Below are 67,845 nucleotides of genomic sequence, written 5' to 3' on the forward strand. Positions count from 1 at the left end.
AAATTCGGTAAGCATGAGGGACAACCTTATTGTTTTCTAGGCAAGTGTATTGCCCTTATTAGTACACTTTTTCCCAACTCTACCGTGCTTACTTATATATAGAGGCATGCACAATAAAATAGAGATTTATCTTCCTATTCATTTGGCAAGTTGATAAATCTGATTCTAAAATCATTTTGGGTGTATGTATGTTCAAATATCCTCAAGAAAATATTTTTGAAATGGTGGATATCATATAATCTAACTTAATCTTGTTACGATGAAGAATCTTAGGGTACGTTCGGATTCAGAGTTAAAGTAATTTTGATTTTGATTTTGATTTTGATTGTAGAAAAGGACAAATGAGATGTGATTATAAATTTAACTTGGGAAACGTGTGTTTTTGTTGTGTAGTGTGTTGAGTTAAAGTTAAAGTTAAAATTTTTTACTTGGGAAATGTGTATTTTTGTTGTGTAGTGTGTTGAGTTAAAGTTAAAATTAAAGTTAAAATTAAAATTTTTTGTTCCTGAATCTAAACATGACCTTACAAATAAATAGTTTGTGGAGTTTGTTTGACCCAGGAAACTCCTTTTCAATAGCATTCTGGACATGACCGATATGAAATCATAAGAGTAGGTAGATTCAGGCTACTATTGAATGACCGAGAATGTACTACATGAGTTTTGGTCACGTACGTCTGATTTCAGTGGGCTGAATTTTAATTTCTTTTAACAGATGTTGAATTACAATCTTTGATTACCATTCATCAATCACTTAGATAAGGACATTCAAATATTATCATCATATACTAAATGCAATATATGACCGTGCATAATACGAACAATCATACTAGTCAATAATGATATTTAAAAATTATATATATATATATATATATATATTAAAACTCAAAAAATACTTTTGTTTCACTTTCCATTGCCAAAATTGCTTATGCTACTTATAATTAATTAATGAGAACCATTAAATTGAGGCTATAATTATAATTTCATAATAATAACTACCCACCCACTCTATTTTCCACTTAAGTACTTTCACTTCCCTTGTTTTTGCTCTATCTTCTCTCTTTCTCCACTCCATCTTGGCATTAGATTTTTTTTGGATTAATTGCACCGGTGGTCCAAAAAGTTTCATGAATGTTTCAGGTTGGTCCAAAATATTTTTTTGACAACTTATTGCTACATTAAGTTTCAAAACCATTTCGACGTAGTATATTCCGTCATTTAAATTTGACGCCGTTTCTACTCCAAACTTTTTAAAATTACAAAACGACCCAAAGTTTTAAAATTTTTCAAAATGTACCCCACATTCTCTCTCTCTTCCTTCTCGACTTTCTCTCTCTTCGGTAGCTCCTCGCTTCCCTTCGGCAGCAGCTCCTCATTCTACCAGGGGAACAGCAGCGGCAGCGCCGGCGGGTCTAGGGACGATAGCTTCTCGAGGGGGTTCTGCAAGAATGGGAGTGGCTGCAAGTTCGTCCACTCGGACGATTTTGAGGGTTCCATGTCGGCCCTTTCGGGCTCCCCGAGCAGCTTTAATGCAGCCAAGCAGATAATGAGACTGAAGCTTGCCCATCAGTAGAGATGAAGAGAGAGAGAAATTGTAGAAGAGAAAGTTGAGAAGGAGAAGGGCGGTTGGATGGGAACTTGTCGAGTCGAAGGAGAGGGCGGATCTAAGGACAATGAATAGTGGAGGGGGAGGAAGACGATGAGTAGTGGAGGAGAGAAAGGGTTGGGGCATTTTGAAATTTCAAAAAGTTTGGAGTTTTAATTAAAATTAAAAAATATTTTTTATTATAATATTATTGTCACATTAGCATTTTGCTAACGGCGTCAATCATGAATTGACGGAATGTACTATATCGAAACGATTTTAAAACTTAATGTACCAATAAGTTACCAAAAAAATATTTTGGATCAACCCGAAACATTCATGAAATCTTTTGAACCACCGGTGCAATTAACCCTTTTTTTTCCCTTTTCAATTATTCCCTTCTTCTATTAAGGTAAGTTGTCCTAACTTGATTTTCTAATATTTCTTATGTATCGTTTCATGCAAAAAACACGATGTCACTTCTAGTGTGTGTGTGTGTGTGTGTGTATAGAGTAAGCTTGAGGGTAGATGTGATGTGGAAAAAGGCTCCGGGTCAGAGCCTCTTCTCCCCACGAACAAACTTCCTTGATCTTCGAACTGGGCGACCCGATCTTGAAATATGAGACCGCTTTCCTTAGCTTCTTGGACCACCGAACACAAGGTCAATGGGGGGCTTAGAAACTGCTCCCGAGGAACTCCCTTTGATGTTCAAGTTATAACTATGGGGGGAGAGGTAGATAGAGAGAGCAGTTGTGCTAGAGAGAGAATAGAAAGAGCAAGAGCTTACTAAATATATGGTGAGTGAAACTATATATACTCCTAGAGAATATACCTAATGGTATATGAGTTGTCACCTCAACTTTTGGACTTTAAGTTCCATGGATTGGGTAGGGCCTACGCTCATCTAACATGGTGGGGCACGCTACTAAGTTCGGGGTTTGACAATTCCTTTTCTGAGAAGGGCTCTATAAGTCTTTTCCCAAGATGAGCTCGTTGAGCCATTTCAAGGGGAAAGGGCTCGTCGAGCCCATTCTCGAGAAAGGTCTCGTCAAGCCTCTTTGAGAGGGAATGGGCTTTTCGTGTCCTTTCCTAAAAGGGGCTCGTCAAACCTCTTAGATAGGGAAAGGGCTCGATGAGCCCTTTCGAGGGGAAGGGTTTATCGAGCCCTTTGGAGGAAAAGGGTTTGTCGAGTGCTTTTCAGGGAAGTGCTCATCATGCCCTTTCCCAAAAGGGGCTCGTCCAGCCCTTTTCAGGGAAAGAGCTTGTCCAACCTCTTTAAGAGGGGAAAGGGCTCGTCGAGCCCTTCTAGAGAGGGTCTCGTCGAGCCCCTTTGAGAGGGAGAAGGTTCGTCGAACCTTTTCTTTGTCGAGTCCTTTTTCGAGAAGGGCTTGTCAAGCCTTTCACTTGTGGGTAGGCATCCGTGCCTATGTGCATTCCCATTTACACCTCCACGCCTACACGCCTTCGCACCTATGCGCCTCCTTGCCAATGCCTTCGCACTTATGCTTGCATGCCTTTTTGAGGGAAGGGCTCATCGAGTCCTTTTGGGGAAAAGGCTCGTCGAGCCCCTTTGAGAGGGAAAAGGTTAGTTTAACCCTTCCTCAGGAGGGGCTTGTCAAGCCTTTTGCTTCTAGAGTAAGAGTTCATGCCTATGCACGTCCGTTTCTACGCCTCCGCGCCTACATGCCTCCACGTGTCCGCACCTTTGCGTCGACACTCGTCCACGCCTACACTCCGTTCTTGGGAGGGCTCGACGAGCCCATGGCGGGGAGGTTTGTTCAGTCTTCCTCGTGAGGTAGGCTCCACAAGCCCCCCAAGCAAGGAGCGAGAAAGATTGGTGAGTCGTCCCCTTCTGTGTGGCAAGTGGGGGTCACGCCAAGTCCTCATGTGGTTAGAGCATACGAGGTCTTCGTTAGGGTCATTCAAATAGGTGCGGAGTCGTGGTCCTGGTCGAGTGATTCAAGTTCGGGTTATTGTGACTTGATCCAAGCCACTACGCTATACCCTATCAAGATGTTTGAGAATAACTAAGGGGGTATTTGGTTCTGTAAAGATCAAACATTATATAGTATTTTACAGCATTTGTTTGTAGAGATTTTAAAGATTAACTATTGTAATCATTTGCTTGAGTTAGAACTTTTAGCCATAGTTGGCAAAAACTTTGCATTCAAAAGATGTGAAATTGTTAGAGTATAACGGAGATTACGTCATGGGACCTACAATCATTTCTATAGAAATAAATCATATATTATATTATCACTAATATTTTTCATAATCCAATATAATTTACCAAACACAACAATCTCACATTTTAACTTTTAACTTAAGAAAAAAATTCTGTAATTAAACTTTCCTTCCAATCTTCACATTCCATATAATCTAACAATACTAGAACCAAATTCTCCTAAAATTAAAATCTACATAAGTGGGGTAAAGAAGTCCTAATAATGTCGCCTAGAAACAACATTTTAATGCAATGTATATGTATAATTCTTCCAAAATAATGTTGGCTCAATCTTAGCTAGAAAGGATCTTTGCTACTTTCAAGAAGAGATGTTCTTCCTCCCCGTCGACATCATCTTCACATGAAAATTTTTATAATCAAAATGATTAGCTAGAAGAATAATTTCTTATCGAAGGTGATTGCCCAAAATCAGAAACTGGAGGGGTATATATTGGCAAAAATAAAATTTTGGGGAAGCATTGCCACAATAAAAAAAAAATATGAGGGGGCTCGAGGAGTGATTGCCAAAATTGACTATGCACAAGAAAATGCAAATATATAAGAAACTTGAGGATGTAATTACAAAATGAAACTATAAATGTCGTTTATGATACACTGGAATGGAATTAAATCAAATAAAATATGTTTACAGAGAAAAATATAATTATATTTAGGGAATACATGCTATTTTTATGTTAATTGAACATATAAAGGACTGTAATTAAAAATATGAACTTGTTTATTAAGATGTCATTATATGCATATAATTTAGATATGGGAGCTAAAAAAGAAATTATATGATACTTGTATGAAAATTAGTTGGAATAATGGACTGGCCATCTTTTAAGTTTTAGGAATGAAAGACCATTTCTATGAAGTTGAAAAAAAAAGATTATTCCACAAAAGAAATAAAAAAAATTATCAAATCGAAATGCTCTTTCCAACTCGTTATAGAGAGCAAATGGAATAAAGAGATGAGATATTCAATCCATTTCATTCATTTTCATTTATGTGTACCAAACATAACCTGACACCGATAGTTTATGAGAGCACCAATCAAGAATATAAATGGGTGAATGTAGCAGAACATAATTTCATTTCTTTTTAGTTGTGGCATGTATTTTACGTTTTTTTTAAAGAATATTACGCTTATGTTATAATACTAGACCTATATATATTGGCGTTAAAATTTTGTAAATGTTTCCATTAACTTTTATTTCAGTTGCCACACCATCAGTTTCTTTTAAAAAAATTAAAAAAATAATAGTAATTAATGTTACATAAATTCTAAAAAAAAAATTGGTCAATTGGCAAGGTGACAACGGTGCTCGGCCACCCATTGGGCCGACAACAGCAATATGACGGCCGGCGGTCCCCTCCCCGTCGTCTAGACTGGTCATTGGGTTTGGAAATCCACTGATCGAGGCTAAGGGCTGTTTACTTTAAGAGATGCCTTTTCAATTTTTTTTTTGTTTTTCTTCTTTTTTTTTAATTTTATTTTCCTAAAAAAATGAAAAATCATGTTTATAAATTCAAAATTGAATATTTTATTCTTGAATTTCAAACTTTGAATAATATTTCTAATAGTAATTTTAAACTTTCCAATTAAAGAGAAGATAATTTATTTATTTTTTCAATCATAAGGGAAACCCGTGGGCCTAATAAAATGAAATAGAAAAAGGATAAAAAAACTTATTGAAAACTTTCATATTAAATCCAATTAAAGAAATAAGAGAAACCTTGATGTAGTGTGCTTTCTTTTTTTTTGGGCAAACGAGGCGGCCTGTAATTTCAAAAGGGAATAGATATGATTTGAAAAATATGAAAAAAAAAATGGGGAGTTCCACTAATGAACTTGAACCTCTTGATTCCACATCGAGGGTCCTGTCCACTCTCTTCTATTGGATATGGTTTACATATGTGGTGAAACATGTAATAATGGAGAAAATTGATGGACGTTTAATCCATAATAAATTTTGAAATCAAAATATAAACACTACGTACTTTTTTTTATATAGATTTTAGGACTGTAAGTGAAAAAAAAAAGAGTTAATACCATGCGATTCTGCGGTGCCTTCAGTAACAAAGTGCATCCTTGTAGTCCCCATTTTCTAAACATGTTTATATTAAAATTATCGTACCAATCAATTGATGATTCGACCCGCATAAGATGTCCTTCACATGTAAAATGAAAAAGCTTGAAATGATGTCTTGGAATGGAATCCCATATCAGATTGGATAGTCCCACAATTTAATCTTTGTTCCATTAGTTGCGTATTATCGTGCACCTAACATGACCTTATTATTATTTTATTTTTCATTTGGCCATCGCCACATTTCTTACCTTTTCTTTGACCTACCTCTGTCCTGTATGTACATTTTCGTTTTGTATATATATAGATCAATGCCCGCGTTACATGGGGGTTTTTGGACACATGTTAACAGAGTTATCATTTCCCTTTATTTCATATTTTTTTGCACATAATTAAATTATAGTGACTTTGTTTCTTGATAAAAGATTAATTTATATTGAAATAATTTATGAAGAATTTATACAATTTTTCATATATATATATATATATATATTAAAAAAATAGGTCTTCACACAATGTTAGATTGGGAAGGCAGTAAGAGAAATAGTGAAAAAGTGGGAGGAAGAGAGAAACAAGGGAAGTAGGACAGTTATAATCATATACACTAATGAGTACAACACCAAAATCTATAGTATGCAAATCGACAAAAGGGTCGTCTTTTGCCTATATTATAACGAGAGTGATGTATCTGTACTAAACGCGGTGATAAATATAAAAAGACTGAAAATATAGTATGATAGTCGTACTATTGAAGTGGATATATAATCATATACATTCAACAACGGCTGTAAAACACCATTCTACACAATGGGAGTTTAGAAAATATCGAAAGTGAGATGAAAGGCTTTCTTTGACCTATAATAGCTAGAGTGATGTAGCCAATATGCGTGGAGGCAAACATAAAAAGATCGAAAATATAGTATACATTGCTCTAGGAACGAGTAAGTCTAACTAGGTGAATTTGAAATATTATTTAAAAAAAATTAAGAGAAAAAGATGGATGTATATAAAGCAGGGAAATGAGGGGAACAAAGTGGGTGAGCCGATGAGAGAAAATAGGAAAAATCGGATAGTATTTGAGTAAAATTATCATTATAATCTTAATTTAGTGATTGTTACTTATTAAATTTATTTTACTTATCGTACTTTTGAGAAGTATAAAAGTGAGATACCAATGTTTGTCGGTGTTTATAATAGTAGAAAAGAGAAGTAGAGACACTAGAACGTGATTTGCACTACGCACGGATTGAAAGTAATTTTACATTGAAAATCGTACCCATCCGAAATACCATGTTGAATTATTTTAGTTTAATACATATTATGATGATAAATATATATTTTTGAAAAAGGATAAATTTCTCAAAAAATGTAACAAGTGCTTTAAAAATTTTAAATTAAAGTATGTGCTTTTACTTTTTTCCAAATCTAATATGTGATTTTGTTTATATTTATTTTCTTTTTAAGAAAACCTTAAACTCTATCCACATGTCGAAATGCCCCTTTCGATGCAACCAACTTTGACAACTTCATTCCTTTTACGTAGACCTCTAATTGAGGTATTTCAAGTGTCCGTGGAAAGTTTCTAAAATTTAGTAATATACAAAAGGCCGATAGGTGAAGTAATGACATAAAAAACTACGTTCAATATATGGCTTTTGTCATAGGTGTCGAAATTCAAAATAATGATATCTATCGAATTGTTCAATGAAGTCAAGTCATTTAAAAATCTTATTTGTTCTTTATAATTTCTATATTAAAATTTAGAGCCGAAAGTCTCAGAATAGCATGATAAAAAATGAACTTCGCTGCTAAGAGTGCGTTTAGTTTCAGAATTAAAATAACTTTGATTTTGATTGTGGAAAAAAAGGACAAATGAGATAGTATTATAAATTTGACTTGGAAACGTGTGTTTTTGTTGTGTAGTGGGTAGAGTTAAAATCAAAATCATGATTTTAAAACCAAACTATGAAACCAAACGGGCCAATCTCTCTATAATCTCATATGGTATGGTTAGATTATTTTGACATTGTTAGACACTAGAGATTGTAACGAAATTTTAATATTTTTCAATATTCAATTTCATTTAAATTGTTTGATAGATATCAATATTCAAAATTTGGACCTCTATGGTAAAATTTAAATTTGGATTATACTTTTTTTTTTTGGTTATTTCTTTGCCTGTCTTACTTATGGGTGTTTCGGAGTTCTAATATTCATGCTATGCACGAGTTTTAACAGACCCTTGTTAACGAAGTTATCATGCTATACCATAGTGAATTTACTATCAGGTCCTTCTTTCAATGATTTCTAAATGAAAGTATAAATCGTACAATATGGACATTTGTAGAATATTGAAAGTGAGACGAAAGGCTCTCTTCGGCCATTATCTAGATAATTAAATTTTCCCGTGAAGTTTTTATAACTCTTTCATAATTAAAAGTTAATAAGTGATTATAAATTATGAAAATAGAATATATATTGAAAGAAAGTATCTTGCCACGTTTTTTTTATGAATATAAAAGGTTAAGTCGGATTATTAGCCCGTTGTGGCTGCCTCCATTATGGGAACTTGATCGTCAAGGCACATTGGATCAAGCATTATAGACCGGCCACCGCCAGCCCATAATACACCCACATAATGGCAAGCTCTATGTCCTTGGTAAGATTCGAATTCATGATGTTCAAGTGGAACACTTGAAACTTAACTACTAGACCACTTGCTAGTGGTAGTATCTTGCCACATTGTTTTGGAAGAAAAAGAGGAGATAAAAAAGTGGGAAATAGAGAAAAAAAAAAAGAGAAGAAGGAAAGTAGAGTGGTTATGATGGTGATTTACAATCACATCCTTCAGTCAGTGACTTACAAATGAAAAGATCAAATCGTACAATATGGGCATTTGTGAAATATCAAAAGTGAGATGAACGGCTTTATTCGACCTTTATAATAGTAGAGATACCACGTTTTCACAAACATCTAAATTCCTTAATTGGAGGTCTTAGATAAAGGAACGAAGTTCTCGAAGTTGGCTGTAAGGAAGGAGTAGGGGTGTAAGTGAGGTGAGACTATTCTCGAATGGTTCGGGCTTGGCTTGATGAGAGCTCGAGTTCGGCTCGCTCTTATTAAGCTCAAGCTCAGCTCAGCTCAAGCTTGCTAGTTAAACAAGCCAAGCTCAACTCAATAGTATTCGACTCGCAAAACTCATGAGCCTAAATGATAACTCGGTGAAAACCAAGTTTAAAGATCACATTTTGGACAAGAATTGGTGGCTAGGACTTAGAGTTTTTCTTGTTTTAGGTTAGTTTTTGTTTAGTTTTAGTTCGAGTTCAATTTTTATATGTTTATTTACTTTTAATCATTTTTAGTTGGTTCTCAGAGTTTCCAATGGATTTCTTACCATTGATCTCGAGTATATTATTTTAGGGACAACTTTGGAAGCATGGAGAGATCCAATGATCGTGATGGAGGATTCGAAATCATCACGGAAGTCATCATGGAGTCTTAGCTGAATGGTGCCTAGGCACGCTTTTAACTTGCCTCAGCACAGAGGACTTGATTAGATAAATTCAGCTTGGTAGATATGTGCCTAGGCACACTTTGACTATGCTGCAACACACTTTGCATACGAGCTTCTTAGTGAATTTGAGCTACTTTGGTTTTTTTCAGGCAACTAAATGAGCTGGAGACTTTCTTGGAAGGGAAGATAGGATGGGAAGAGATTGAGAATCAACATTTGAAGAAGAAATTTTGTTGTCATTTCTTTTAATTCAAATTAGGAAGTTGATCTCTTATTTTTAGGTAATTAGAATCTTAGATTTCTAAAAGATTTTTATGAGTTCTCTCCTATTTATTTAGAACTCAGCTAAACGTGAGAAATGAGTCGGCACTAAGGAAAGAAGGAGAATGTGGGAGAGCGTCGGGAGACAAAGGAAAAGACTGGTCGTGTTTTCTTTCAACTTTTCTTTACTATTGCGTTCTATTACGTCTTCTTTAATTTCTTGGTTGTTGAATCCCATGACTATGAGTTAATTTTGTTTCCTTGGACTTCAATGGAACCTAGGCTTTATTCTTAATTCATGATTTTACTTCCTTATCTATTGATTGATTGATCATGTTTATCATATTATGTTCTTAATGCTTCTAATTGCCTGATCAACAATTAGATTGTTCTAGTAACTTAGATGAACTTGGGAAACGGATTCTAAGTTTAGGCGCTGGATAGGATAGCCTAAGATTAATTCGAGTTAGGAAACATGATTAATTTGCGAGATTATTAGGAATAATCAATTACCTTTGGTAGCCAATTAGGGTTCAACCATAATGGGTCATCACTAGTTGGTTTCCTAGGAATAGTGTAGTCGATTTGATACATGGGAATACATTCTCATAATTGTTGGAAAACATGCGAGAAGATATAAAATCCCAGATTAATAGTAGAATCAATTAGTTAATAGCAAGAGAAGTAAGTGATCGGATTAGGAATAGCTCTAGAGGAAGTGTATGCTCTAGGTATGTTTTCACCATTGGATTATCACTTTTATTTTCTTGCTTAAACTTAGTTAGTCGAATCATTGAAAAATCAATCGTCTTAATAAATGCCGACTGTTCTAATCCTAATAATTAGTGGTAGCTTAGATCAATCCTTGTGGGAACGATACTCTACTCACTCTTTATTACTTGTTCGATACGTGCACTTGCGTGAATCGGATTATATTTATCGTAACATTAAAAGAGCTTTTTTATTTTATTATAATTATGTATGTATATAAGTCATGTATATAGTTATTATAATTATATATATAAGTATATATGAATTTATAAAACATTAAACCATGGGAGCATAAAATAAAATGAGTATTGGGAAAAGAAAGAGAGAAAAAGTCAACAAAATAAATATAGGAAAACACTAATACCATGGCTTGAGAGTGTCCACCTTCCCGTAGGGACGCGTGACGGACACGCGTGAGAATGAGTCGTCACTACCTATTTACGACCCGAAGGTCGAGGGCTAGTGAGTTGCCCGGGACTAAGGGTACGAGGTATACCTAATTCCTAAGGCATATGGTCTTGCGGAACCCGAAGTTCCGAATTCGGGGATTCTGTTACATGCGGGCCTATATCCTACACGCCCTTTCGGTACTCTAGTTTGTCTAGGGTTTGCCGTTTTTACTTATTTACCGCTTGATTTAAGTTTCGCTCATCTTGCTCTTTTTGACACCGTGAATTCGAAGAAAACGATCGATTCGGACTAAGAACTCGAGAAAGGAGTAGGCCCGTACATCGAGGAATCGGTTCACTGTCCTCGCGTAACGGTTCATCAAACCGTGATAGTCGTCGTCCCGCGCGAACCGAAACTGCAAAGCCTTGCTTTTACTTGTCCTTAGGTGGGTAGACCGACTCGACCGATTCAATACTCGAACCGTTCACTCTCCGATTGGGATTTTTACATGAATAAATATACAAAATAAATCCTTACACTATTCTCTCCAATCAATAAAAATACAAATTACAACACTGGATCCCGGTCGGTTCACGTTCAGTCATTATTCCACTCGTTCTCATCGTGAGGTTAAAAAAAAACCGAAGATGAAATTAAGATATGCGCTTGGTGTATGTGGGCATTGGATCCCGTGTGTATCGTGTCCTAGGGATTCGGGCTCAAACCGCGATAGACAAATAGAAAACAGACAAAACAACGAAAACATACAAAGTAAATGAGATCGGATGGAAACGTGTGAATGCAGGCAAGTTGTGTCTTTTAATACCACATTTACGTGATTAGCCGATTACAGGCCAGGATTGTTTTGGTAAGCTATTTCGTAATCGACTAACAAGGAAGTTTATTCACGGGTGATTCTAGAGAATGTGTGGGTGCATTTTAATTCGTTCCGTCGATGTCACAATGCGGCTTTAACAAATTTGATAGAGACGCGTCTAGTGACCCAAAATCTACCATTATTGCCTAATTCCTGGTTTGGATTATGCCAAGTGCATGATTAGTCTAATTTCGTATTTTACGGTAAATGAACCCATCCTATATACCCGACGCTATGCTAGAATAACGGAAATGCTTCGGTCGGATGAAGCAGGCTAAGTAGATGGACCAGCACCTGAATAGGTTGCCCGCTTTCACCCGTTGAGTGGAGTGTTTTGGTTATTCTAACCCTAGGGTTTGTCGGTGAATTGAGAACATACAATATTGCCCTTGTGTTGGAAAATAATTTTTGAGAAAATGTAAAACTACGTGATACGGGCTACCTCAGCCTGTAGCCGGTGTCAACCGATCCCATGGGTCCCCTAGGACTACGTGAGAACCCCTAGGGAACCAAGGGTACGGTTGATCTGTTCGGAAGCAGTCCGAAGAGAACTCCTGTATCCCGACCCGAGCCGCCTAGAATCAGGCGAGCATGGGTCAAGACACGCGAGTTTTCTCAGGATAACCATGCTACACTGGCCCACGTATTCCACTAACTTGTAAAAGATTGATTTTTTGAAAAGGGCAAGGTCGCCGGTTCTTAAATCATCGACACGATTACCTATTATTCGTCGATTCATACGATTACTTAAAACAAGTGTTTATTTAGCTGAGTTGCACGTCCTTTGTCATATGTGTAATTACCGAGTTAAATTAGGATTTTTGTCAAATGCCTAGGAATTAAGATTTTTAATGTTGTCGAACCGATCATCGGTGGACCGTTTAGCAAAAATTTTAATTTGTGATCGTTTGTAGATTAACTCCAATTTTAAACCGACTTTACGTGATTTATCCGGTTCGTGCGGAGTTTCGATCAAAACATATTCAATTGTTCACATGCGCGCACGAACAAGCAACATTAACCACGATGAAATTTAATTTGTCAATTTTTAAGTCCGAATAATTAATTAAACCAGTTTTGATGTATATAATCGATTTAATTCCTTTAAAGCCATGTTTAATTTAAAAGCCGAGTGAACATAAAATTGATTCGTGTGAGTTCGCTCTCGCTTTAAATAACCGGTTTAAATGTCAAGTAATTAAAAATATTCCAATTCGTGCTTTCGTCGGTTTAATTAAAACAACAATTATTTATTATTTTTTTGGTTCCTCTTTTCATCATTTTTCAAAAAACAAAATCAGGTTTTTTCAACACAACAATCACAAAGTATCATCGCAATTATCGAATTTATTCACAAATTGAGTCCTAAGCATGCCACTAAGTCGGAATAATATACCTAGTCTCGATTTAAACCGGAAATAAGGCGATCGAACCGGGCTGGAGGCGGTTTGAACAGTGTAGACTGGCAGGACGGGCGTTCAGCGGGGCGCGCGGGTGCTGGGCCACGGGGGAAGTGCTAGGCCGCGGAAGGGAACGGTTGGGCCGGATGGGGCCACGGGTCTGGATCCGCGGGTTCCGGGTGACACTGGACGGGTCAGGCGACAGACTGGGTCGGATCGTCTCGACTGGATTGGACTGGGCCGAACGGGTTGGACCTGCGCAAATTGAAGGAAAATGGGCCGGGTCCGTGAGAGAGAGGACGACCGGAGAAGACAAAGATGGACTGAGGGGAGCACTCCAGTGTTGCAGATGGCGGTTCCTGCTTCTGGGCGCCATGGCGATGGCGCGAGAGGGCGAGGGAGATGGCTCCGAGCACCGCCTGGGTTACGTAGTGCTCGAGATGGGCGTCACGGGGATCGGGACAACCGAGATCGAGGGGAATTTTGAGTTTTCCAGCGAGGGATTTTCGACATTTAATCGCCGGAAATCGGGCGGAATTGAGATGAGGAAATAGAGGGGTTTTGCACGGGGGTGTGTCGCGGGTCGGTTGGGGAGAAAAAACGAGAGCGAGCGAGAGAGATTGGGCTTCGATTCGAGGTTGGAATCGTCGAGCCCCGGCTCGAGGTAAAAGAAAACCCCGAGGGAGAGAGAGTGACAGCGTGCGAGGGAGCGTGAAGGGGAAGCGAGTGGTGCTGTGACGGAAGAGCGTGTCAGCAGTGACAGGCGATTGCGGTGGGTGGGCGACCGCAGCGTGTTAGAGGTGGCAGAGGGACGCCGGTGAAAGAAGACGAGAAGAAGAGAAGAAAAGAAAAGAAGGCGGGGGGCGAAAAGGAAAAAAGAAGTAAAGAAAAGGGACGAAAAGTGGAAAGAAAGAAAGAATAAGGGGCGAAATGAGATGGTTAGAAATTCTGACCAGCGTTAGACCGGTCTGACGCCGATCTGATCGGTCTAAGGTTGATTTGACTACTTTTTTAAAAAAAAAATTGTACACGCGTCCTTGGGAGAAAATTCATTTTTTTTCGGGTTCCTCGGGATTTCGAAATGGAAATGTTGAAATTGAGAAAAAAAAAAATATGACTCGTGGAATATTCAATTGAAATCGAACACCGTGCACACGTAATCCCAAAATTTTCATCTCTTCAAACGGATATCCGAAAAATAATTCGGGACCACTTGTGTTTATAAAAATTCAACAATTAATATCGTGCATGAAAGTGCATTTTGGACCCGAGTTTTGTTCCAGATTAAAATTTGACGCACGAGACCCGAGGACGCTCGGTAGAGTGCATTTTTGGAAAAAAATTGAAAAAATTGGAACTAGAGAAGAAAACCTATTAATTAGAAGCTAAAAATGCTCATGCGATCGACTAGAATTATTTTCTCCCTAAAAAGACGATTTTGCCCTTCTTTGATCGGGTGTGCCAAAACGAGGTGTTGACATCGATCATAATCGCTATAGGGCATGCGGGCCTAAGTTATGAGCCTCTTATTTTAGCACGTTGGACTCTACGAGTTAACTCGCGAGTTTCATTTTGCCTAAACGAGTCGAGCCCGAACTTTAATCTATTTCAATGAGTTGAGCTTGAGCTCGACTGTATCGACTCAATTGAGCTCGAGTTTGAGCCCAAGCTTGAGCTTACTATATTCGAGTTCAGCTCGGCTCGTTACAACCTATGAAGGAGGGAGAATGATAGTGGATGGATAGATTTGAAAATATGGATAGAGATTAGGGGTTTCATAGAAAGAATTTACATAAATAAAAAAGTTATATTCTAGATTTGGAACAAAACCTAAACGATATGTATTTACAAAAAAAAAAATTATAGTACATGTTGGATTTGAAAATAAAAAATAAGTGCTTTTCTAGACAATTTATCCTTTAAAAAGTAAATTGGGAGAGCGATTTTTGGGCAAGGTTGAAGAGAAAGAGAGAAAAATTAAGGAAGAAAGTAGGGGGAGAAAAGTGGACAGTGTGAGTGATTATTTTTACAAAATTTATGATTTTATCCTCGATTTGATATGAGTGATGGATTAATTTACGAAGACATGAATCAAAGAGAGAGTATTGTAGTGGTGCATGCTCTTACCTAGCAACCAAAAAGTTTTATATTCGATGTTCGTGGTGAAACTATGCGTGTCACTTTATTATTATTAGGATTTTTATTTTATTGTTTGAGGTTTATGGACCTCCATTGTAACTGAAAATTTAGAAGGCACGAGTAAAAATAAAAACTGAAATTGAAATTAAAAAGTCTTCGGTTTTTATAATAGAGATAAATAGAAATATAAATATAAATAATATGAGGATGATATGCAATTGAGCAACATAAGATTTTCTTCTTACCATGTGCATGGGAGAAATACTCACAACACATAGATTTGAAATTTATGTAATACACCTAAAAATGATAAAAAAATTAAAATTTATTCTGATTTGAAAGCTATTTTCTTTTTCAATTTTTTTCCGAAAAGAATAGCTACATAGATTTGAAATTTATGTGATACCCATATGAGATTTTCTCCGTGCAGCGCTCATGTTTCATGAAAATCCTAGAATCCTAAAATTTAATCCATCATAGCCGAATAACTAGAAAATGAAATGACATTAATTTACCCGATCACATGTCTTACAACATACTATATATCCACTAAAATAAAATTAATTTTTTTTTATGAGATCACGAGATAATCGTTCGGGCGGTTGAAATTACAATTATATAATCTTGTGAGTGGTTAAGAGGGTTTTTTAATTAACTATATATAAATATATTAATTGAAGTAATAAAAGAAGAGAGACAAATAAAATAAAAAAAAGGCAGTAAATGGCTTAGGAACAAATGAGCCCTCTTGTATGGAAAGTTGAGTCCACACTGCAGAGAAGAAGACAGTTTCTTTCCCCATCTCTCTTCTCTTCCTTCTGATCTCACCTTCCTCCCTTCACTCTCACAATTTCTTGAGCTCTGCAATGAAATCAGCCATGAAATCAGCTCAGCTCCTCTCTTCACAGACCTCCATACTCCTCTTCTTCTCCTCCTCCTCCTCCTCTCCACAATGAGCTCCCTCATAGATCTCAACCTCCTTCCTGACCCCCCCATCACCCCCACCACCTCCTCCTCCTCCACCACCGCCCTCCTCGCCCCCAAAATCGAGCCCAAATCGGAGCCATTTGACGAGCTCCTCCACACCCACCAGCCGGAAGCAGCCCCTCGTCCTCCTCCTCCGCCGGAAGCTCAACTCCCCCCATTTTCCAATCATGCCCCTAGACCCTCTCAAAATCCCCAATTTGCCCCTCATACCCCCACCCTCTCTGACGCCCCCAATGCCGACGTCTACGCCGAGTTCCACCGCGTCTCCGAGCTCTTCCGCCATGCCTTTGCCGCCGCTGAGGCCGAGGCCGAGGCTGCCGGCACCCCCCGAGACGATGACAACGATGGTGACGTCACGATGGACAACCGCCCGGCCAATGCGAACGCGCTGGCTATCGTTCCGGCTGAGGCTCCCCTGCCACTGCCCCCGCCGGCTCCTCCGGTGGAGAACAACAACCGGCAGCTCGCCTTATCCCGGAGCGCGAGCTACCGCAAGTACCGTCGCTCGGCTGAGCTGGTGAGGGTTCTGGACCTCGGGCCTGAGGACGTCGCGTTCTACCGTGATCAGGTGCGGCGGACGCTCATGATCTATAACGGACTCCGTGTGCTCTCCGGACGGGTCCGGGGCAACTTCACGGCCGCAACCATGATGCGGACGCATGGGCTGTGGATCAACCGCGACAAGCGCATTGTGGGCCCCATACCGGGGATCCACGTGGGTGACATCTTCTTCTACCGAATGGAGCTCTGTGTTATTGGGCTCCACGGCCAGACCCAGGCTGGGATTGACTATGTGACGGCCCGAGAGAGCTCCAATGGGGAGCCAATCGCCACCAGCATTATCGTATCGGGCGGGTACGAGGATGACGAGGATGCTGGGGAGGTGATCACATATACTGGCCACGGCGGGCAGGATCGGTTCAACCACCAATGCGCAAACCAAAAATTAGAGGGCGGGAACTTAGCCCTAGAGAGAAGTATGCATTACGGAATTGAAGTGAGGGTCATTAGAGGGATCAAGTACTATTCCGCTGGGGTGCACATGGTCTATGTGTATGATGGGTTGTATAGGATTACCAACTGTTGGTTTGATGTAGGGCGGTCGGGTTTTGGGGTTTACAAGTATAAGCTGGAGAGAATGGATGGGCAGCCTGGGATGGGCAGCGTGACTCTTAAGCTCGCCAAGAGCCTCAAGACTAGGCCTTTACTGATCAGACCAGTCGGTTATTTATCTCTGGACCTCTCGAGAGGGACCCAGAATGTTCCGGTGTTTTTGTTCAATGATATAGATAGAGATGATGAGCCCATGTATTATGAGTATTTACCTAAGACTGTGTTCCCTCCGTTCGTGCACCAACAGAGCAGGAGTGGGACGGGATGTGTGTGTGAGACGGGTTGTAGGCAGGACTGCTTGTGCATTGCAAAGAATGGGGGAACGTTCCCTTATGATACGACTGGGCTTCTAGTGAAGGGGAAGCCTGTGGTGTTCGAGTGCGGGCCCCACTGCATGTGCCCCCCTAACTGTCGGAACCGTGTGGCACAGAGGGGGATGAAGCTTCGATTGGAAATATTCCGGTCTAGAGAAACAGGATGGGCTGTGAGGTCCTTGGACCTGATACAGGCGGGCGCTTTTATATGCGAATATACAGGGGTTATTCTCACAAGGGAGCAAGCCCAGATCTTCTCCATGAATGGAGATAGATTGGTGTACCCGAATAGGTTTACCCCTAAATGGGAGGAGTGGGGAGACTTGTCCAAAGTCTTTCCCGAATTAGAATGCCCTGTTTTCCCCACGATCCCTCCCTTGGATTTTGCAATGGATGTGTCGAAGATGAGGAATGTGGCCTGCTATGTTAGTCATAGTCAGAGGCCAAACTTATTGGTGCAGAACGTTCTCTATGACCACAGCAACATCTCGTTCCCGCACTTGATGTTGTTCGCACTAGAGAATATTCCCCCACTGACGGAGCTCAGCCTTGACTATGGTGTGCCCGATGATTGGACAGGGAAACCACTCTTATGTAATTAACATGTGTAGTGGTAAAACAAAGAGAAGGTTCTAATTTGTTGCTTGATTGCTTATTTTTGGGGAAGGTGCGGAATAGTAATATTGTGCAGTGCTGTTCGGAGATTGTGCTTCGATTAGGTAAAGTAGACATTCTGTGATTTTAGAGTAAACTTATGTTTATCTAAATTGGGAATAGTTTTAGTTTTCGCCCCTATTAATTGCTTCTCCGCTTTGCTTTGCTATTGATCATGTGATGCTTATCTTGTTTAGCTGTCTGATTTCGTGAGCAATATGGTCGAGTTATATATGCTGTCAGCAATATTTCTACATTTCTATGATGAGAATCCGCTGACTTACTATTCAGGGGCCTTTTATAATGTGCCCTTGTCTTGTATATCTTCTAACTCCAGCTCGTTCGATTTGTTACAAGGGTTAAGTATCAATATATGTTTGTGTTGAGGGCTGAGCTTTGTTGAGAAGCAGGATCCTGGTTTATTTGTGTCCTTGTCTATCTTTTTAACATAGGATAGATAAAGATTATGCAACCTCCGCAAATTTCGAATAATATCAGTTCAGCAACTAGGACAAGGTTTGTACAAGTTGTTGGAGTTATCTATCATCTGAAGCATATGTTACTGTCATGTTCCCTGGATAAGTGAGATTTTGCATCTCGGTTCTCATAGGTCATCCTACTTATCTTGTAGTTGATCGAATTGAATTTCATTTTTTGTGGAGAATTTCTGAAAAACCCATTCTCTGTCATAATCCTTTGTTTCTAATGCTGCAATTGCTATGTTGCTTGCAAAGTTCTTATTTTGTTGTTTGTCTGAACTTCGCTGAAATGCTTATGCTATTTTTTCAGATATCTCAGTGTGACTTGTTTTCATTATGTGAAGAATCAGAAAAACTTCTAGGAGATATGGAAAAACGAGAGAGGCTGTTAAAAATGTTTGGCAATATTTTTTTTTTCCTGGTCTGCATGAAAATAGATACTAGACTTCTTGAGCTATGCTGGTTGACATTACGTATATATTTCTTTCGGTGCACCCTCTCCCGATTTTTTCAGACATCTGCCAACAGATTTGTCCATCTCTTTTGCAGGTAGGATTAGGGTTATGAAGTCTCGGTGACAGGAATTTATGGAGGTTCTGCTTGCAGATATTCGGTAGGGCTCCTTTTGGTTCTCAAGTTTTGCCTCGAAAGTCACCTGTCTGTAAATGCGAGGAAAATCTCTTTTAATTGTATTCATAAAGATCCTGCTGCGTAAACTATATATCGGCTTAGCCGTGGCAACTCTTGTTGTGTGCCGTTTCTAGTCTGTACATATATGAAATCTCAAACGTGTAAAGAATTATGACAATGGAACCTTGAGGCATGCTCTGGTTCCTTGAAATCAAATCGGAACTGTTGAACTTACTCTTGAGTTCGGCTAACCGTGATGACTTCGAGTTCAAACATCAAGTGCCTCATAACATTTGTTGTGCGTCTCTTTCATTTCTTGGATACTTTCCTTCTGATTGTTCTTTTCCAAAGTTTTATCATATGATCTTAAGAGATTCGGTAGAATAGAACCTGAGGCTAAACAAGGATGTTCTTATTTCAGCTCCAGCAAGTATATGCATTGATCAATTTTGCCATTTCACTTCTCAGATGAAGCAGAAGAGCATATTTGATGTGTTCAAGTTTACAAGCAACTTGACAGAGGAATTGATCGCAAAATCAATATCGTCACCTCCCGCGTATCAGTGACAACAATTGCTGAAACAAGCATTGAGTTAATGCCCTCCAGTTCTCCAATACGTATAAGTTACAAATAAAACTGCCAAAGTCCCCTGCACAGTAACTAATGCTCGTGCATTTGACAAGGAAAGAGACCAGCCTGACCCAATTTTCCCACTCGTATCCCGATCTAGCCATTCCGTTCCGGTAAAAGATTAGTCAAATGATAATTTCTTCATGCTTGGACCAATGGTGATGTCATTGTGTTGGTTTCTGGAGATTCGTATTTACTGGTAAGTTCAAAGAAAGAGCCAATAACCCCAACCGCACTATGGCGTAATTCCTGCATCAGTTGACAACTTAATGAGTGTTCACAGCCGTCTGAGAAGTCAATACAAATTGTAAAGCTCATCAAATAAGTCGATTAAAATTTACTTCACTTTCCCGATAACTTTAAAATTACTTTATACTTTTCGAAGAACAGTTCATCAGGGACAGAATTCAAACCAAGGGAAGCGAAAAGCAATACGGATCTTCCCATTTAAAATGATTTTACATTACTTGCAAGAATCCGCAGACCAAGAAAAAATTAATTAAATTGTACCACCAATCATAGTTTAAAGGGCTTTTCTATCTTTCCATAGCTCAAAACAAATATAATGAACCAACCAGCTTATTTCACTACCTAGCTTTTCTTAAGCTGCATTAATGTATCTGGCCAAAAAAAAAGAAGCTACAGTAATGTCAAAACTGCAAAATCACTCTGTAGAAAAAATTTCTAACTGTTAATTTCATTTGCAAGTTACTAGATTTTCTCGTATTTATTTGACTGGTTATACATATTCCAAATGCCGAAAATTTTACTGTGATACTTTTCGTGTTATAGGGAGAAAAGGAAAAGGTAAGGGAAAGGGCTCTGTTTATAGTTATATCATAACAAGCATGATTTCCAGCATAGTTACCTCAATTACTGTTCAGAGAAGTTTGATGCTTCAGATGCTCCAAATTATTGTGATGCCTAAGCATCCAACTTCTTCTCGAGCAACTTGGCACGCCTCAGAGCGTCCAAGGCCTCTCCTTGTTTTCCTGAGCGTTTCAAGTTTAATGCCTTCACTTTTTCTGCCCTTATTTCTTCTTCCAGCTGACTTCTCTCTTTGTTCGAGCTGCTACTATTATCACTTCTTCCAGCATTCACTTTCACTGGCTCTGGTTTCGGCTTATCTGGGATTTGTGAAGCAGTACTAGGGCCCTCTATTCCGATAGCTCTCAGTGCAGACATGAGTTCAGGATCAAGAAGATCCTCAACTCCCACATCATCAGCTCGCTCCGAAGATGATTTACCTGTATCGTTTGGTCCTGACTCCTCCAATTGAGCCTCTAGAGCCTTGGCTAGTTCAAATTCTGCTTCTGCTTCTTGAATTCTCCCTTCCTTCCGCAGTTTCAGGGCCTGCCGCTTGTGACCTAGGGATTCCTGCTGGATCTTGAAACGTTCCCTACCAGACAGCTGTTTAGGAGCTGGTGCTGATGGGTCCTGCTCCTTCTCCCGCACAGATGGAACAGTGGATGATGAAGAAGTTAAGGTGACACTAGGCTGAGGCTGAGGTTTCCCTTCATCGAGACTCTTCTCCAATAGCTTCGCCCTCTTCAGTTCTTCCCTAGCTTCCGCAAGTCTTCCTTCCCTCTTCAAAGCAACTGCTCTCTTCTTGTGCTCTAAGATCTCTTGCTTCAGGGGGCTAAGTGCTTTCTGATGAGCAGTTTCCTGAACCACATTAGTTTCTAGAACTTGGGGTCTCTTCTCTGCGCTTATCTCTTTCTCTGGAGAACTCTTCACGGGACTATTTTGAGTGTTAGGGTGAGCAAGAGGGTGTGCAGCAGCAGAATCCATTTTATCCACTGGCTTTTGATCATGTACTTGTGGAATCGTCCAATCATCATCCCCTGTCAACAAGTCTGTCACCTGAACTGATGCATTTCCCTGAGCTCTATTGGCGGGCACACTCAACTCTTCCATCAATGTTTCGGTGGTTCCGATGCTCTGGATTCTTTCAGGAATGGAACTAACTCGTCTTGCTTTAACTGCATCCTCAGCAATGTCATTTGCAGCAACCAATCTCAAACTCTCTGCTTTCTTTTCTTCGGAAACAATTGGCTCTTGCACCCTTGATGCCGCCTCGAGTTCTTCCATTTCTGCTTCTAAAACCTTTGCCTGCCTCAGAATTTCTTCGGCCTCGTCTATCTCCCCTTTACGTCGAAGCTCAAGTGCTTTCCTTTTCAGGCCCAGGAGCTCTCTCTGAATCTTTGCTTTGCTTCTTGGGACCCCGATAGCCCCTTTTGATTGAACAACAATTTCAGATGGGTCAGACACGGCAGATCTTGAGGACTGGTCTTGCAGTTTTACTGCTTTCTGTTGTTCCTCGTCCTTCCAGCCCAAATCCTTTAACATCCCAAGTAATGAAGGATCCTGCAGATCATTTTCTGTTACCTCTTCTTCTTCATTAACTTCTTCCACAGAACTATTAACTGGAGGCTCAATTCTAGTAGGTTTGTCCTTTGGGGCATCCAGCTCCGCAATCTCATCCTCTAGTCCCTTTGCAGCTTTCAACACTTCCTCTGCCTCCTCGGCCATACCTTCTCGTCTTAGAGTGAGAGCCTTCCTCTTCAAGCCCAAGAGCTCCCTCTGTATCTCAGCTTTGCTTCTTCTTGGTTTCTGAACCACAGTTGCAGAAGGACCTTGAATTGCAGAAGATGAAGGTGCATTAGAAACCCTGGCAGCTCGATTTTCCCGAGAAACCTCACTGACAGAAGGAAAACCATCATTTTGATTAGACTCTTCAGCCCATCCTAAGGATTTTAAAGTAGCAGAAAGATCAGGATCCTCCATGTCCTCCTCTGTGACTTCAAAATTAAGATCTGCACCAATATTGTCAATGTTCCCAACACCAATTAGTCCATTAAAGTGGTTATGTTCTCGAGCAGAAGAGAAATTTTCTTGCTTGTTCTCATCCATACTACGGATCAAATCAGAAAACTCATCATCTGAAGAATCCCCGGCCCCGCCCAAAATTTCTTGCTCTTCAGCTTGCTTTTCCAACAGCTTGGCCTTCTTCAACTCTTCCTTGGCTTCAGCAAGCTTCCCTTCACGCTTCAACAAAAGAGCCTTTCTTTTATGAGCAGTTACTTCTGTCCTACCTATACCTCGGTTTCCCTTATTTATGTTTGTCTTATCAGAGACTTCTCCAAGAAGGGTGGAGAGTTCTCCCTCTATGCTCATATTTCCTGATTTCTTTTCTTCAGTATGAAGGTCCGCTTCGGACCATCCTAATTCTTTGAGTTCAGACATAAGGTCATCCTTTCCAGTATCAGTTCCCCCTCGAGAGCGATTCTGCCGGCGAGATTTCGTGCTGCCATCTCCTGTGGGGTTTGGATTTGGGTTCTCACTCATATTCCCAGCAGGAAAAGCAGCCTTCTTGCGGTTTTTCCGTAAATACAACTCCAAAGCATCAGCCTGTCTCTCTAGCTCCTTCCCCCTCTTAAAGGCCTTCAGGGCTTCCTCGGGCTTACGTTCTCCTTTAAGAACTCTATACTTATTTTTCTCATCTGAAGCTTGTTGACGGAGTTCTTCAGGGGTCGAAGATCCCATCTCACTGAGAGCACTAGTAGTAGATGATTCCTCACTAAAGCTAGAAGCACTTGCTGTCCTATCCAGAGTTGAATCTTCTTGATCAGGATAAGAGGACCTGGATGAAGAGGACCCTTTCGTATCAGAAGCTAAAATCTGGGCCAAAACTTCATCTTCATTTTTTGGAGCTGATCTGGAAGAGCCTGCAGCAAAAAGTAATAATAGGGTTTAGGGTTTAGTTCTTTTTTATCAGAAAAAAGTTGCACCAATCTTATCCATAGAAAAAGGAAGGGCTTGGTGCAGTTTGCACAAAAGAGCATGCAACAAATCCACAAAGATATAGATATCAAAGGGAAGGTGATATTAGGAAGGGTAGTGATTCCAACAACACAAGGCGAACCCATCACTGTATTCCAATGCTGGCATATGAAACACAATATTTGCATGTTGGCATCATAGTTTGGCCTATAGCAGAAAAGAAGATGATACATTTTCTCAGCTTCCATTCGACAAAGATGGCAATGGGATTGAGTTTAGAAAAAGTAAATCCTCTTTCGAAGCACCCATTGTCAAAATGCAACCACCCGACTCCACCTCATGGATTCAATAAGCACCTCACCAACACAGAGAAACATTATATGGAAGCATCAATTACCACAAGTAGTGCCACCACGAACAAATCAGAAGTCCAGAAAAGCTAACCAAGTAAACCGCAGATCATGCCAAAGCAGTAACACATGCGTGCGTTTGCATATACACATTCACCTCATTCTTCTCGTTACTACTGAAATTTGAAGCTTCAAACTATCAAAGCATCAATTTTACGAACTTTGCTGGATGTTAGGCTCCCAGATACACGTACAAATTGGAGCGGCGGATCTAACTGCCACTAAAAAGGCATGAAGCAAACTGTTGGAGACCCGATCAATGATTAAGGGGTACCTACAAAAACTTAATAAAAAGTACCTTTGCCGGCTCTAGTCCGGTGTCCATGTCGAAGCTCGAATCTCGCAGCCTCCTCTAACTTCTTGCAGGGATCGCATATGCGAACTGGGGAATCGCCCTGCCCTCGTAAAACCATCCTCTGCTGGGTGCAGCTGTTACAGAACAAGCCTCCACATCTCCGGCAGTGATGCTGGAAGAATTGGAAAAGACATTACGTCGGTCAAATTGATTCTCACTTGTTCCCGTGTGATCAGGGAAACCCGGTTCGCAAAGCCGATTATTCAATGACTAATTTTCGCTCCGTGGGCAAGAACATTACATAGAACGATAATCGATTGGAAAAGTGAGGGAGGAGAGGGGATTAGAGGGAGAGCATCGAACGAACCTTGCGATTGATGAAGGTGAACTGAGAAGAACATCCCTGGCAATGAGATGAGTCCACCACCCAATTGTTGCCTCGAAACGAAGGCTTCGCCGGGAGCCCGATCTTCTCCAACATCGCCGGCGGGGATTTTCCCGGGAAAATCAAAGACCGATAGACTGAGAAATCGGAGAGAAAATGCTTTCGGAGTTCTCAGAAGACGCGGCTAAGGAACTCGGAAGTCTATGCTCTCTAATCGGTTCGATCTCTCTACAGTCGAATTGGATAAAAAATTGGCAAACACACCCTTTTATTCAATAATAGCTCCCTCATCTTTTCATTCTTTGCACTTCAGGTACCCAGTGTTTCAAGGTTTGGAGATTTAGCCCTAAGCAAAATAATAATAATAATAACTTCAGTAAACTTGAGAGAGTAGGGTTGCAGGTAGGATGATATCATATGCGGACCCTTCAAGTTCAACTCGATGAAAGCTCGAATTCGACATAATTTTATCGATCTCGAGTCAAATTTGCCAGTTCATGAGTCAAGCTCGAGCTCAACAATATTCGGCATAAGAAGCTCGCTAGCCTAATCGAGTTTTATTATTTTACACACACACGTATACATATAGTCGCAGGTATATATGAGTAGTCCCATAGGGCCATAACTATTATCGGTTTTGTAATGAGTCTAAATGAGCTCGACCCGTAAAAGCTCGAGCACATTCAAGCCTATAAGAGCTCGAACTCAAGCACAGTTGAGCCCGAGCTCTTACGCTTCACAGAGCTGAGCCACCTCCGATTTGTATAGTGAGCCGAGGTTCAGCTCATATGTCCAGCCTTAACCAGCTCAAGCTCAAGTTCCTGAGAAAATGATCGAGTCGTGCTCAATCCTCCTAGACTAGGGCTTGGGTTGGCTCATTTTGCACTCCTAATTAAATTTATAAACATATTAACACAACTCGAGTCCGGTTATGCTGAGATAAATAAAAGGAAACTATGTTCGTATGGTCTACTTCAGCTGAAAATCGGAAATCTAGCAAGGGTATTTTGTTTGTTTCCCTGTAAGGAAGGTCCCCAGTGTCAACTTTGGAAATTTTTGTGATCTTGGGATTATATTTTCCATTTTAGTGGGAAAGAACCTGCAATTTTGTGATCAATCACTTTTTTTTTTCGGATGTTCTTTTGCAAGACTCCTTTGGAAATGAAACTTGACATAATCATGTAAATATTGACAATGCTATCTTGAGATTATATGTAATTTGTTTATATGAAAATTGTATTGTATTAAATTGGATAAATTACAAAAAAAAAACTAAATTTTATAAAAATTTTCAGTTTTGTCATAAATTTTACTTTGTAACAAAAAACTACATGTTTTGATAATCGTCTCAGATTTGACTTCCATTACTATCATATTAAGATTTCCGTCTATTTGTTTATGTGGACTTTATAGGACCCACCAAATTTGCACATCATTTGATCATCTTCTATTTTCTTTACAAAAATAACTTGAGTTTTCATAAAAGTCTCAATTTTATTTTAGATTTTGATTTGTAATTTTAAAAAAATACATGTCAGCATCGCGTTTGGTCTATCGGCTTTAGGAGAGAACATCAACAGCATTCCCGACTATAACTTGGAAACTATTATAGAAGAAGACCCAGCAAACCCCGGGTTACTATTCATAGCCGGGTCAACAAGGTTATTTCCCACCGATAGATGACAAAAATGACGATTTTGCTCCTTCTCCTTCTGACCACGCTAGGTTGTCAATTTCGAATTTTCCTCATACTGCGATCCTCTGTGCATTGCTTTCAAGGCCGTCCGATTGACATGACTGACCCGGCTGTGAATAATAACCCGGGGTTTGCTGGGTATTCTTCTGTAATAGTTTTCGAATAGTAGTCAATAATATTGTTGATGTTCTCTTCTAGAGTCGATGGACCAAAACGGAGTGGTGACATGTATTTTTTTTTAAATTACAAATCAAAATCTAGAATAAAACTGAGACTTTTATGAAAACTGAGGTTATTTTGTTAAGAAAAGAGACGACGATCAAATGATGTGCAAATTTGGTGATTCTCATAAAGTCCACATAGACAAATACATTGAAATCTTAACATGATAGTAACAGATGCTAAATATGAGACGATTATCGAAATATGTAATTTTTTTTGTTATAATATAAAATTTATGACAAAATTGAGACTTTTTACATTTGTTTTTTGTAATTTACCCCATTAATTTCCCTTTATTCGTCACAGCATGTTGAAGCTGTATTTGGTTGGCCGTAGTAGAAATACCACATCACTTTGTTTCTGATCCGATTATAGTCGCTATTATGGATATGAATAGGATTAATATATAGAACGGACCGAATAACAGTGTTCTACCTCCTTGGACTTAATCGAAAATGTCCGTACATAATAGGTGCTTTGAAAGTACCCTTAAATATATTGATTATATTTTCAAAATCTTACTTCTTAATAGACGGACCGAATTTGAATGGTTAATATAATAAAAATTATCAAATGCCCCTTCTGTTTGACAATTAAGAATCTCATTGTATATATTAAGAATTTTTATCTACCAAAAAAAAAAAAAGATTTCTTGTCTTGCCCCCTCTAACGAAGAAGGATAGAATTTGTATTTGAATATTGAGTTTTAGAAATTTTAAGTAAAAGTGAGAAATTATTCTTTTCACTCTTTTCTAATATAATAACATCTTTAAATATTTATTAACAATTTAAAATTTTAAAATTGAATAAAAAAATGTTCGTAATTTAAATATAATATCTTCCTTGATTGATATTTTGCCCTGCCGAGCATAATGTCTGGCTCCTTCCCTACTGCTAGTCCTCTGCAGCCCCTCCGCTGGCCATTGCGGCCACCCCTCCATAGTCGCCGCTGTCAGATTTCTACCTCCAGCGAAACCAAGCCACTTTTCTGACTGCCCTCAAGTTGATCTGGCTCGAGCGCTCGCAAAGCAACTCGAGCTCTCCGAGTTGCTCGGGCTCCCACTTAGTAATTAAAAAGTTTCAAGTTCAATATTCAGTGAGAGTACCTGTGCCCATTTATTAGTTATTATGATTTATATTTCATTGTATTGTCAACCGGTCTCCTTAGTAATCCAAAAATGAAACTAGAAAACCACCTGTGCTACATAAAATTTCTAAATATAAAAATGCAAATAAATTTATTTATTAAAATGAAAACCTTATATTAAAAATATTAATTAATAAGTAATTAAGGAAATAAGAGAAATCATAAAATTGAATGAGAGTTTAGAAAAGAAAGAAAGAGAGAGAGAGAATGAAGAAGAGGGAGAGAGGGGGGGGGAGGAGAAAATAGATGAGGAGTAGGTTTAAAAATGGATGATTATTTTTTGTGATTTTACTTTTTTAACTCTCATATAATAGTTGTTATAAATAAAAATTTATATGCTATGGATATTTTGAAAAAGTAAAAGTGAAATAGAAAGTTTTATCTCTCCCTTTATATATTGGTATGATTATTTTATCAACCGAATAATAAAAGAATGTACATTTTATTTGTTTTTTTCTTTCATATTGTTTACATTATCTTTCTATGAATGGGCACTAGCTAGCGCATTAAATAAGTGCATGATAAGTTGTGATTTCTTCGAAAATTCTTACGTTCCGTCACTGACATTTCCGTGCATCTGTTGAAGCCATTATATCTATTAATTTTGATCCAAGGATTGAGAATGCACACCGGTAATTCAAGTAGTCAGTCTCCTTTCAATTATTCTTTATTAATTTATGGAGTTCAGGGGGACCCACAACCATGGCCCCCCTTCTCCTTCGCAACCTCACCATCTTCCTTCCTCTTCCTCTTAGCTGACAAGCCCTTCATCAACTTCGTCGAGTGCTACAAAATCCTCTCGACACTCTCCATACCTTCATTGTCATGTCCTTCATCTTCTTTTTTCGCCTCCTGCCCGCCAGCGTCCCCTCCCGTGAAGCTATTCAGTTTCGGCGACGAGAAGTTCCCTCCCGCGCAAAAGTTAGGAACCCTGACTTCCTCGTGTAGTAAGCCCGACAATGATCAGAGCAGCAGCGAGCTCCGCAGCCTCGACTGCAACCTCACCTCCCTCTGTGACCACATCTAGATGGAGGGCTTTAGCTCCGGTGCCTTCTTTGTCATCGTCGTCCACGCCATGGGCTCCACTTACCACCTCCACTGCCTGATTCTCTCCCGCAGCTCCTACTTCAAGTCATATTTCATCTCGTTTCTGAACATCCAATCCTTTTTTTTTCGGTAGGTGAATACCCAATTCTTCAATCATGTGAATTCTCTATGCATTTCGTAGCTCGTCGTGTAATTAGCCACAATTTTTGTTTCGATCAATTCTACTAACTCTCAGATTTAGCTTGAGGAGGTGGAATTCAAATTCATGGTTCGGAATCTCACATTAATGATATGAACTAGCTGACTTCGAAGATAGTCGACTGTGGTTATGAGAGTTGACTGTCTTGGAAGCCTGTGCTCTGAGTTATGTCTGAGTCGCGTGTCATTGGCCGGCCTCCAGGATAGTAAACTGCATATGAGAATGGAAGTCGATTGTTATCAAGATCAGCAACCCACGTTCTCTATTATTAATCTGTGAGAGTATACCATGTATCCAACTGTTTGTGGACACAAAGAACATGGTCATTGTACCTACTCTTTCAATCTGATAATTGGGGATTCATGTTCTTCATGTCCTGTAATTTCATTTGGCTTGTTCCTAAGTCCATGGGTTTTATTTTGATGCTATATGTTGAGCAATCTCCATTGCTTGTAATTCCATTATTCAAGTTGAATTGATTTAAATTTAACTTATGCATACATAAGTAAAAGACAGGGCGAAACTAAAGGATTTGAAATTTGAGTGAATAAACTTGTTGGACGTAATTTCATAAATCAATCTCAATTCTGTAGTTGCATGGATGATTCATTAACAGTGGACTGCATCTATGTTATGTCATCCATCCTTGTGAATTTCCGAATGAGAAAATTACACCATATATACTATGATTTCACTAGATTCTTAAATCTATCATATACTTTAAAAATTACAAAAAATAACTCATAGTTTATAGTTGGTTCTAAATCTATCCCGGCATCGATTCTTCCGTCCACATGTAACGGCTGTACTAACATGGCACGTTTGAATATTAACAGCGCTTACGTGGAGCGTTAGTGGGGCCATACTTGCCATGCTGAAAATTTTCTCGAGATAGATTTGAAAAATAAAAAATAAAAACTATGGGATAGTGATTGAGAATTCGATGAAACCATGAGATATATGGCGTAATAACCCCTTTATTTAAATATAGTAATAAATAGTTATTAATTATTTATAACAAAAAAAACCAAAAACCAATCAAAAGATGGCGGCGAAGGTAAAGTTTTAAAGGAGAAAACTCCTTGGCTGGTCGGACATTCCGCGTTGACGACTTACTAACATTATCCGACGCCACTCAAGTGTTCGTCTCACTGTTTCTTATGGTGATTGTATTAAGGTCCTTTTGGTCGGATTAATTTTCAATTGATTAGTACTAGATTATCCCGGAGATTCTATCATATCAGATATGTGGTTTGTTCTCTTATTTTGTTAATGAGGGATGATCATTCAACCATTTGTGTTGTTGTGCTCATTTTCTTAATTGGAAGTCGAGTGGTTGACACCATGGTCAGCAGTCTAGTGTTTGTGTCCATTGATGCTCTTGTCAACTATGCAATGCAAATTAGGTTTGTTAGTAATAAAATATTCACCAAAACAAGGGGTGAAGTGAATTATGGTAAAAAGAAAAAACGGTGAACTGAATTATATCTATATATTTTCATTCATTTTACTATTCATATTTGGTAAAATTACAAAATAAATAAATAAATAAAGAAGAACAAAAAGAAAAAGTAAGATGGGCTTTGCATTTGAGATGAAGGGGCTTTCCTTTCTTTCGGTATTTGTCATAGGAAATGAAAGATAAGTACCGCAAAAATGATATTCCTTCCTTTTCTTTCATCTTTTGATAAGTTATGATTTTTCTTTCCATTATATTATGCAATGTTCTCTCACTGTTTTCGTCTCAAAAAATTATTATTATTATTATTATTATTATTACGTCATTTTTCGCCGAATTCTCAATCACTATCCCATATTTTTTAAAAATCTATCCTGGGAAAATTTTCAGCATGGCAAGTATGGCCTTACTAACGCTCCACGTAGGCGCCGTTAATCTTCAAACGTGTCATGTCAGCACAACTGTTACATATTGACGGAAAAATTAACACTGGGATAGATTTGGAACAAAATGTAAACTATAGGCTATTTTGGGCAATTTTTAAAGTATATGATAAATTTGAGAATTCAGTGAAACTATATGATATATGGCGTAATTTCCTATTTCGGAATTGATGATTAACTCAATCTCGACTCTTTGCAGTTGCATGCATGTCTTACAAACAGTTTATTGCATCTACGTTATGTTATATATCCTCGTGAATTTCGGAATTGAATACTATATCCGTAACTTATACCAAGTATGAAAGGACAAACTAATATATATATATATATATAAATTGAACGCTATATAAAATAAGCCATGCACATGTTAACAATTATTTGTCTTTACAGCATTAGATGTTGAGGGGCATACTCGCTCAAATAAGTTTACGTAATATCCCAAAACGAGATTACAATAGTGGTTGAGGTTTGAAAAACCATCCAAAGGTCGATGTGGTCATCACTGTTTTACTGAATAAATCAAAAGAACAAACTCTATGTGCATAATTAAGCCACTAATCATGTTCCTAATTTAAAAAATTATTACACTTGTTCACAAGGCAAAGTCAGAAGACCTTCCTCAGCATCATATACCATACATATTCATCAGGGTGCATCGCCATTGCCTAATTTCCGTCATTCACATTTCTTCATGCCCAAGCTATCAATCTTGTGCATCAACAATTTGACTGCCCGTTCTTGACTCCTCTGCCTTTCCTTGGATTGAGCGAGCCCAACCGCCACCGTCTTCCTTAGCTCTATTATTTGGGCAAGCCCATCAACCACCAAAGCTTTCACCTCCGTAATCTCGGATTATAGATTGAACGCATCATTAGTTCCAGAAATAGAACAACACCACCAACAACATGGAATGCATAATAAAATGAAGTTAGTCGCCACGTTTACATGATTAGTGAATTCAATAACTAAGCATTATGTGGAATCCTAATCATGAGACAATGCAAGATCGAAATCATGAGACAATGTAAGATCCTAACAAAGTGGGCAATTTCAAATCACCTGACTCAATTCTCGTGACTCTCGTCTCTCAAGTATATTAATGCTAGGATTTTTACATGAGTTGATCGAGAATAAATAATAACGCTAGAATTTTTACATTAGATTGATTGAGAATAAAAGAGGTCCTTGAGCTAACTCTTAGCTACCCAGCCCAATTAAAATATATTCACTCGAATTTTCTCATAATTCCCACCCTAATCCTCATTCAATATAGGAAAAGATAGTGCATTTCATTCAAAGTTAAAATGACAAGCTTCATTAACTTGAACCAATAAAGCAACAAACACAAGATTGAAACTCACTTCATTCGACCATCCACTTGAAATCGATGAAATCAACCAAAAGATCATCACATTATTTTATGAATCTCATCAAAAGCTATACAAGGCGCAAGGAGAATAGTTTATGATGATCTAAACACTGAAAGGACATCAATTATTTCTATAGAAGGTCAAAACGAGCCTCAAAGACCCCTCTCCAATTCAGATAAAATTATGGAAGGGTTCTAAGTCGACTTTAATAAGATCGAAACAAAATGGAAAGCAAGGGGATGCGAAGGTAGAACCACCTCAATTGTTCGAAGACCTCAATTCTTGAAGAACCACACGACAACTCAATCAAGTACTCAAACTCAAATTCTAGTCACCAAAATGAAGTTAAGATACATCCAAATCGAACCAAGAATTAGTCTACAACTATGCCCACATCATAAACACGGCCTCAAGTTACCAAGATCACGTAAATCAACCCAAAAATCGAGCATATGAACACGAATCGACTAAGCTAAGCACAAACAACCGAGCTCGGGATAGGAGGAATTCACCTAGCCTTCTCTTTCGCCCCATTGATCGTGAAGCTCGAATCTGCTTAGGAGCTGTAGACTAGGGTCAAGTTTGATCGAAGTTATGAAGTTGGAGCTGAGGACTTTGCCGGCCACGACATTAATGCTACCGCTGTCTTGCTACTCCAAGAAATAGCCCAGCTTGGCAGAGTCGAACTCAACGGTTCTGCGAGGGAGAGAGACACAGATGAAACAGAGAAAGACGGGACCAAACGGAAACGGGAAGAGAGAAAAGAGAGAGTCATGGAGAAACTTAGCTTAGGGAATCGGCTCGTCACATCCGGGAGTAGAACGCTTAGATTGGGAAGAGAGAACTAAGATTGAAAATGTCGAAATCTCAAAGGACAATTTCAAAAGCGGTCAACTACATGATACTTCAGTCGACTGATGACAAAATCTGGTCCTTACAGTAACTGTTTTTCCAACGTTTTCGTATAGTCGACTTGCCGACACAACAATTGGATGTCCATATTCTGTACGATCAAATCAGAAAAGATACTTTTACAATTTAAAAGAAAATCTTTTAAAATTTCTGAAAATATTTTGAAAAGCAAAAAGAGAAACCGGAAACAAACAAGAAATCTTTTAAAAGTTAAAAAAAAATATTCAAAAAATTTTGGAGGATTTAAAAAAATTTAGATGAGTGAATTTTGTCACATTATGATCGATTCGAGCGTCGTGTTCTTGTTTTTTCTTTTGTACGACGGGACGTCGTACAATAGTTCATTAGGGTCACACCTTTCTCTTTTTCTTACGTATGACGGTCCGAGGCACGAGTACGACGGAACGTCGCATAATAGTTCATTAGGATCGTACCCTTGTCTTTTTCCTACGTTTGATGCCCCGAGGCACGAGTACGATGGGCATAGTATAATTGTTCATTAGGGTCGTACCCTTGTCTTTTTCCTACGTACGCCGCCCCGTCGTATAATATTTCATTAGCGTCGTACCCTTATCTGTGTTTGATGTATCGTGCTTGATCCCCGGCACGCGTTATTACACGTAAAGGAGAGTGTTAAACCATGCTTGATATCCGTTAGTGGTGTACCATCCTACGAGCTTCGAGTTCTAGGAGACGGGTACCACAAAGCGCCCCGTAGCATGTTTTCCCGAGGTAAACTTTTGCTAATTCGCCTTTCCATCAAATTTAAAAAGGATAGGGCGGAACAGTACTCTGCATAAATTGTCTTCATTTTTCGATTAGAATAGCACGCTCTAAGAACGACACGGGACACATGACTTTTTTTATTGTGATATAAGATTTGATATGACAATCGACTAAGTAATTTTTTGAGAGAAACTAATAGTTCATTAGTAAATAATAATTTGACAAGTAGAATCCGAAATTGAAATCTCTCTCACTATTCAAAAACCTTTCAAACTCTAACGCCAAATCCTAAAATTGTATAGCTTTATATATTGATATGACAATTCTCTTTTTTACAATCTTGTTGGCAACATTAATCTCAGGAACTCAAGCTTTGGGACTCAATTTGGGAACTCTACGGTGAGTTGGCAATGGTCATCTCCAAGTTAAGTTCTTCTCGACCGTCACCTGGGCACCATTACGAAGGCAAACTATCTTTTCTTGCTGTTCATGATCGCCTGATTTCGGGTTTAGATCTCCTGTTATGTAACTCTGATCACAAAATTTCAGGTTCATCATTGGCCCAAAGATTTTGAGAAGCAAATATGAGGAGGAAAATTTTAACTAATTCTGATTCTATGAGGATGAGGTGGACCCTGATAACGTTTACGTGCCGGCAAAAGAAGAAGAATACTCCGGTATGGCGGGGATCGACGAGTACTCCCTAAGGGTGTGTGATTGGAAGCGTAAGCAAGCTCGATCTTTAGTTGCCGTCTGTTACATAAATGGCACATTGGGGGGCATGTTCTATCCCTACGATCCATAAAATTTCCCGTTCCCCAAATATCACAAATTCAACTTCCCATTCACTCGACTCTCATTCTCTGCAATCTCGATTTTCTATAGATTTTCTTCTTTTACTACTCGCTCGATTTTTACTCCACCCAACCCATATCATATGAAATATGATCACAAATTCGACTTTCTGTTCATCCTCAATGTGAGATCCCACCTTCCCAATCATGATATTTGAACGAACTGTATTGGGAAAATCTTTCGAGTTCAACTTCTTGTTCATCAAATTCCAACACAGGTCCCTCTGATCCAAATCGTGAATCGATAAAATTGTCTATTTCCACTCGCAAAAGATTACAGGAAATCAAATGCAAAGGTTTTGAACCACAAAGCCAACCCAAGAAATCTCAGGATTTCAGCTTCTTATATTCTCCTTCCAAGCGGTGCCAGCCAGCATCCCCTTGACCACCACTGTGCGGGCTGAAGTCTGCCCTCTGTAAACATCCCTTCTTCGAGGGTTCTGTTCTTAATAATCCCAAACATGATGTACACACCGAGTCGCACTGACGAATAAAATATTTCCATTGTTTTCTTACATGAATGCTTATGGAGAAAGGTATGGGAACCCCGCTTATTCCAAATCGAAGGAAGTGCCTGAACTCCTTAGTTAACTATACAAAAGAAATTTTTACATTCTAACAGAGGCTGCCTTACATATACTTTCGGTTTGTAATATACACGAATAAGTAATCCTTGGCTCTATAGAGAGGGTTCTACATTACAATATTTTCCGTGTGGGAGGACATAATGGGGAAAGAGCATGCAAGAGACCTGAATGTGTACCTTTACTTATCCCTTGCTTTTCCTTCTGATCTATGGAGCCGCAGAAGCAAGGAGCTGGTGACAACAAAGATCGAACTCAAAGCCATCAGTCCACCTGTCAGAGCAAAATTATCATGGTAACAGACAATGTCATTATCAACAAAGAAAAATATCACAGCAAATCTGAAACTGAATCGCTCTAAGTCCACCTCCCTTGCATAAGAAACCAAACTTGAGATAATGATAATCATTCAGGTTAAGGTTACACCATTCAGACCAGTTCTACCAGGACCAAACCCCTGGCCTGTCCAGCTCATGAACTGGCTATTTCCTTTTTGCGATCATTTTTTCCACATCAATATTTTATTTTGGCTTTAGAAACCCGGTTGGACACATGAAGTTATAGCTCAAGTCAATGTCCGCTGTTCTGGAAACTATGATTTTGTTTCCAAGTTTACACAACCTGATAATGGAGAGCATGTTTTACTAAATTTTACCTGAAAGTGAAGGTGTCATGGCAATATCAAACTTGGGCAGTAAGACCCCTGCAGCAATGGGAACAGCAACGACATTATATGCCACTGCCCACGAAAGATTCTGGTAGACTTTAGCCATTGTTGCCTGTGAGAGGTCGAGTGCGTCTAAAACCTGCCAAAAGAAGGACTCGATCCTCAGTGATAATCGGTCCTTTTTTTTTTTTTTAATATTATACCAATTGCAGAAACAGTTTGTTTTCTAATACCTGTGAAAGTTTGTTGCCGAGGAGTATGATTGAAGCCGCATCAGATGCAGCATTCTCTTGTGCCTCGATTGGCAGAGCAATCCCAACATTAGCAAGAGCCAGAGAAGGTGCATCATTTATACCATCACCAACCTATAAATGATTACACTTGTAAGATACTGAATCTATCATGCTCGCTCATTTTACTTTCTACTATGTACAAATAATACCCCCACCATCTGCTTAATTTGTAGACTGATAATCCATAAAGTTCTCACAGAAACATTTGGGCCTTCAGCACGGAGAAAGTTCACTGGGATCTGACTCTGAATCATTTTACAAAATAATGTTTACTAATGCATTGAATATGCTTACCATTGCGACCCGATGTCCTGCAGCTTGGAGAGATGATATCACATCAGATTTCTGTTGGGGAGTCAAGGATGCATTCACAGATTCACGACCCATTCCAACAGTCTCAGCAATGGTTGCAACTGCCTCTTCCCGGTCCCCTGATAAGAGGATTGTCTTGACTCCCTTCTCCCGGAGCCTTCAACAGCAGAGCCAAATAAGCAATAGAGTGGCAATTGATGATAGCATTTATTTTAAAAAAAATCATAAATAGTCCAATAACTAAAATTGGAAACAGGCATCATTCTCTTGTGATCTTAAGAAGAGGTTGAATGCTGCCTTAGGTGATTGGTGTAAGATCATCGGTAAAAACCGTAGATAAAATCAAATACTTGATCAAGAAATCATATATCCGCTCATGATAGCATTTTACCTGGATATTGTAAATTCAGCATCTTCACGCAATCTGTCAGATAAAGCTATTGCACCAATTATGCCTTCTCCTTCCCGTCCAACATAGACAACTGTTTTTGAATCTTTCGCTACTGGTGTCACTTCTGATGATTTACGAGTTACGGCTTGTTCCAGACTAACTAGATCAGACAGGCCAGTTCTTCTATTAAATCTTTCATGGACCCATTCTACTGAACCAACAGCTACGAGACGGCCATCAACTTCTGCTAATGTTCCATATCCCGGTTCAGATAGTTGCCCTTTAGTGACAGGCAAAGTCAGATTCAGGAGTTCTGCTTCCTTTAATATAGCTTTTGCGATTGGGTGTGATGCTGTTCTCTCCACAGCCGAAGCAATTCGGAGAATTTCCGAATCATCATACAATAAAGAGGCAACAGAAGAAACAGTGGGTTTTCCTTCCGTAAGTGTTCCTGTCTGATGATTGATTAAATTTAGAATCAGATTTACTTGCTTAATCTATTATGGTACATTGTTGCAAGGAAATCATAAACGCGAGGATTACCTTGTCCAAAGCAACATGATCTATGCTTGATAAGCGCTCCAATACATCCCCTCCTCTTATTAGAAGACCTTCTCTTGCTCCTGTTACATATTGACAAAAGGGGAATTATAAGTAGCGAGACCATTCAACCTGCAATGAATCTGATTGCATAAATCTAGTGCTGTCAAAGATGACCCTGGACCTGAGAAAGAAAGGTAATCCCATAACTGAATATGTCTCAAGTCATTTTGGCAAACCAGAGTAAATAGACCATTGGCTTTTGGGACCAAGAGATACTACTTGACAAACAAACTGTACTATGAAGTATATTGCAAAAATTCTTCTGATGCATCTGTCAGAAACATTGCAAATTACCCGACTCTGGTGGGAATTTTGCAGTAAAGCCAACAAATTTTAAGCCGTCTAACCAAGGAACTTATCTTGGACTAGGATTCAGGAAGAAAGTGCTCCTAGAGATGTTTTGAAAGGTGAAGCAATGACAAAATATTGTAAATAGACAAGGTAATTGTTGCAAACTGCAAATTCAATATCAATTAGAGTTGCTACAATGAAGCAGAATACATTTCTTTCACAAATCTGGACTTCTGATAAAAGAGTCAAACAGACTGTAAATGAAATCAATTACCAAGAGAAGTGCCAACCAAGATTGCAGTTGGAGTTGCGAGACCCAATGCGCATGGGCATGAGACAACCTGAAGTACCAGAAGGAAAAGAGACAGCATAAAGGGCGAGATACCTAGATGAAAGAGATAATCCACTACAAGCAAAAAGACGTAAGCTCTAGAATTTAATGGGACGCCACATTAAATGGCCGGACCCTCTTGATACACATCAGATGCACATTCCAGAGTACATTTGTGATCTCAACTGCAAAGTGTGGTTCTCTTCAATATTTAGCTAGTAAGAAGACAAACTAGGGAAGCATATTTTGCTAATGTAGTCCTCCATCCTAACAATGGAGATTAAAGCAGAAAACGTTGGCAGTGCTATCCTCCAGTAGCATAGTGTCATCGTCTGCTAATAGATAAAGAGATATAGAATGAAGAGTATCATTCCTCATGACTCTCAAGACTACTTTTAATTAGAGAACTATCAACTCCAGAAACACTTTTCACCATTACAGCTATGTTCTTGCTCCCTAAAGGCGGCTAGGTTGTTTGGGAGACCGGTTAATGCTGAAGGAGGTAATGCATAAAGATAGCATTTTACATTTCATTTTGGAGGTTTCATTTTGTTACAAGGGACACTCAAGGGCCGATTAGGCATGGAGATGGGAAAATACAAGGCCGTGAGATACCCAATGACGAGAACCAAATCACAGATTCTTGGTTTGAGGATGCCACAGACTAACCTTTCTCGCATCAAATAATTAGGTAATAGATGGTCTTAAGAAGTTTGCTTACCAGGACATCTACTGCAAGTTTCAAGCTTAAAAGCAAGGGATCTCCCTCTGGGCCAGCAATATCATTCAGTAAAACATCTGGGAAAATATTTGTACCAATGTAGTACCTAAATTCAAATGAAGGTAGCATAAGCAGAAAGCCACTTGTAAAACAGCAAGAGCTATCAGTACTCATCCGATGCTGAAAGCATCAATAGGCATAAGTCCAACCAAGGTGAGAAAGGGAATAAATTATGGATAAGTTTATTAAAAAGAAAAAAAGAAAAGCACTTTGCATTGGTAACACAAGTCATGTCCCAACTTCAGTGGTTGAAATTGTGATTTTATATGGGCCTGATATGAAGATGAACAACTACAGACATACCAAAATGCAAATGTTGCTGCTGAGAGGGTCATCACGCTGTACACAAATGGTCCAGCAATCGAATCTGCAAGCCTTTGTATAGGCGCTTCCCGAGATTGAGCATCCTCAACCTGAAACATGCATATCTTCACTGATATATTCTCGCAAACCCGCAGTTAAGTCCTCTAATCTTGTTTCCATTTCCATTAACAGCCACAAATTCTATTTAGAGGGTGAACTGAGTAATGAACATCAAAACATCAGAATTTGGGAGTATGTGCTTGTTTTCAAGTTCATTCAGCTGACAGCATGTTTAAAAATGACTAATAAAGCTACATTTATAAGAGAAAACCAGCAAATCGTGTTGTTAACAAGCACCAACTCCACAGCTCTAGCTCACTAGATGGAATTTCTTACAAAGTAGCATCAACAATGAGATGGAAGGCAAATAAATAAATATTCTACAAGTTAATGGAATTGGATATGTGGCAATTAGCAAACTCGATATTAAAAATTTAAAAAGAAGAAGAAGAAGAAGAAGAAGAAGAAGCTGAACCAACATATTTGTTTGCTCTTATCCTAAAATCGTACTCCTTGATTTTTTTATTTTTTATTTTTTTGCTGAAGGGTAATTCATCCTAAATTCATACTCTGGATCACTACCAGTTACATTTTCTCATAAAGCACAAATAGGCAGCACATAAAAGTTAACTTTATCTAACTGCATTTTCCATTCAGTAACATCTAAAGGTCACCAACGAAAATGAGCCGCTAACCATGCGAAATATCTTGGATATTGTTGAGTTGGAACCAGTTGAAGAGGCTTCAATTCTTAAAGGACCATCCTGGAAAAGATGAAACATGATGTGCCAAATCATAAATAAATGTGCATAAATCTTAAGAAAACTGAAGAAAAATTCATATGAAATGATTCTCTAAAACATTTGAAATAAGAAACTTTAGTAATTGAAACAGCTGTTTTTTTAAAAGAAGAAGCAGGTATCATCATTAATCAGCTTATCACCAGGATGTGATTTAGCCTCTAAATAAGGTAGTAATGTATGAACAAAAGGTTACATGTCAAAGTGAACATAGAACAAAATGCTCGTATAGGCAATCAGGAGTAAATCGATAGATGCAGACCAAAACACTAGACACATTTCTTTTATCAGCAAAAGATCTGAAGGCAAAGCATTATATCTGCTAAACTATATACCCAATTCATCGTTCCAGCTGAGACTCTGAGGCCTTTTTCCTTGAAAGCAGGAAGTGACTCCCCAGTGAGCATGGATTCATCTACAACACTTCTTCCAGCAATGACTCGCCCCTGTGGAGCAAATGTTGGCTTCAGCAATTTACATCCTTTTCATGATACATGTGTTTTTGGTTAAAATTGTAAATGTAATGGAGATGTTTTATCTTGCCAAATTTAAAGTCTAAATCAAAACAAGAAGCATGCAGAAAATCATTACATGGACCTCATCAACATGGACTTTCAAACAAAACCCCCCGAGGAAAATACCAAACTTCACCAATAATTTTAAATACTTACATCGACAGGAATTGTCTCCCCAGGTAAGACCAACACAGAGTCACCGACTCGAATATCATCGGTTGGGACCTCAACACATATTGCATCAGAGCAAAGTACGCTATCTGCAGAGGCATCCCTCTCTGAAGAGCTAATAACCAATCGGGACTGAGTAGATATTAGTGACTGCAAACAAATAGATAAAAAGGTCAATCGTGCATCTTGTTTTTCCAGTTTGTAGGGGCAAGATAACAAGCAAACTGAGATAATGCAGGATCATTTTCCGGTTTTGAGATAACAGATGAATAGACGAACAACAAAAATCTCATTAAGGCCTTACTCTCCCCCACAAAAAAAGAAAAAGAAAAAGTGGGGGGTGGGGGTGAGGTTTATTGGCTACAAATGCATAGTGCTTAACTACCAGAATTGAAATAGATTAAACTTACTAGAAGTTCATTCATATCACTGGATGCACTGATCCTCGCCTTTTCCTCTAGGGAACGCCCAAGGAGAACGAAGCCAAGAAGCATGACCTGCATACTAAAAATAAGAGTCTTGCCTGAGAGAACTACAAAAAAGAGTGTTCTGATTGGATGGATATTTTGAAACATATATATATTAATGACGAGATCATTGAACAAGATACTCAATAAGAGTAGCTTGCTTGAACTAGTACTTTAATGTAGCAAATTCTTGTGCAGTGATCTTTGTTCATATATTCAGTTTTGCTGTTTGTGGAAAGAGAAGGTCTCTTGAGTATCATGGTTAAAAATAAAAGGAATAAAAGTGGATCAACAAAGACTTATGGAATCACAAGTTACCGGCTCATCGAAAAATGAGGCATCCCATTCAAGCCCAGGGTTCAGAAGTGATACCTAGAAAAGAATTTGCATATATTAAAACTAAAGAATCTAGAGATGCAGTAAAGAATCTATGCTGAATATGTAAAGTTTCTTACTGCGCTGATGATGAAAGCAGCAATTGAACCGAACCCCACAAGAGAATTCATATTTGGAGACCCCTTCTTAAGTGCCCTCAGACCATCGAAGAGCAAATCTGCAAAAGACCACGAAAATAGAAACTTCAGGAAAATTGATATCTTAGAACTAACACATAACAAGTAGGCACAGATATAGATGGCAACAAACCTCTTCCTGGTCCTAAAAGAGCTCCCAGAGCCAAACCACCTTTTACGTACGAATTGTGGAGCACGTCCCAAAATGACCCTGCCAATGAATGCCGTTCACTTGCATTATTACCAGAATGATTATCTTCAATTTTTTTCGTAAACGGCGCCAAATGTAGACTTTCAATGTCTCTTATCCGAGAACTACATGGCAGCATGTCAATTACGAGTAGAATCAATAGACATTAAACTTTGTCATATCAGCCGGTTGCTTTTCTAACTGAAATCGTAAATGACCATCATTCAAGTAGAACATACCAATTAGCTCAGTTACCTACCAAATTTAGTATCCGAGCACATTTGGACGAACATATATAATTATAGAACCGGAGTTTGGAAATCAATACCGTGAGCCACATGAATGCCAAGAGAATGCAGGATGTGAGAGGCGTGAGAGCCACAGCACAGCGCCACCAGAGTCCAAGCGAAGGCCACGCGGTTCCTGCTCCTAACGAGCAGCTCGTCCTTCTTCTTCGCCATCTCCTTCCACTTCTTCACGTTCTCTGCCACTCCGTTCCCCGACGCCCTCCTTTTCGACGGGAACCCGCACTCCGTCAGCCTCGCGGCAAGATCTTCCGCGACCGAGTCGCCGCCCTCAACCTCCGGCGTCAGCTTGACCGCGGCGGATTCGGTCAGCATGTTGACGACGACCGAGTCAACCCGCTCATCTGCAGATAAGAGGGACTTGACGCGGGAGACGCAGCCGCCGCACATCATGCCGGAGACGTCGAGGAGGACTGGGGAAGGCTCGCGGCTCCGCTGCTCCAGCGGAGGCGCCGCGTTGCGGCTGGCCTCGAGAGTGTTGGAGAGGGCGAGGCGGGGGGCTCTGGAGGAGAGGCTCGGAGGGAGGAGCGGAAGGCTGTGACGGCGGCCCGGGAGGAGGAGGAGGCGCCGCCGTTTGACGCCATTGCCGGAGCGGAGGGCGCGGTGAGGCGGGAGGGAGTAGGAGAGCCGGAGGCTCAGCAGATCCGCCGGCATTACAGACAGAGGGAGAGAGAGCGAGAGACGAGCGGAAGAAGAAGATTGGGAAATGACACGTCGGACAAAGGATTTAATATGAACCTATCCTGGGTTTATGGGAAGCTTGTTGTGCGGCTGGAGCATGCGCCTGCCGCCTTTTAATGCGGGTGGGTCCAGCGGCTTAGTGAACTGTGACACCGAGAGAGAGGAGCATACTCCCGTTGCATAGAATTGTGAGTGGGGGGATGCTATCGGTTCAACGAACTTGTGGTCAATGTAGGAGGAGATATTCTACTGGTTCCCGTTATTGCCAGCGTGGCACCGGACGAGAAGTCATCGCAGTGAAAAAAATCTTCACATTAAAAGCTCAATCTATCTATTGATTATCAAAAACAAAAGGAGACCTTTCTTTCTGCTGCGTGGTCTGGATAGCTCGGTGGCCTTTGCTTGTTCATCTTGGCCCACGGCTCTATCGGGCGCTCCTTGGACATTGCGACGCTCGTTATGGGTAATAGTATTGGGATCTTCATGTCTCGGTTTTATATCCATTAACTTCTTTATCATTTTCTTGTATTCCGACTTCGCCCTCCTCAACTACAAAAAAAGAAGAAGAAGAAGAAGAAGAAAAAAGCTCAATCTATCACTAAGTCCATAAACTAATTATTTGTTTTTTGAACAAACAAAATCCTATGCCTCTTGGTAATGATACTCGGACGAAAAGGTTAAAGTACAGTTAGTTTAAAGTGGTAGCAATATAAGATCAAAGTAAATTGCTTCAATTAGGTAGTTTTTATTATTTATTGGCTTTAAAGTGGAAGCAACATAAGATCAAAGTAAATTGCTTCAGTTAGCTAGTTCTGCCCCGTCATAATTCTTATAGCTGGCATCTTAAACTCAGACTGGAGCGGTGAGGTTGGTAAATGATGAGTCTCTTATACTGATTTCTATTGATGAGCTCTTGCTTATTTGAGCATCTTTTAGGGCATTTAAATTTTTTCAGTTACAGGAAAGGTTTGCAGGCCTAATACAATAAAATAGAAATTCTAACAGTTAATAAAGTGTCATAAGTATAGGCCTGAGCACCGAACCTCAATCATTTTAATTACTAGACGAGACCATGATTTACTGTACTTTAATTCAACTTTAACAAAAATATAAAATATATTGGCAAGAAAAGCAAATAATACAGAAGAGAGGTTTTGAAAGCTTGAACATGAAAAAAATAAGGGGGGTTTTGAAAACAAAACAGGCCTAATATCCCTGAGCCCGCCACACAAATCCGCCGCGTTTTAGTGCCTCTCGTCTCGTCTACAAAAATTATGTCCTGCGGGTGCATGTGCATCCGAATACGTCTCAATACATCAGACCAATGATTTCCCGCCGCGTGGCCTCCAGGAGGAACGCTTCCCCACCTTCTCTCTCTTCCTAATCCGTGTGTTATCCTCAGTGCGAACAACAGCTTCGTCCCCTCATCAGAGTCTCCTCCCGCTCTGTCTCTCAGCTGCTTCAACTTCGACCATCAATGGCTTCTTCATCTTCGGAGGCGTCGCCAACTGAGACTCCGAAGCGCGAAGAAGCATTACGGGCTCCCTGGAGCTGCTTCCTTCTGCCCTCTGCGGCGAACTGTCAAACACCCCCAATGCACTCGATTCTCAGGCCGCTTTCTCGGCCCAACTTGGGGCTGCTGCAGGAGCTCCTCCATAAGAGCCTAGACGGCTGCTTCAGGGCGCTCCAGGGCTTCGTCGCCGAAAACCCTTTTACTGGGAGAGCCCTCTCTCTGCAGTCCGAGTTTGAGAATGTCTGCCGACAGGTAACTCGGCTTCCTCCCATTTGCCATTTGGTCGGTGAAAGAAAGCATCATAAATTAGCAAAAACGTGAAATTGCAAACTTCATTCAGCTGAAAATGGGATTCAACTTTGATAGAAGATGTGAGGAAGTGCCCTTCAATTTTTCTTATCATGTAGCTGTTAGAATTGTGAGTCGCATTTAGTCCCATCCATGTGAAAGTGGAATTTACGTGAAGTTGGAGATATTTCGATCCGGTAATTTTGAGAGAATAGATTAGGTTGGAAGCTAGGGAAAATGGAAACACAAGTTGCCGTTAGATTCTGCGCTGATTGGGCAGGAACTTCCATGGTTTGTTGAATCTTTCTGAATGTAGATCTCTCTGTGCCCGTCACTATGATGCTGAAGATCACTCGGCATATGGTGCGGTGAAAAGAATCATATGCTTCAGTACATGACAGTGAAAGGCGATGCGATTCCGTGGAAAGTAGTTAAACAGAATTAGTCTGAAAATCAGGAAACTCTGACTCCCTAATGAGGGTAGCAGGAAGTTGAGGGACTGGAGGAGATGAAAGATGGGCCGAAGAAATCTTTAATTTGCTCTGTTAATTCGGAATGAGTTTAATTTTGCATTTTTCACAACATTATTAGAGCTCAGTTTGCTGTGCATAGGATGTTTGAAGCGGGCTAAATGTTCAGAGTTGGACAATGTTTTCCTAGAAAAAATCTGTTCTCTCCCTTGCGGTCATGACCGGTGATTCTGAATCTGAACTTCACTTCAGATTCGGTGTAGGAACTTCCAGAATGTGAACCCTCTGATGAATCACAACTTTGCGGCTGTTTTGCCGGGGGACTCGGTAGCAGGGCTCGTGGTGGCTAATGGTGTCATGAACTTCTTGAACATCTACAACACTCTGCTGGTGGTTAGGCTCGTCTTGACCTGGTTCCCCAATGCTCCTCCTGCCATTGTTAGTCCTCTCAGGTACCATTCTCCGTCTCTGGTTTGCACTTCATGAGATGCGATGGATTTACGGATTTTGATGAATATAGTTTATGCATTTCATCTGTTCCCTGAATTCTATTGTCGTGTCTTTTTTTCTTCAGCACGATCTGTGACCCATACTTGAACATATTCCGTGGAATTATCCCGCCCCTCGGAGGGACACTGGACTTCTCACCCATACTTGCGTTTATAGTCCTGAATGCCTTCACTAGCACAGCTGCTGCCCTTCCTGCTGAACTTCCTGGGAATGCAAGTTCCCATCAAAAGCCCTCATCCCACCCGACAAGGTTTACTAATCTCACCACGTCACAGGAGAAATGGTTGACAAGAACAAGCGGCAGCAAATCGAACAGCTCGAGCAACTCCATATAGGCACAGTTTTCTCGGTTCATATTCTTTCTATATATCAAGTTAGGTGCATGAGATGTAATTACATGTTCTGCTGGTCACTCGCGTTTATATGGATTGAGAGGATGATGATGTAATGTTATACATTTTATTCAAAATTTTGCTTCTGTTTCCCTTTTCCTCTTAATAACAGAGAATTCATTTGTAGATTAAGATGTACGTGTGAATTATATGTTCCATTAAAGCTAAAATATACCGAACCAAAGAAGCTTGCCTCTCAGGTTGTCCTGAAGAAATTCAAAGCAGATCAAAACTCGAACAGAGGGCCTTCCACTTCGTAAATTGTAGATTCTCGAGGGTAGTGAAGCATTACGTTCTATAAGATAACTTCGGTTTTCTCTTGTTATGATTTCGGTAAGATTATTGGCTTGAAAAGCAAGAAGAATATATTCAGCAACTTATCTGATGCAGACATAAAGCATCAGATTCTGCAGGAAAATGCAGGATAGTCGCAGAATATTTGCTTCCATGAATTCTCCACTCTTCTCCACTAACCTCAGCTCAAGAAGCTTGAAGGTGAAGAGGCAATCCCCTAATGACGCTCCTAGTCCTTTCTACACTTTCTCGAAGGATTCCTGAGCAATGGTCGTACACGTACAGCTGAAAGACTCTGGTCCCACAAAGCCTTAGGCCTGTAACTTGTACTATACCTAAATACTGACGGGTGCCCGTGGCAGGAAGGTGATGAAGTCGGTCTTCTGATGACAATGGTTTGGAGATTGCAACTCATCTCCTGTGTGAAGAAGACAGAGATAGAAATCCTAAAACAATTGACTTAATTCAATTACACAGTAGAAAGCTAAGAAGCTTTCATTATTGGACTGAACTCCCTTGGCATGAGATTCTTAAGGAATATAATTAGGACGACAGCACTCAGATTCTCCATTTTCACATATGAAAAACGAACAGCATGGTAGTGGTAAATTACTTAGAGCATCCTACTGTTACATCAAATTACAGGAAATGCCCGCATCCCGGAAAGTTCAAACACCTTCTCGAGTCCATTATGATGATTATCATTTCTTGATTATGTGGTACGTTGATCTCTTTGGAAGGACTTCTTTGGCTAAGCATCTCGCATTACCTACGGGTCCAAGTCTCAATCGGTTCTGTTTTTGGTCCTATTATAACCTGCCATGCCTTAAAGTAGCAGCAGGCACAAGGGCAGCTGAAATACCGAAACAAATCAAGATCATACCAAATATTCTTTGGCTTCGTTCGGTCCGGTGTGTTTTATGGTCATCTTAGGGGTTGAGAGGGTCCTCATTTAATTAAAGCACCATTGATTCTCTCTTCTAAAGCATCAAATGCTTCTTAAGCCTTTCAGCTGCTGCTGCTAGAGCTAGTGGACCAAAGCTCCAAGCAAAAGAAGTCATCATCATCATCACCTCTTTCATGGAGGTAGGAGGAGGAGGACCGACATCGTCTTCATCACCGTGGAGGAGCCCGACCCCGACCTATAGTTATAGTAGGCCTTCACCTACTTCCTACTGGGAGAGGCTGGCTGCCATCGGGCTCGCCCTCTTGGCTGTCCTATCACCCCTCTTCATCGACCGGAGGCCTGCTGCTGACCCGGAGGATGAAGAACTATTCGGTCTCTCGGCATGGCTGATCCCCTTACTGCTGCTGGGCCTTATGATCGCCATTGCCGCTTCACTCTACCTGGACCGCAGCCTAACACGGTTTGACCCATACTGGATCCACAGGGTTGGGGGATCCTCGGGTGGGATCATCATCATCCTCATCGTGCTAGCCCTTGTCTTGAAGTGTAAGACCTGTGTGACTTGCTGGGAAGCTTGACTAGGGAGCAAAGGATTAATTCTGTTACCTTTTCAGTGTGACATGGAACGGCTGTATAGGTAACATCGATCTTTCTCATGCTCGGCAGTGATGAAACTTTCTTTTCCCTTTCTTGTAGCTGGATGACTTGAACTGAATCAAGTCAGGATAACCTGATCTGTGAAAGCTCGAACTCGTATTGAAAAACTGATGGATGGGACCAAATAGGAATTTCAAAGAACTCGAGCCGAAGAGATGCACACCATTGCGATGAATGGAATTTTCCTTTTTCTTCCCCCAATCTGATGATAGCATGGTTGAATGTTCTCAACTATTTTTGGCAACTTCCAAAGTATATAATGAACAAATTAATCAAGAAACATCATGTGGCATGTTTGATCGGGCAATAGTATTCCGCTCATATACCAATCAACGTTCCCGATAGCCACCCTTCAATTCCGGACACTTGGAGGGGGTCATTGTCCAAGTATCGATCCTTCACGGCTATTCCTTTTCGAATTTACCATTTTCCTCTCCAGAACTGCCCAAGGCCATGTCACCTCCAATCATATCAGCAGTTCTCGCCGACAACCTTCGATGATCCTCTGCCGGTGGCCACAGCTTAGTAAAACCATATAAGAGAATCAGCTCGAGACATTGGATATATTCGAACTTCAGCTGAACGTTAAAGCAATGTGACTCAAGGCCGGGATCCTCGTTCCGGCTATGGACAAAGTTGGGACGGTTCAGAAAGTTCAGGGGCCAAAATGAAATTAACCCGAAAGAGTTCCTAGGCCAAGCAACGGATAAGGGAAGAAAGAGACCTTCCCTCTCTTCGAGTCCTCTGTTCTTTCTTACATTTGCTTACGCGGCGGACGCTCTGATGTGACCTCTCCCGTGCCGGCAATGGCCATCGTCACCGCCCCGGTGCAAGTTAGCATTGGTCGGTTCACATCGTTGAGTTCCTCTCGTCCCTTCTCGTCGACTCCAGCCCAGAGACCGAGAAAGCCCCCTGCTGTGAAGTGCTCACACCACGCCCCTGAGTGGGGGCAGGCGCAGAGCAGGCGACTGGTCTCCATGTCTCTCCTCCTCTCTCACTGCATCCTCCTCGCAGACCGTACGAATGCTCTGTCTTTCTTTCTTCCTTAGTTGATCTATTTCTGTGTTCTTGTTCAGCCGAGATATTCTTTAATTGGGGGTGTAACGTAATTATCCATCAAAACGCAGATTGTAGTTCCTCTGTAGGTTGGGCTTGATTGACCCTTTTTTGCCGGGATGTTTCGGGATTGACACCGCAGATTGCGTGCCCTTAAAGATTTCATTTTAATGGTGTTCAATGGGCAAATTCTGTTATTGGGTTATCTCGTTGTTCTAGCAGTTTGATTGTGGGTCTGCCCTTCATTTGGTGGGTTGCTCATAAAAGAAGTGATCTTTGCGTTGTGGACAATTTAGATTTTGCAACTTGGAGTTTCAACAGGACAACGTTGTATGCAATGTTCAATTGTTGTTGACAACTCTTTACATTCTTTTCGTCGAACCACTTGAAACATTATCCGGACATCTATCCACTTAAATCATCAGAGATATGGCCGTCTAGAAACAGCCTCAAGAGTTGTTTCCATAATAAGTGCGAAGAGCTGTTGATAACAGTTTGTCGTCCACAAAAAGTATATACATTTGTTGACTGCCGCGATTAATTGTGTCCATAACTGCTGCAAAAGTGCAATGTGATGTACCCTGAGCGAATTAATTCTAGCTTGAAATTGCACCAATGCCATTCAAGATTGATACTTGGAGGAGGCCTAATCTGGAAAGGACTTTGCTTTTTGGGTGCAATTTGTTTTGAAATATATGCAGAGATGCACTCAGCTCAAGTACAATTAAACTTAAGACTCTCAAACCTTCTATAGGATTAGTCTACTTATACTGTCAATAATATACTAGCTTAACCGATGGAAATGAGCTGGACAAAGGGCAATATAAATGTTTCTGCAATTGCCTTTCTTCTTTTCTTTAACTCTTATGTGCTTTTGTTTTCTGTGATGCAGAGGCTAATGCAGGCAGCTTTTTCGACAAGTATGTAAAGAGGTAATCATGAAAGACTAGTTTTTGACCTTCTGGGATATGCAGAATGTGATAAGCTGGTAACCCTATATTGATGTCTAGTTAGTTTTTAAGCCGCTAATTTTCACTCAATATGTCATAAAGTGAACTTTCGCGCCTAAACGACATTACTAGAATGACCAGATTGCCATTATCATACTTGAGTCTTCTCAACCCTTTTGCCCCAATAGCGCTCTGTTGAATTACAAAGCTGTTTCTGTAGTGCAGTTTAAAACATTTATCATTCTTCCTTTTTAAGAAGAGAAGAAAATGAGCTGAAAAAGATTTCCCAATTTTCCCCAACTGACTGCAGCATGAGTTGCTTTGTCTATTTCAGTAATCATTCTTAACCTGCATTGAACAGAAAAAAGCTTGATCCTCTAGATGCTTACGTACCTGCTGTTATATTGACCGAGCTGCAGATTAAGGATTTAGGTAATATCATTTCTCTCTCGTCACCTATTTCTCGTAACAAGTAATTCAAAGATTATGATGGACTTCCGATAATGGTTAATTTCAGTGCTTCTGCACTTCCTTTGTGGCGTGCCTTCTCTTTGGTACACAGCATTAAGGCCTATTGTGCTTTTCTGATTTTAAGGGAATTAATTGGATATGTTAGTACTTCTTCTTTTCATTCCAAATTCTGCAGAGAAAAATCTTGAGGGTGAAAAACCTGAATTCTCCAGCTGCCGATCATTACTACGTTCTGGGCCGGCAGCATCTTTCCGTGTTAATATTCGAGCCGTAAGTGAAGTCATCTATTTTCCTTGCCAGCATAAATTATTCAGATTTGAATTTAATACCTTCTAGCAATTTCTTTCTACACCATTCTTATTTTCATGTTGTTCACATTTGCTGTATCGCAGTTTTAGTATGCAATGATGAATACCTAAGAGCTTTGGAAATTTTTATCGGAACTATAGGTGGCACAGTATGCTTCAGACAGTGGGAATGGTAAAACTGCTTTCGACGATGTTGATCAATGTCTCAGGTACTTAGGTTGCACTGTCTTTCTTTCTTTATTTAATTAAAATGTGTAAATACATCGAAACTGACATGTTTGGCGCAACTCTGTTTATTTAATACTTTTTTCAGTTCATGTTGAGTCTATAGGAGAAATGGATGAACATTCTAATTATTAAGAGCCGTAAGGGATTGTAAATGGACTGGTCTTTGGTGTTTTCTCTTAAAAATCTTGGTCTTTGGGCATGTTTTCCATTGTTAAAGGTAGCTTACTTGGTACATTTATGGGCTTGGGCTATGAACAGGAAACACAAGCTTCGTCTGAGTCCCCTGCAATTCAAGAATTCAACTCAGTTTATGGAGTTCAACTCGATTGTTCATGGAATTCAAAAACTGAGAGAACCAACAAGCTTTGGCTAATATTCAACTTTTTTCCCTGGTAATTGGCCAGTGTTAATTGAATCAATTCGAAATGGGGAATTGTATCCTGAGGCCACCTTTTCGAGGATGGATCAATAAATCAAAAATACTGGCAGCATAAAATGTATATTCAGGAATGAAGTGCTCGCACTTCCCTTTGGTTTTTTTTGTTGGCACTTTGTTTAAACAACCAAAAACTCTGTTGAGACTAGATTGTGATTGTTTAATCAAAGAGTAAGCATGCCAGAGCTCGTCTTGTGAGCATTCATAACAATACATTTACTTCTAAATTTGCCAAGCTGAGGCCAAAATCTTTTTTGACATTTTTTCTGTATTTCAGAGCCCTCGAAGAACTCGATTCCTTACTCCTACATGCTTCCAGAAATGAACCAGACGCCTCAGTAAACTCCATGAAAGCAAAGATTGGAGTCGCCCTTAATGCACTCGATGGGTACTGCCTTCTGCCCTTATCTATTCACATGCTATGCCCATGAATATGGTCTCTAACATTCAGTTTATTTTCGCATCTCTTATACGAACTTATTCAGTTTTAGTTAGTTTATGGTGATCAAGCCTCCATTGAGAAGTCTCTCTGTACTCCATCACACGAAAACTGATCTTTGCTATGGACTACTTCCATTTGCAGTCTCCTCAAAACTGTACCTCAAGACGTGTTGGAGAAAGGAAAAGCAATAGCCGATGCTTACAGAGCTCCAGATGACGGGGAACCCGAACCTGATATCTCGGACCCAGAAATTAAGCAGTTGGAATCGATATTATGATTCCGAGATGAGCATGTCTCTTTCTACACTGATTGATACTTCAGTATGATATTATATGATACCTGCCCCTTCCGTCTGCTCTCTCACAGCACCGGCTTTATTGTTCACAGAAAATGTATATGATCTAACAACTGTAAAATTGCGTGGCTTGAATTTTAGCCGTGTCCTTCTATCGTGGTTTTTGAGCACGCTTTCATCTCCTCAGCTGAAGAAGGCAAATCTGTGCAGTAGATTTCCGAGTCAGACTCGCGGTTCCATCTTGAAAATAAGTCTTATGGCCTACATGGTTTTCCTGGGGGGTTCGGGACTGTCATTATGGTCCTTTCTCAGATCTGTCTAGACATGTAGCATTAACTCCAAAATGGAGGGGTTCAATTGAAAAAAATCAGAAAGAACAACGGCTTGAGAGAATAGAAAAAAAAGTGAACTAGTGTAGATTGGTTCAAGCGGTTTGGCACTTATTTTAATTAAACAAGATCTTGAATTCGAGTTCTTGTGAATCTAGAAAATTCACGTTTAGAGAGTTTTACCCTTTAATGAGCCGATCCGACGCAATTAAATAGTTGGGATTCGAATATAAAAGTACACACAGGAGAAAAAAGAAAAAAAAGTGTTTGAAAGAACCAGCTGAGAAGATAAGAGAATTCCTTTGTGTACCGGTTCCCCATTTCTTTTTTTTGTTTGGTTGTTCTTTTTTTTTTTTTTTGGTTTTTAGACAGAATATGAAACTAATTCCATCTTGAGCATTAGCTTACACCGTTCACGAAAAGCTTGCTACCATGAATATTATAAATCAAGAATCAATAATCTGAAGGCTAATCGAAGACCAAGTCAAGGTTATTGAATTCGAGATTTGTAAATTCAATGGGAGTTTGATAAACTCGATTACTAAACTCAAGCTGTAAACTTGTACAGTTTACAAACCTCGCTATTTTAGGTATCAGATTTATATCTTTATCATAATTATACGTATATTTGTTTCGGTGATCATTATTATACGTATATTTACACTACATTACATTAAAAAGATAAAATTTAAACCCTTAAACTCCGAATTAACTAAATTTTTAAGTCCATAAATGTAATTTATTAGGCAAACTTCGCATCCACAAAATATGAGGGAGATGCTCAGAGTGTAAGCGAATATGCCTTAAAATCTACAAACACATTGTAAAATCGGGAGAGAAACAGTTCGAAGCTGGCAATGTCATTGGAAACTGACGTCTCAGTTATCACAATAAAAGTACAAAAAAGACCGGCCAGCGTTAATTGCGCCCACATGCAAACGAAACAAATATAAATAAAATATTGAGGAGTGTGACGACTCGCGAAGAAATGAACTGAAAAAGAGAGAATTCTGGCATTATGTGATTCTACTTGAACTTTTTCAATTATAAAATACTATATATGGTAATGGGCTCTGAATGAAACTCAAGTTTCTTCCTTCTTCTTTCCCCAAAAAAACAAAACTCGGTAAACTTGTGGAGATTATCGAATCTAAAAATCTACTGGAGAGAAAAGGAGGGTGTACAGCGAGGTATATTTCTTCACTTGATAATCAAAATATTTCAGGTTCGATATTCAGTGGAATTATATTTATGAGCTACTATGATTTCTATTTTATTGTACAAGACTCACTGACCTCCTTATAATAATAAATAAATAGGAAATTCAAAGTGCAGTGATACAAGAAGCCGACTCAAAATAAAAAAAGTTTGAAGTTCATTTTTCATCAGTAAAACTTATGTGCTCCTTTATTTTGTTTAATTTCTTATCCTTATATTAAGTTTATAAACCTTTTTGATAACCAAAAAAAAAATTCTATCCGAGAATTATTGAATTTATTAATTCACACTTTTTTATTTGGTAGACTCTTACACTTTGTCTGGATAATCTCTTATGAAAGGTTATGGAGGGGTGCATTGGGGTGGGTTATGGATGGACGGGATGGGTGGGTTATGGAGGGGTTCTTTAATTCTCAATAACCTATATTTAGATAAACTTCATTAAATGATGAGATGTGATGGTTTGAGAATTTGAAAAAGATCTTGACCCTTGATTATTTTTTATAATGTAATCTCAATGGTTAATCTTCTTATCCCTCCATAAGAATTAAAATACAAAAGTTATGAAGGGTTATGGTGGGATTAGTTATCCCTCTATAACCCTCCCCTCTTAAAAATTTTAAAAGCCAAATATGAATTATTATAATCCATCCATAACTCATCCCTACTTAACCCTCCATAACCTTCAATCCAAACAATACGTTAAACTTGTGAAATCTTATTTGGTGAATCATAAATAGGGGTGTACAGGTCCGGATATCATGCTTTTTTTACAGTACCCGAATCCCACCCTGTAAGGGACATGTTTCAAGATTTTGGAATCGGATCCTACCTAGTTGGGACCTGGAACCGGAACCTACCCGGAGCCTGAATTATAATACAAGTTTTGTGTACTTTGTTGGAACTTGTAACTTCTTTTTAAAAATTTTTTCTCTTCAAACACAATAAATCAAATAAATAAAGTCGGAAAAGATCTCATTCACAATCATGTGAAATAGATAAATGTTGACATGGATGAATCGAATCTCATCCATCCATAGAAATAAAGGATTATGTAACTCTCCTTAGGATTATGTAGTAGCATAACAAATAAGCAACTAAAAGATTATATAGCTATTTACCAAAAAAAAGATGATATAGCTCTCCTTAGTAGACAAAGCAAATAAGTTATCCTTATGATTCTATAACTACTAACATTGTACACAGAGAATTACGTAAATATAAAATAAAATTTTTCAAAAAAAATATATAGGTCCTGAGTACCGATTCGATGGGTACCCTATATGTGAGAACCGAAACCAAAATCGAAACCTATTTTTACTGATTCCTTAAATTACTACCCAGATCCTACCATAACGAGCAAGTTCCTACTGATTCCGGATACTCCCGGTATCCATGCACACTCCTAACCATAAACAAACTTTCAATGTTCTATCTTCGCGTGCAAAAGCCCATTAGGTCAGGTTATTGTACTGTAAAACTTGTTTAATAAGAAAAATGTTTACCTAGTTTAATTTCCATCCATTATTTAAGACAATCAACTGAGTAGATACTACTTGAGTAATGCAAGTTATCATTCCATAGCATGATATCCATGGGTGGAAATTGGACCACTTCTGCACCAATCATTACAAGGAAACAGTTAAAAACACATTCAATGAATATTCAATAGTTAATCAAACCCATTTTTCCCTCATTCAGTACAAGGTAGAAAGATGTTTACAGCCAACACATGCGCTTATAATGATGGAATTCAACTTTTCATAATCCGGATTATCTGAAGGAGTATCAAGCTAGCAATTATGAAATGGGTTCAGATACAGTTGGGGCTCGAAATATGTAATAGCCAGCCAGCATGTGGTTCAACAGTTTTTAGTCCAACCACACCATTAAAACATTATGTCCATCATGAAGAAGATCAGAATTATGCGTATATGATTTTTCAACGATTTAATTACTGATATATATATCACTTTATAGTAGTAGTCCAGTTTCCATGATGGTCGGTCATCTGTATCTGTGCAGTAGAATCCACATAGACTAATATATCTTTGATTATGTCAAATTTGATCTTTCTAAATGCTTTTAATTAGTAAAGTACATAACTTTTTCCTTATTTTTTTCAGTTATAAGGGAGACTCATTGGCCTTGTACAGTGAAATAAAAATTTTAATAACTAATAAAATGGCACGAATAATCTCATTGAATATCGACCCTGTAACATCTTAATTACCAAACAAAAATATGTGCTACCACGCTATATCATCTTTGGATAATTTCCCATTTTTTTATGGGTAGCTTTTCCCATTTTTAATTCCTTATTTCTATATATTTGTCGGGAAGTTTAAGGTGGAATCACTTTTAAAATAGTTGCGCTTTCTTAAATTTGTAAAATAATAGATCAATATTAGGTGCATTGCACCTATTTTAGGTAAGTTACACATATTTTGAAAAATTAATTTGAATAAATTACTTAATTTCTTAATAAATGACTTATATTTAGAGTAAATTATATAAATTTGGAAAGATCTTTACTTCTAGTGTTAGTAAATTACATGAATTTCACGAAAATTACCTTAAATTTTCAGTAAAATACTAGAATGCTCCTTGACACTACTTTGGTAATTGAAATGTAGAATTAAAAGAGGGCGTAGTGTAGTAGTGGTGTGCGTCCTCGCCTGGTAGCTAAGAGGTTCCAAGTTTGATACTCGTGAGACTATTCATACACATTTATTAGTTATTATGGTTTATATTTCATTATACTAAATTCACGGGCCTCCCTTATAACCGAAAAAAATTGAATCGTAGAGTTTCTCCTACTTTTTGCAAGTATCCTGATGATAAATTGCATTTGTTCAGTTCCCAAAAGCTGTTTCTTAATTATCCAAAGCGCTGAACGTGAAAGCATAATCAAAAGTATTTCTTACACTTAGGGATTTTATGGACGCTGAACTATCAAACATTGGCAGGATCACCCTGACCTGACATTTGCTATATTGCAAGAACCTAGATGTTCTCGAGACTAAATTAATCTGCGAGGAACTTATTACATGATGGCGTGATTTATAGTGTATCAACTTAGAGCAAATTTTGATCGTTCCAGCGTGACAGTATTTGAGAAATGGATCCTTTTCCTATCGTTTTGGTCAAAAGGAGCTAGCATGTCAAGGTTAATATTAATGGGCATGACTTAGAAATCGAAATGTGCTTTTCGCTGCTGTAATAGAATTTTTATTAGTATTAGAATAGTTTTGTCGAAAAGGAACGTCAGATATATTAATGCACATTTAGCTTTCTTCACGTTCTTTCATAAAAGAAATGAATGCATAATATTCAGCCCAAAGTTCATCGATCGATTATGTACATTTGCTAGTTAGTATTTCACATTGTTGAACCCCCAACAGTAGAGGATATATCCGAAACTCGAGGATTGGGGTCCAATTATGTAGGCAACGCAGAAATATAAATACCCATAATCAAGAGTTCCAAACACGAGATAGAAACAAAGTAGAGTGGAGAGATGGAAGGAAAAGTAAGAGGTGAGATTTGCCTCCAGAGAAGAAAAACAAATAAATCCTCTGAAGAAGGCGGGAACATAGAGTAGAAGAAATTGACTAAAAGAAATAAAAAAAAATTACAAGTTACAGAGTCTCTTGACCAAGCATACTCGAAGAAGTCTAGTGGGGAATCCTAATTCCTCTCTTCCTCTTACTCTCTTAGAGTGTATTTTTAATTGTTGATAAAAACAATAAAGGGCCTTAAACTGAGTTAGTTACAAGGAACTAAATCAAACTTGAACCAAGCTCCAAATAAGTTGAAGATAGACGCCGGAGCTCGATCAAGGGGGGAATCGATAGCTGGAGTACCGAGGAGGCTCTAGAAACTAGCATACTGCCTGCAATCATAAGAAATAGACAGCGATATCGAATTATTAGCTATCAGCCAAGCCAGACCATGGTCTTGCTTTATTTGACCACATTATGAGTTGGTCAGTGGCTCGGTTGAGTCCAACTGTGGCCCTTTGATTCAGAACGCGGTTCCAACCACACAGTAACTCCTTGTCCCCTTCTTCGATCAAAATCCATCCTCATATTTGGCCTCACTACACTTCAACACATCCACGCTCTTCTTGCTTTGCACTCACCTCTTAGGGCTTCTACCTCAATGCCTACACACATTGACCAAGTCTACGCAATGCTTGAAATTGCCCATGGTCATGAGCTTCGTCCTCATGTCGGTCAAATTGTCAGCTATCCTACTCGACCTTTTCGATTTTCATTATCCCTAGACTAGCCTCGTGCATAAAGTGATACGAGACGTCGGTCGATATGGTTGGTCCATCAATGTTAGAATTGATTCTTCATCAAGCAAATGATAGAGTACACTTCCGACTTCTCAAGATTAACACCATAGTCACCAATCAGACCAATCAACCACGTGCCCTCCTTTGCCACCTTCGCTAGGGCCATGTAATATGCCTGTTATTAATAAAGCAACCATGGACTGCAAGACCGCGTCCCAACATACCATACATCTTGACAAAGTGAAGACATATCTAGTAAGTAACTTCCTCTTATTTGTATCTGTCACATTTTAGAATCAGCATAGCTGATAATTCTACATGAAACATCCTCGCCTCTACTAAACAACAAGCCTGTAGTAGCTCTAAGAGAATGGGTAATCCACTATACTGCTCTCCAGTGATCCTTCTCGGAATTAGACATGTACCGAGTAACATACCAACTCCTTGAGCTATGTTAGGTCTAGTGTAAACCATAATGTAACTCAAACTTCCTATTGCATTAGCATAGGGAACCCTCGACATGTATGCTCATCATTAGTAGAAGAGTGACATATAGCAGATAGACTCCAACGATGAGCATAAGGACAATAGAGCTTATCCTCATCGCTAATCTGCTCATCAATGTTGTGGAAGTCTATACAGTTTAATTAAACAAGTCAACATGGTCAGTAATACTAATTGAGGTGCTAGGACTCATCCGAAATCGATATAAACATTGCTTCAAATATAGTTTGCCTGTCATCGACTTTTTCAAATATAATTATTAGAGAGAATTAATGACACTATTTGTGTCACACATGTAATTTTGTGGAGGTCATTCTTATTTATAAACCATGCATGATACATCAAATATAGAAAAACATTACTACGTACATAATATATAAGATCTCACAAATATAAAAGATTTTCCACAATTTCTTGTATCATATCAATCAGATAGTATCATTGATTCTCTCCAATAACAATAGTTTAAGCTTTTGCCGGAACTCTGGAACCGACTCCTTGTCATACACCTCCAAAAGCACTTCTTTGACAAATTCAACTGAATGGCCCTTAGGGCTTTTGCTATATCATCTTCTTCTCTTCATCCTTCAAAGTAAAAACTAGCTCACCTTCTTCAACCGCTCCCTCAAGCCTGTGTTGAATGAGCAACACCTTCGCCTTAATCCTCCATAACTTGGAATCATTCGAATCATCAAACTTCTCTTCTTCAAACTTTGTCGACATCCTCAACCTTAAACTCCGATACTTTTCGACAATGAAGAAATACATATCCCTAAAGTTAAGAAGCTAAAATACAGTGTAGTAACAAAGTAGACTGGAGAGATAGAAGGAGAAGTAAGAAACCGAGCTCCGAAGACGAGAAAAACATCCATGATGCCAAGTAGGATAAGCCTCCCAGAAGAAGGGAGATTACAAGTTACACAATATTGATCAAGCAATCGAAGAACCCTAGCCCCAAATTGGAGAACTTTAATTCTGTGTATGAGTAATGCCATCTCCTATTAAGGTGGTTGGCTTGTAAATATATATACACATACATACTAAGACAACTATACAAAATTATAATATAGTCACAATTTCACATGTATATCCCTAATACCCTCCTCAATATATTGAGGCACAATGACAGACATATTATTATGATGAGATTGAAATAATGAAAGTGATACATTCTTAGTAAACATATATGCAAGTTGTGAGGATGTGGGGACACATCAAACGAGAAGTTCTCCACGTGCCAGACGTTCTCGAATGAAATGATAGTCAACCGTAATATGTTTACTGCAATCATGCTAAACATGATTAGCAACTAAATAGGTTGCATTAATATTATCACAACACGTTATGATCGAACTCGATGAATGACAACCAATATCCTGTAGAAGTTGTTGGAGCCAGAGAGTTTCGGCTACTGCATATGCGAGTGCTCGATATTTAGTTTCTATCGAGCTATGAGAGACGGTGGGTTGCTTCCTAGACCTCCAGGAGATCAGGTTCGAGTAGACGAAGACCGCATAACCTGTCATTGAGCGGCGACTATCTAGACACCCAGCCCAATTAGCATCTGTGTATGCAATGATCTAAGAATCATTATTTTTACGAAAATGAATTCTAAAGGAAGATGTGCCACGAAGATAACTTAGGATCCTCTTAGCAATCTGTAAGTGTACAGTTTGTGGAGAATGCATAAACCGACTCACAAGATTCACTGCAAAACATATATTTGTCTTGTAATAGTAACATACTGCAAAGCACCTACCATACTCCGATACTTGGAAGGATCCAAAAGAGAATCACTATCTGTTAAAGACATATTACTTCTGGAAGGTAATGGCATATTTATTGTAGAGACTTTGTCAAGACCAAAACAAAGTAGGACATCCTATATGTATTTATGTTGTGATAGAAAGAGTGTATCTACAAACCGAGTAGCCTAAATACCCAAAAAATAATGTAGAGAACCGAGGTCCTTCATCTCAAACTCCAGAGAGAAAAGCGCAATGAATCGAGGAAGAAGAGAATCTGATCAACCCATAAGAGTAATGTCATCAACATAAAGGAGAAGAAGAATGGTGTGAGACCCTTGACGATAAATGAAGAGAAATGTATCAACATGACTCGAATGGAACTCTTAAGACAATAGAAAAGAACCGAATTGTGTGAACCAGGTTTTAGGGGCCTGCTTTAACCTATATAAGGATTTATGCAGGTGATAGACATGATCAGGAAACTGAGGATGGATGAACCCTGGGGTTGACACATGTAGACCTACTCATGGAGGTGACCATGAAGAAAAGCATTCTTCACGTCTAACTAGCGAATAGGCCACGACAAGGAGTGAGCAGTGGATAGAACAAGGCGAATGGTGGAAGGTTTGACAACTGGGCTGAAAGTTTCATGGAAATCTATGCCAGGTTGCTGAGTGAACTCCTGAGTAACAAGACGAGCTTATAACGATTAATAGAACCATCAACCTGATACTTAATTCTATATTTTCAAGTGTTTCCAACCACATTCATATTAGAATGTCGAGGAACTAAGCTCCATGTGTGGTTCTAAAGAAGAGCATTAAACTTTTCAGCCATGGCTGGACGGTAACTTGGATCTTTCACTGCCTAAGAGTGAGATGTGGGTTCGGTTAAGGTTACCGGAGAAGTAGCAAGTAACAACAATTTTTGGATGGGCTTATGAATTCCTGGTTTTGACCGAGTCTCCATAAGATGATGGGGAATAGGTGGAGATGAGGAAGAAGTGTTACTAGTCTCAGCCAAGGGAGAACAATAATGAGAGGAATCAGTAGAATTGGAATTTAGAGAGGGGGAAGGCAAGGAAGATGTAGACGGGCTGTGATTGTCAGAGTCGACTGGAGAAGGATTGGGCTAGGAAGGGGACTGATCACATAGGGGAACAAATGTAATAGGCAATGGAGTTGGATTGGTAAATGGTCTAGGAAGGAGGGGTTGTGGTTCTGCAAGCCCGAAGTTAGGAGATGGATGTCGATCCAGAGTGGAATGCCTAACAACCGAGGGTAGCCCAGAAACGGTGACAGCTAGAAAAGATGGAAGTGGAAAGAATGATAAAATTGAAAAGGTCCGAGAGTGATGGGTCTGTGTGTTCGATGATTGAATTATGGTTTTAAAAGGAAACGAAGATTCATGGAAACAAACATAGCGAGAGGTGTAGACTCAATTTGACAGTGGCTCAAGACACCGATATCCCTTTCACTCACTCGCATATCCAATTAGGACACAATGTTTGGATTGAGGTTCCAATTTGTGTGTCGTATAGGGAGTAAGATTAGGAAAGCATGAGCATCCGAACACATGAAGGAAGTCATAATCTGGGATTTCTCCAAAGAGTTTTTCAAATAGAGATGATTTTTTTAATCCTGAGATAGGTAAACAATTTATGGTAAAATATATCGTAAGAGCCGCATCAACCTAAAATGTCGGAGGTAAATTACTCTGGATGAGGAAAGTGCGAACCACATCGAGAATGTGACGATGCTTTTGGTTTGCTACACTATTTTGTTGTGGCGTATGTGGGCAGGACATGCTAAGCATTATTCCCAAGTTGTTAAAAAGTACACGAAATTGAGAGTTATTAAATTCTAATCCTCCATCGCATTGGAAATCTTTTATTTTCCCATCCAATTGATTCTTGATTTAATTTTGAAATTTTTGAAATTTTTCAAAAACCTATGATTTCCTTTTTAAAGGAAAGAGCCAAGTATATCAAGAAAAATTATCCATGAATATCACATAATACTTGTAACCCAAATTGGAAGGAATGGAGGACTGCCAAACATCAGCGTGAATGAACTCTAATGGAAAATTGCTTTTATTCACTACAATTGTAAATGGCAACCGAGAAGACTTGCCCAAATTACAGGATATGCAAAAATCATTAAAAGGAGTCAGTTTTAGAATCAATTTCCTAGATCGAATAACTTCCATAACATGTTTATTCGGATGACCTCCAGAGCTCGGGACGAGTATGGACAGCAGAGAGAGCCTTTCAGAACTCTAATGACACCAGATAAAGAGGACCTCTAGAAGGACAGCTGAGCAATGTCTTCCCTGTGAAATTGTCCTTAACAGGAAAATATATATCAGTAACGACAACGTGACAATGATTATCTCAACACAACTTTTGTATCAAAACAAGATTACAGTCTAATGACGAAACATGAATGACACAATTTAATTTAAGGGGTTTTATGAGGTGTAACCATAGTGGCTGAACCAATGTTTGCAATAGGCAATGAGGATCCATATGCAATGATAACTTTATTAGAACCACAATATGTAGTTAAGTTCGATAAAATACCATCATTAGCAACATGTGAGACGAAGTACCCAAATCAAGATCAGCATCAGCCAAGGAGGACTCATTCAGGGACATAACAGCAAGGGATTTAGGTGGATCATAGGACTGATGACGATTGAGGTAATCGATACACTGAATTGCAGTATGTCCAGCTTCGTTGCAGAGTTCACAAATCACTGCAGAAAGGCCATGACCAAGTAATCCAACAGTAACATTAGGTGATCCATTAGGATAGGATCTCACAGAATGTGGAGAATGTAAAGGCTGATTAGGACGTCGCGAATAGGAGCCTCTGCTACATCCTGATGATGGTTGTTCGCGGCCAAAGGAGTTTGCTAGAAAGCCAGCAGTAGACACCGAACCATAAGAGCCCTAATTATGGTAGAATCCTTGATTGTTTCGGCTACCCTTGCTCTTGTAGTTGTTGCCCCCACGATTGTTCTTGCCACCACAACGTCCACCACGACCCCCGCGATTGTAAGATTGACTGTTTTGGGTTTGGGTTTGAAGGGCAGTATTAAGAGTGAGATTTGAATAAAAAACAACAGGAGCTGATTGATATCGGTGGATCATGTGTTCTTGGTGTAGCAGTTTTGTGTAGAGATCCTCAAAATCGAGGGGACCCTGACTGAGAGACAAAGAGGTGATGAAGCTAGCATACTGGCTCGGGAGACAGGTTAAGACAGTGGAGATGAGATCTTCTTCAGAAAGGGGTCGACCAATTTCTTTCAATTGGCCAGTGTAGGATTTTATATCATTTATATACTTATCGACCCCTTGATCAGTGAGGTTGACCTGAAAGAGATTGGACTTAATATCAATAGCACTGGCACGGGATCGCTTAACGAACTTGTTATGGAGGGTTGTCCAAATAGATTTGGCAGTAGAGAGATTATGTATGGCTTCAAGAAGGTTTTCAAATATGGTGGCAAAGAGCCAAGAACATATACATTCATTTGTACGATACCAACCCAAAAAGGCAGGATCGGTAGGAGAGGGAGATAGGGTGTTGGCATCGACATGATCATAGAGACCATTGGAATTGAGGAACGTAGAGAGGAGAGACTTCCAGACTAGATAATTTTTGTTGTTTAATTGGACAGTAACAACGTTGGCGATATTATAAGCGATGACAGGACCACTTGCAGGAGTCACTGGAACGAAGGTGACATGATCAATTGCAAGTGAAAGAACGAAAGGGCAGCCGAGTCATTGAAGTGTGCTGATCAGTGGGATTGGCTATGATGGTCGTGGGGTTGAGATGAGTAGAAGGGCCCATTGATAACAACAACAAATTAGCAACAACAGTCAACTAAACGATATCTCAGCCTCCACCCCTAAATATGAATGGAGTGAAATTACTTTCAATCCCTTCTGAACAAGACTGAGACTCTCTCCAGGGAAACCGTTGTTGGAGCAAGTGGAATCGATTCTGAACTAGCAAGTGAGGGAGAAGAAACTGCAGGGTAAGTTGACTGTAAGCGGTGGGAGAAGAAATCCACGAAGATGACGTTCGAATATGAAGATGAAAGGATTTGGGAATGAGGGCTGTGAGAATGAGAGAGTAATCCTAGGTATTAGCCAAGTTGTGGCTCAATACCATGTGTATGAGTAATGCCGTTCTCTATTAGGGTGTCTGGCTTATATATATATATACACATATATACATATACACACTAAGATAACCGTATAAAATTACAATATAGTCCCCATTTCACATATGTATCCCTAATAAATTCCTCTCTTTCTTCTTACGCTCTAAGTATGCTTTTAAGTGGAGTTTAAATACAAAAGAATAATATAGAGATACAGGGGCCTTAAATTTGGTTTTCAAGGGACTAAATTGAACTAGAACCAGGCTTCAAATAAGTCGAAGATTGAAGCTACACCGTGACCAAGGGGCGTGGCTGCTGTCATCGAGCACTTAGGAGGTGTTGGGAACTCGGCAGACTGCAGTCACGATAGAGGTAGTAGACCGCGATCTCGAATTATTTTTCCAGCCACTGACCCAGTCAAACCACACAGTCTCAGATGGTCCATGGCTCAGTTGAGTCACTGACTGTGGTCCTTCGCTCCAGACAAGAGTTCCAGCCCCAATTCATCTACTCTCCCCCATCTTCGGTCGGAAATCGTCCTTGTTACTCGTCAGGTCTTTGTGTACTCCATGAGATATATAAGAAGCACTCAAAAAAAGAAAAATAATTACGCCAAAGATATAATGGATCTAATAACATATTATCCATCTCTCTAAATCGCCTTTTCTTTCTTAAGTAATTATCTAAAATCGAATAGCGTATGTATAAATGTATTATATATAATATGATAAATAGTTTTTGTCGACATATACTGCAATTTGAGATTCAGGTTCAAGGAATTTTTACCTAACCCTTTATTAATCGCAACAGCCGTACCATTTGAGGGCCGCCTCCTCTGAGGAATATTACGAAATTCTTTTGCTCGCCGTGCATTATGTAACATCGTGTGCATTTTCCTGTCAGAAATCTGAGCACTAGCCATGAAGACATTATTTGAGAGACTGATCATTATTTTATTTTATTTTCTGGAAAAACAAAACATAATTATTTAATTTAGAACTATGGCTGCAATGCAGTTAACTGATATTAACTTATCAATATTGAAAATATATATATATATATATATATATATATAATACCACCATGAGTTCAAGTAGTTTGACGCATCTTTTTCTTAAATGAAGTAAATTTATGATTAGAAAAATTTTGCCTCCTAGTGAGTCAAACATGCTCGAATGTAAAGTAAACGAAATCTATTAAATTTTTTATTAGTAAGTGATGGGGAAAAAAAGCAACGTTACAGAGAAGTGCAAGTGCATTTTCCTAAAAAAATGACTTAATGTGATGGGCGCATTTCAACTGCTCTTTTCTTTTTGTTTTTTATGGGTGAACAACTACTGTATTAATTAACATGGGAGCTCCTACGTGCTATTATAAAGATCGAAAATTTTCTTTTTTCTTAATTTTCTTTCGGAAATTGTCCAAATTATTATTTAACTAATTTTTTTGTGTGTGAACCTTGTTATTCGGAAGCTCAATTAATCTCCAACTAATTCAATCAAGTCAGGTTAACCCATTAAGGGGTAAAGCTCTCCCAATGTGGATTTTCTGCATTCACAAAGAACTCGAACCTGAGACTTACTTAAGCGGAACAAGCGCCAAACCGCTTAAATTAACTCTCATTTGTATAATTTAACTAACTATGACATTCAGTTGATTCCCCATTTTAGGAGAATCGTTTCCGGAGTTTAGAGGAATGAGATTTCGACTCCCGCGAAATAAAACATGTACAATCGAAATGAAGCATTCTGTTCCAATCTCGGATTAAATTCTTTTTTGAACCAAATGAGTCTCCTTCCTGTTTCTCCTTACTATTGAAAATTTATAAAGTAATAGTATTGACCTCTTTCCTTGTGGAATAATTAGTTTGTTATTTTTAAATAATTCGTTGACAATCTAAATGAACGTAATTTCACAAAAATATAATCATTTGAAAACTATTGTTTCATTGGTTAATTGTTTTTATGTACGCCTAGGCATACCACGGGTACCATTTAATGACTTACAAATAGAGCTTCCATTATATCGAGAGAGGACGTAGCGCGATGACACATGTCCATCAAGAAATTTTATATTTGATACTTAGTGAGACTATCCGTGTCTTTTTATTAGCTATTAAAATTTTTATTTCATTGTACTAAACCCACGAGCCTCTCTTACAACCGAAAAATAGAGCTTCCACTGTACAATTCTAAGCTATATATTCTGACATGTCTAAAATTTACCTTTCCCAGGCTAATTGAATGGTACGTACTAAATTTAAAATTCCGCATACATATACGATAATTGAATATTAATCTGAAGGTTTAACATTTTTCAGTGACTTATCGATTCAGTAATCTATCGTTTCCGAGAGAGCATTCATCCCTAGCAATTTTCACGTCTATAATTATCCCTGAAACTGTATATTCATGAGATACTTCCGGTTTGGCCTTTTTCTTTTCATGACATTTTACTCATGCCCTCATAAGTTCTGTTGCAATATTTGGAATCGGTTCATCTTTCATCTACGTAGAGACGTTCCAATTTATTTATATAACTTTCTCGACCTTCAGCTGCCAAAATAAGAAAAAAAAGTTATATGACTTTCGGTGAAGGATAGTTGTTGTTTTCCGATTTGATATAATTGATTAGTTAATTGTACAGTATTAGCGTCGTACGAATCACAATCGCATTTTTTAGACATCATATTGTCGCTTATTAGGCTTCACAAAGCAATGAATCGATTAGTTAATTATGAAATCAAATGATGTGCCACTCTACTTCAAAGCAGATGATTAATTATGTTGAATTGCAAGCCAACTAATGTGGAAAATATCGCATTTTGATCGCACAATGGAAAATTGCCGCACGCCATTCACATTTTCTCCCTTTCTTTTCTGGAATGATCATAATCCCCTTTCAGACTGAAAAAAAATTATTTAATATTTGCAGAAGTTACTAGGCACTTAGATTATTGAAACTTATGGTAGAAAGTTACTTAGCGCTTTCTGCCACTTCTATGGAAAAAGGAAAAAAGAAAAAACCTTTTTGTGTTAACTTTTGGCTTCTAATTAATATTTTGTGAATTCCTTTCTAAAATAT

General features: G+C 39.1%; 6 protein-coding genes and 1 long non-coding RNA gene across 10 annotated transcripts; 4 read left to right on the forward strand and 3 right to left on the reverse strand.

Annotated features, from left to right (window-relative positions):
- Positions 1–15,985: 15,985 nt before the first annotated feature.
- Positions 15,986–20,250, forward strand: LOC116192532 (histone-lysine N-methyltransferase family member SUVH2-like). Its single transcript, XM_031521106.1, has 3 exons — positions 15,986–18,386; positions 19,350–19,413; positions 19,899–20,250. The coding sequence occupies exon 1, from the start codon at positions 16,206–16,208 to the stop codon at positions 18,267–18,269; it is 2,064 nt and encodes a 687-aa protein (XP_031376966.1). The 5' UTR covers positions 15,986–16,205; the 3' UTR covers positions 18,270–18,386; positions 19,350–19,413; positions 19,899–20,250.
- On the reverse strand, positions 19,944–25,162 carry LOC116192533. Its single transcript, XM_031521107.1, has 4 exons — positions 24,917–25,162; positions 24,553–24,721; positions 20,930–23,789; positions 19,944–20,310 (listed from the first exon to the last, which is right to left on the reverse strand). Exons 1-3 carry the CDS (start codon positions 25,028–25,030, stop codon positions 20,986–20,988), a joined length of 3,087 nt encoding a protein of 1,028 aa, XP_031376967.1. The 5' UTR covers positions 25,031–25,162; the 3' UTR covers positions 19,944–20,310; positions 20,930–20,985.
- Positions 25,163–31,556: 6,394 nt separating this feature from the next.
- LOC116192862 lies at positions 31,557–33,459 on the reverse strand. The gene is made up of 2 exons (XR_004154156.1): positions 33,030–33,459; positions 31,557–31,993 (listed from the first exon to the last, which is right to left on the reverse strand). It is a non-coding gene; the product is annotated as an uncharacterized LOC116192862 (long non-coding RNA).
- Positions 33,460–35,188: 1,729 nt separating this feature from the next.
- LOC116208640 (copper-transporting ATPase PAA2, chloroplastic) lies at positions 35,189–43,292 on the reverse strand. Of its 2 annotated transcripts, none has more exons than XM_031542176.1 (17): positions 42,609–43,292; positions 42,224–42,301; positions 42,034–42,131; positions 41,897–41,950; positions 41,522–41,608; positions 41,097–41,261; positions 40,761–40,871; positions 40,321–40,389; positions 39,566–39,675; positions 39,203–39,308; positions 38,425–38,491; positions 37,800–37,879; positions 37,257–37,711; positions 36,848–37,022; positions 36,494–36,625; positions 36,249–36,399; positions 35,189–35,826 (listed from the first exon to the last, which is right to left on the reverse strand). In XM_031542176.1, the coding sequence occupies exons 1-17, from the start codon at positions 43,237–43,239 to the stop codon at positions 35,708–35,710; spliced, it is 2,688 nt and encodes an 895-aa protein (XP_031398036.1). In that variant the 5' UTR covers positions 43,240–43,292; the 3' UTR covers positions 35,189–35,707. The 2 variants fall into 2 exon arrangements, with proteins under 2 accessions (XP_031398036.1, XP_031398045.1); XM_031542185.1 differs by having other exon boundaries at positions 35,189–35,866; positions 42,609–43,291.
- A 1,361-nt stretch (positions 43,293–44,653) lies between these two features.
- On the forward strand, positions 44,654–46,532 carry LOC116208655 (ylmG homolog protein 2, chloroplastic). The gene is made up of 3 exons (XM_031542195.1): positions 44,654–45,031; positions 45,790–45,989; positions 46,112–46,532. The coding sequence occupies exons 1-3, from the start codon at positions 44,744–44,746 to the stop codon at positions 46,380–46,382; spliced, it is 759 nt and encodes a 252-aa protein (XP_031398055.1). The 5' UTR covers positions 44,654–44,743; the 3' UTR covers positions 46,383–46,532.
- An 811-nt stretch (positions 46,533–47,343) lies between these two features.
- LOC116192213 lies at positions 47,344–48,541 on the forward strand. Of its 2 annotated transcripts, XM_031520691.1 has the most exons (3): positions 47,344–47,452; positions 47,738–48,186; positions 48,337–48,541. In XM_031520691.1, exons 1-3 carry the CDS (start codon positions 47,382–47,384, stop codon positions 48,342–48,344), a joined length of 528 nt encoding a protein of 175 aa, XP_031376551.1. In that variant the 5' UTR covers positions 47,344–47,381; the 3' UTR covers positions 48,345–48,541. The 2 variants fall into 2 exon arrangements, with proteins under 2 accessions (XP_031376551.1, XP_031376550.1); XM_031520690.1 differs by having other exon boundaries at positions 47,346–47,452; positions 47,738–48,531.
- Positions 48,542–48,687: 146 nt separating this feature from the next.
- Positions 48,688–52,661, forward strand: LOC116192212. 2 transcript variants are annotated; one of them, XR_004154027.1, is made up of 8 exons: positions 48,688–49,314; positions 50,246–50,285; positions 50,665–50,735; positions 50,950–51,044; positions 51,224–51,291; positions 51,569–51,702; positions 52,024–52,134; positions 52,330–52,348. XR_004154027.1 is itself a non-coding variant. In XM_031520689.1 (7 exons), exons 1-7 carry the CDS (start codon positions 49,104–49,106, stop codon positions 52,463–52,465), a joined length of 732 nt encoding a protein of 243 aa, XP_031376549.1. In that variant the 5' UTR covers positions 48,798–49,103; the 3' UTR covers positions 52,466–52,661. The 2 variants fall into 2 exon arrangements, 1 of the variants encoding a protein (XP_031376549.1); XM_031520689.1 differs by lacking the exon at positions 51,569–51,702 and having other exon boundaries at positions 48,798–49,314; positions 52,330–52,661.
- Positions 52,662–67,845: the final 15,184 nt, after the last annotated feature.

The sequence above is a fragment of the Punica granatum genome, chromosome 1 (genome assembly GCF_007655135.1).
Source record: "Punica granatum isolate Tunisia-2019 chromosome 1, ASM765513v2, whole genome shotgun sequence".
Lineage (NCBI taxonomy): Eukaryota > Viridiplantae > Streptophyta > Magnoliopsida > Myrtales > Lythraceae > Punica > Punica granatum.

Excerpts from the sequence above, each read along its gene's own strand:
- LOC116192532 (XM_031521106.1), top strand. The coding sequence starts at position 16,206 with ATGAGCTCCCTCATAGATCTCAACCTCCTTCCTGACCCCCCCATCACC.
- LOC116192533 (XM_031521107.1), bottom strand. The coding sequence starts at position 25,030 with ATGTTGGAGAAGATCGGGCTCCCGGCGAAGCCTTCGTTTCGAGGCAAC. Across the intron at positions 24,722-24,916 it reads TCACCTTCATCAATCGCAAG|CATCACTGCCGGAGATGTGG; the intron begins GTTCGTTCGATG and ends CAATTCTTCCAG. Across the intron at positions 23,790-24,552 it reads CCGGACTAGAGCCGGCAAAG|GCTCTTCCAGATCAGCTCCA; the intron begins GTACTTTTTATT and ends TTTTTGCTGCAG.
- LOC116208640 (XM_031542176.1), bottom strand. The coding sequence starts at position 43,239 with ATGCCGGCGGATCTGCTGAGCCTCCGGCTCTCCTACTCCCTCCCGCCT. Across the intron at positions 42,132-42,223 it reads TCTTTTAGGACCAGGAAGAG|ATTTGCTCTTCGATGGTCTG; the intron begins GTTTGTTGCCAT and ends GGTCTTTTGCAG. Across the intron at positions 38,492-39,202 it reads AACTTGCAGTAGATGTCCTG|GTTGTCTCATGCCCATGCGC; the intron begins GTAAGCAAACTT and ends CTGGTACTTCAG.
- LOC116208655 (XM_031542195.1), top strand. The coding sequence starts at position 44,744 with ATGGCTTCTTCATCTTCGGAGGCGTCGCCAACTGAGACTCCGAAGCGC. Across the intron at positions 45,032-45,789 it reads TTGAGAATGTCTGCCGACAG|ATTCGGTGTAGGAACTTCCA; the intron begins GTAACTCGGCTT and ends ACTTCACTTCAG. Across the intron at positions 45,990-46,111 it reads GCCATTGTTAGTCCTCTCAG|CACGATCTGTGACCCATACT; the intron begins GTACCATTCTCC and ends TTTTTTCTTCAG.
- LOC116192213 (XM_031520690.1), top strand. The coding sequence starts at position 47,382 with ATGCCCGCATCCCGGAAAGTTCAAACACCTTCTCGAGTCCATTATGAT. Across the intron at positions 47,453-47,737 it reads TATCATTTCTTGATTATGTG|CCTTTCAGCTGCTGCTGCTA; the intron begins GTACGTTGATCT and ends ATGCTTCTTAAG.
- LOC116192212 (XM_031520689.1), top strand. The coding sequence starts at position 49,104 with ATGGCCATCGTCACCGCCCCGGTGCAAGTTAGCATTGGTCGGTTCACA. Across the intron at positions 49,315-50,245 it reads CTGCATCCTCCTCGCAGACC|AGGCTAATGCAGGCAGCTTT; the intron begins GTACGAATGCTC and ends TCTGTGATGCAG. Across the intron at positions 51,045-51,223 it reads TCCGTGTTAATATTCGAGCC|GTGGCACAGTATGCTTCAGA; the intron begins GTAAGTGAAGTC and ends TCGGAACTATAG.